At 30.7% G+C, this 72,089-nt stretch overlaps 1 protein-coding gene across 1 annotated transcript; it reads left to right on the forward strand.

Annotated features, from left to right (window-relative positions):
• The first annotated feature begins 1,665 nt into the window (after window positions 1-1,665).
• Window positions 1,666-57,426, forward strand: LOC126839808 (uncharacterized). The gene is made up of 23 exons (XM_050575222.1): window positions 1,666-1,682; window positions 2,521-2,590; window positions 2,669-2,698; window positions 2,794-2,841; window positions 21,691-21,744; window positions 22,193-22,222; window positions 22,311-22,346; window positions 22,485-22,538; window positions 22,957-22,983; window positions 23,206-23,295; window positions 23,611-23,640; window positions 24,854-24,901; window positions 25,345-25,434; window positions 44,840-45,148; window positions 51,843-51,872; window positions 51,955-51,990; window positions 52,125-52,175; window positions 52,592-52,621; window positions 54,435-54,524; window positions 55,193-55,222; window positions 55,467-55,514; window positions 56,010-56,099; window positions 57,107-57,426. The coding sequence occupies exons 2-23, from the start codon at window positions 2,527-2,529 to the stop codon at window positions 57,424-57,426; spliced, it is 1,635 nt and encodes a 544-aa protein (XP_050431179.1). The 5' UTR covers window positions 1,666-1,682; window positions 2,521-2,526.
• The last annotated feature ends 14,663 nt before the right edge of the window (window positions 57,427-72,089 follow it).

Genomic DNA, 72,089 nt, shown 5'->3' on the forward strand with positions numbered 1-72,089 from the left:
TTACTATTAAAAAAGATAATAGTTATATGCCTTGATTCATTGATTACTGACTAAAATGAAAATATCAAAAATATAGAATATGTTATAAAACTATTCAATTATTATTAAGACATTATTTATAAATATTTATAGTTATTAGACAATCGCAGGTATTGTTAAGGGTTTAACTTACTAAGGCTAATTTATTATTTATTTGTAGAATCTATAATTATTTACTGCATTATACTCTGCATATAAATAAAGATAATGATGTCCTATTATGGTGAATTAACACCATACTACATTACCACATTTAATCAGACTAGAGATAGTTTCAGCAGTTAAACCGCTCTAATAAATAAGCATGCCGATAAGCTTTTTATGACTTCAGACGACTACTATCATACTGTAAAACATAATTTACTTGTATTAATAGTTTTATTCAAATAGGATGTAATAATATTGCCACACAATTTGTGTACAACATAGTGAGTGTACGAACTTTGTCGCTACAATAATTGATAAATAGATTATGTTATTCATTTTAAATATTGCATGTTTATATTATGTGAAAACGAGAGTTTTGAATTATGAATTAAAAAATAATTCTAATATAAATATTCATTTAATATTAATAAGAAACGGAAGTAAATTTTATTTACCAATAATTATCGTTGTCGCCATATGAGCTAGTTGGTTTTTTGTCATTATACATGCATCGTAAAAATTTGTACTATTTAAGAAAATATAATATATTTTAACACGGTTGATTTTTTTATCATTTGAATTATTGCCGTTCGGTTCTAGAGATAACAGTTAACTCTGAACGTTAGTTATATTTTAGTTACTTTTTTTTTGACAGAATTGGCAGACTGATAGAATGTGAATTTATATTTTGGTGTTTCGGGGTTGGTCACGCTGATAAAATAAAAATTGTGTTATCTTTTAGAAGAACTGCCCCAAACACCCATAGAGCTGTAATTTCTGTTAACGACAAATATTATATATTATCAACATAGCAGTGGTTTGTTTGGTATTTGTACCACGGTCATTGTTAGGTTTTTTGTTAAATGGCCATTCGCTAGCTGGTTGTATTGGTTTTTCAACCTACCTCTCGATATGTTAAAATAGCTTATCTTAAGAAGTATTAGAGATATGAGAGTTAGAAATACTGGTTGAATAGGTTCGTGTAAAGATACACTGGCATTGCTAGAACTGCCGTGCGCTCCAATATTCCGAAAAAATGAGTGTCTTACCCAAAATGAATCACTCTGTATATATATAAATATATATTCATTTACATATGTTTTCAATAAATAACGATGAACAATCTATATATCACATATTTGTAGTATTGGTTTTTTATCCGAAAAACCTATAAAATTCAAAAACCACATTTATGAAAAATATATGTTTTGAAAATAAAGTGATTCACACAAATTTACATTGGATTTTTTCGGTCGACAAAACAGATATCGTTCGACCAGTTGTAAAAAAACCATTAAAACGGTCGTTTTAATAACCATTGCAATTTTTTAAGTAAATGATACTACCAAAACTGCAAAAAATTTAAAACTTCACACTTTTAATATATTTTTCTAATTTTAAACGTTTTCCCGCATCTAGAGATTCTATAACATTTAATCCACTAGTCCCAATTCATTATACGTCAAGGCCATACGTGAATAATCCAACCAACCATCGTAAGTACGCATTATATATAGATAGATGAATTTTAAACGCATTTGTCTTAGAATAACATACATCATTATATTTTGTAATCTATATTTTAAACATATAAGTCCATGTTTCTTTGTACAACATTTTTTGTAAATAGATTTTAAAACCAAATGTCATTTTAAAAAAAACAAATCATGCGAGGGAGTGCAGGTTTTTCAAATTCGGATTTGAGGGTATTTGTGTATCAGGGCATGCCTGATCAACATTGTAATACAATTTTGTTTCAGTTCGACACTTTTTCGCTAAGTTATAGAAAGTTAACGTTTGTGGGAGTGAAGAAGTCTACTTTTTCGACTTTTAACCTAACAAAGTCACTCAAAATTTCGGATATCTTAGATTAATCGGGCCATACTAAAACATGTAGTCGTATTTGCTGATACAAAAAAAAACAGACATCATAGGAACACTAGCTCGGCATCGATACAAAAAAACAGCTTTGCAAATAAACTAGCAACGATAGGCTGCAAAATATGTTTTTAGTATATTGTATTGCCGAAATATAATGTACTCAATTTTAAAATGTGCAATGATTATTGAAAATTTAATTTTTGATTTTGTATCTTTAAAATACATCTCAAGCTACTTTATATCTTGTATTTTAAGTTTATTAAAAATACAAAAACAATGGTAAATTCTGAAAATTAAAGGTATTACCAGAACACTATACCTTCTTGCTGGTTAGAAATTTTTGAAATACGATGTTTTTTCGAACAAATTAAGATTAAAATTAAAAACATATAATATATTTTCCAGAAGCGCCTGAACATTAAAAAAATTCATATATGTTTATTAATGTTTTAGATAAAAATGAAAATTTCCTGTATTTTATTATCATTAATGTGCGTAAATGTTTTGGCTAATATAAGTATAAGTAAGTATTTTATTTTCATATTTACCCACACAAGGACGATAAAATTTAAAAAAAATAATATTTTACTTTTCTTTACAGCAGAATATATAAATATGGTTGAACTTCTGAGTAAGTAATATTTTATAATCATACAGACCAACACAGTACATTTTAAAATTTTACTATATTTGTATAAAACTATTTTTTAAAAACGTTTATCACAGACTTGCAAATTCAAAAAGCTTCTGGCTATAACGACGATTATATAGGAAGTAAGATAATAATAATTAATATACTAATATGTAATTGTTTTGGTATGTTGGCCTACTTATCAAATTATTTGTACATCAAAAATAATATAATATAGTAACAGTGTGCCAAACACTGTAAACGTTTTTAAGTTTTAAAAATAAAGTAACAAATGTTTGTACTCGTATTTACTAGGAGTCCGGAAATGCATCTTTACGGTTTTAAAATAAGAGTCGGCTTTTATAATACAGCACTTCCGAAAATTGTCTTACACGAATGATATCTATATAAGTTGAGAATATTATCTGTGCCTTTAAGTTAAGACTGTAAAAAAAAATGCCAACACCTAACTTTCTAATAAATGGGCGAAGTGGTATCCTGTAATAGTGGTTGTTTTATATTATTGATTGGGTCTGTGCTCCATCGCTCATAAGCACGGGCCGTCACTGAAAGTTACTGTAATTTACAATGAGCATACTTTACCCCAGGAATAGACTAATTAGGGAACTGAGGGAGTTGCCTAATGTATGGTGTAATTTTTTCTTATGCTTTTCATTTACATTTTGATTTTATTCGGAACTTTTCTTTAGTTTAAACTTTTATTGGTTTGTTCTAGATGGATTGGAGCATGTAATTAAAGACTTTTTACAATCAAACGGCTATGACTCGAGTAACAATAATTATGAATTAATAAAAAACAATTTGGTTATGGATTAATTGTACACAAAAAACATCAAAAATATCTTTAACCCTTTTACTGCCATTGTGTTTTTCAAACTGCAACACGTCCCAACCATTACTATAATGGTAACCTGTTTCTTAGTTCTTTAATTGATTAGTACGTTAACGCACGTCCACGACAGTGAAAGGGTTAAAGAAAATGTTCAGATAAAAAAAATTTAATTCTACTTTCCCATACGATTTAATACAGCTATTGTATTTTCATTAGGTTTCAAACTTATGTAATAGAGCTAAGCATTTTGTTCTGATCTACTTATACACATATTATTTTTTTTAACTTTTCTTTAGTTTAGTTAATGATAGACTAAAAAACTTAATTTAATACCATTTCTGTATTGCTAATTTCAGAGTTTATGAATGAAATGTTCACTGTGCCGGGTAATAAATTTAATCGAATTTTATGGCAATATTTCCTCACAGTCGTCTGATAATCATTAAGTATACAATGTTTACGATTTAATTTCAGAACATGCACTTACTTACAACTTTAATTATCTACAAGGTAATCAATTATCACTTTTATAAATTTTAAATTTCAAATTAATAATGCATTGCACAGAATTATATGTACAACATTGGTTTCCATTACAAGTTTATATTATTTTCAAATGTAGGTGCCTGCACCATGGGCCATCTACAAAGTAATTTCATCTTTATATATTTCAAATTTCATATTTATAACGATTCGCACAGATTTATATGTACAACATTAGTTTCTATTACAACAAACTATGTACATATATTTAAATGATTATTTTATTTTCGAATTTAGGTATCATAATGACACAATCACATACTCTGCAACGGAAATTCTTTCAGACATTAGGTAAATACAAAATGTTTAATTTTTTAGTAAACATTTTTTAAAGGCCACTAAGCACCATAAAATGTGAGTGGGGTAAAAAAAATATTAGCTTATTACATTTTTTGGGATTTCAAACAAATCTTTATACAATTTCAAAGTATACAGAATATAACTAGATTCATCAAGGAATAACAGCTCACAATATCTTATTGTTCTTTATATAAAATACAAAGAACAAAATAAACAAACATAAAAGATTAGATTATTATTAAATTCAGTGTGCAGAAAGTACTTACTTAAACGTTGCTAGAGAATAATTTAATGTTAATAATCTATTTTGCATTGAATAATTAGTAAAATAAATACCAATTATTCGTTTCAAAACGAATGTTATTGACAAATATAAAGACCTGGTTTGATAAACTGTAAAATTATGTTATATTTTTGTTACAGGTATTCCTATGGTCGATACAAACCAAAGTAAATACAAATTTAATCGTTCATTAAAAAAAAGTTATGATTTGAATAAACGATAAAATTTTCTTTATTTTTTTATTTACATTCAATTTTTAATAAACTAAAATTTAGTTAAGGAATCATAATATATAACATCAAGGCGTACAATTTTAAAATAAAAACATAAATACCAATATATTAACAATTTTTGTATTATTAATATGGTAATATATAAATTTATGCAGGTAATGACATTTTAAGAGTGACCACATATGAAAAAACAAGAACTTATCTTACTGGAAAAGCTTTACATAACTTACGTAACCAAATATTTGGTGAGTATTTAAGTATAGAGTTTGAGTGGTTTTGATTTTCTAATAACATGTATTTCTTACAGGGTGTTTCATAATTGATAACACAATCAATAATTTTTTAACTAAATGATAAATTATGGGTTTTCTTTTTGGAGAATCATTAATTTTTGTTATTTTTCAATTTTACAAGATATTTAAATTAATATCTAGAGCCTGGCGGTATTTTTCGGCTTTATGTTAATACCAAAATATTTGGCATTGATTAGTTAGAACTGTCATGGGTAAATAAAATAAACCAGGATGATTAACTATAAACCATTTTTATATTATTGTTACAGATATTCCTTCACTTGATGATAAATACCAAAGTAATTACAAAGTAATCTCTTTCTGTTGTATATCCGATTACCTTTTGAAATAATAATTACGTTTTTCGTTAGTATTGAATATAACTTTTAGCTTATTTAAACGTTACATTTAGTTTTATTTATATTCATTTGTCCACACAGTAACTATAATAAAGTGAAACTTTAGTTTGGGAGACTTAATAACATATTACTAATATTGTATTCACATTACAATTTTGGACAGCGTGAATCAATTTTTAACAATACAATTAAGCTCACGAAGCGGTTACTGATCTTTTTACATAAATCATTTTGTTTAGTATTGCCTTATCTGTGGACTGTTGCCTTTTAAATACTAAACTTAATGTTTTTCTTGACTGGACTTACCTTCTTGGTCTGTCATTTTATGTTAAAAAATGTCATATTGTGATATTTTCCAACAAACTGCATTTTTCCTGCACGATTACTTTCTTTTTTTTATTCTAAAGTTTGAAGATCACTTAATGACGGTAGCTAACATGGCCTTAAAGCCATCGTTTTTTTGTCATACTAGACTTTGCGTTAATTAATTGGTCAAAATAATGGTATTTTTCGAGTGACTGTTGCGGATATCAATTACAACCAGTGTTGATTAACTATATAATGGTTTTATATTTTTGTTACAGCTGTTACTGTACATGATGATAAATACAAAATAATTTACAAAGCTACTCGTTAGTATTAAATAGAGCTTACGGCTTGATAGAAAGATAAAATTTGCTTTATATATTCTTTTACTCCTACAATAATTACAATTAAGTAAACTTTTAGTAGGGGAGACTTTTTTTAAGGGTTCTAGGATGTGGAGTAGTCTTTTAGCACTATTACCAAACAATGGTTCAGATAACAACTGAGCAAATACAGAATACATTTTTAGCCTATGTAGTTATTTTACTAAAAATACAGCACCCTCTTCACGACTAACTCTTCGATGATTTTCGGACTAACGCTGATATCCATTTTCATTTTTGCACCCCTTCTAGACTCCACCAACGCTACTGATATTCTTTTTACCATATCTTTTTACGTTTATGACGTTAAGTTAAAAAATAAAAACATAAATACGAAGAAATAAATAAATATTATATTTTCAACCCAGTTATTTATACATATGTATATTTATGCAGCTAGAGCAATTCTTAAATTGACCAAACTTGGAAAGGCGAGGAGACTTCTTACTGGAAAAGTTATACGAAATGTACTTACCCAAGCATTAGGTGAATATAAATAGACATTTTTAATAATATCTATTTCTACAGCGTGATTAATTATGGATAACACAGCCAATTTTTTTTTAAATTACTAGAAAATGTGTGGATTTCTTTTTGGAGATATTTTAATTTTTGTTATTTTTCAATATTACACAATTTTAGAGCGGAAGGGGGTTTTTATATTTATGTTATTACTATAATATTTGTTATTGCTCAATTTATTTTTAAATAACTAAAAATTTGTAATTTTTATGTGTTAAAACACTTTAATTATTGTCATTATGCAAAATTTTTCGCAACATTTACACTTATTCATATTTTTTTTCTAGAGTTCTAGCAACAAAAACAATTTGTTGAAAATGTTGACTGGCTTAAAACTAGTTTTGGATAATTACTTTAAAAGTATTATTAATGAAGTTTCGAATTTAGGATGAGAATTGGAATGTAGATGATAATAATACTATAAGTCATCCTTCCTCTTAACCTGTAAATAACTTTAAAAATAACTATCCACAAATGGTTATAGACTAGTAAAAAGTATCTTAAAGGAAAATAATAGAATATTTACTCATAATTATTTAAACTTTTTAGATTACTGTAGTCACTTTTCTGTTTATTCGACTTTTCTATGAATTCTTATCAATCATGTTTATTGAAAACCGGGTTAGAATTAATGAATTTTCAGTATTCTAAAAACATGTTATAAAATTGCACAAGCTTTGAGTAACACGAAAAAAACCACATGTTTTAAATTGAAAACTCAATTATAATGACTTTCTGTGGCACGAAAAAAAAAGTCAGAATTTTTTCTAAAAAACCGAGATTTTTTTTCATAAGGAGCTGCTTATTTATAATGTGTTGCGTTTGGAGAAAAAAAAGGATATAGAAAAAACTAATACTTATGTATTATAACATTTTAATATCATTATGCGTATCAAAAATGCAGGGTGTGTTTTAAAAAGTTCGTCGAGGAGGAGGTGGTAGGTTCTTCAAATATTCCTTTATAATCAGCGTTTTGACCAATATACATATTATATATTATAATTGTATTGGTTGACTAACTGACGGCCCTTCCCGGACAGTGAATCCGTCTAGAAACCATCATGCCTGATGGTGATGCATTCAATAAGATGTTTTATTTACGTTTAGTAAATTTGTCTTGCACAATGAAGTGAAATAGTTACTAGTAAGCTGAATTTGGCAATTTTTAACTACTATTTTTTTCATTTTTAGCTGGACTGATTTTGTATGACAAGATGTATTCAGTTCATGAAATTTGTACTTTGATAGCAGTGTGGATTAGTTCAAAAACGGGTTCATTGACGATAAATAGAGTACATCATGTACAGGATATTGATATTTGTGTAGTGTATGATAAGGACTGGAATGTTGTAAAATACAGATCATTTGAGGGCATATATTGGCAAGTGAATGTCAATAAAATGGATACTAAAATAGAAGAATTAAATGTACAGCTACTCGACGATTCCAGTAATCCACGATTTGAGAACCAGTTAACAACCACAACATTTTAGACTAGTAATAAATGTATATTACTATAATATTATAAATAATTTTTACATACTGTACTAACATCCAAATTGTTATTTAATGTTATGGTTTTTCTAAAATAAACTTTGCTCACAATTATAAACTCATATTTTGTTGTTTAAAAATTATTATTATTATTACTATTGCATACCTATGGTTTTATTTTTACTGGAGGACGTTTTATGATCTAGATTGATAACCAATGAGGAGGAAGATTAAAGGCTCTCGCAAGACTATTTATTGCCCAATGAGAGATAAATTTATAATATGATCAGTTCAATATTCAATTGTATAAGAACTATTGTATTTGTTATAGCATTTTTTCGGGGTTTTATTAATAAACAAAAGATTTGCGTGTATAAGTTACACGTAGAAGCAGACAAGAGCCAAGTGATGGCAAAAGCTAGAATGACAGTAGAGTAGACAAACCAAGAACAAACTTATTTTACGTATAATATTAATAATAAATATATTTATATTTTCCAAGAAAACGAGTGTCTTACACCTGTAATAGATATTATAGTATAGTATATTAACACTCCAAAGAGCGGAGACTACTGTGCTAAACATTGTTGACCTAATTCAAGTGGAATATGTATGTATTTTGATTTGAATTGTTATTTAACATTGTAGTGTACGACTTGTAGCACAGTTGAATTATTTACTGCACATTAGCTGTATACATATATTATAATATATACGATTTTTATAAAAACTTTATACTCCGTTTCGGAATTGAATAAATATGTTGGTCATAACGAAAAATTACCATGCTGCTTATGTTAATAAATTCGCTAAAACCAAACTGTAAAACATATTTACATTGTATTGTATCGGTCAATATAACAGATATCATTCGACAAGTCGTAAGACAACCATTGAAATACTTGGTTTAACTATTGCAATTGTTTAAAGTAAGTAAAACTACCAAATTTTCAAAAAGATTAAAACTGTACTCTTTCAATGTGTTTTTCTGATTTTCAAATTTTTTTTTGCATCTAGACGTTCGATAACATTTATTCTACTTAGCCTAATTCATTATACATCAAGACCATAAGTTTTTATAGTAATTGGATTTATTCGACGATATTTTGCTAAGTAATAGAAAGTTAACATTGAAAGTTAAAAACTCGACAATTTTTTTTTTACGTTTTTTTTCAGTTGTGAGGGGAGGGAGAAGTCGACGTTTTCTTATTTATTATATTGAGTATAACAAAAAAATAATAGCGACGCGTCACAACGGTTGTCCACACAAATTTATAAACTTATGCGATTGTAAACGACCGTTTTAGAGTTATTATTGACTTTATAAAATATAATAATTTGAATTATAACAAATAACAAATTAATATGCACTGTATCGTTACTTGTTTAATATAGATTATAAATAGTGGGAAAAAAACTGATAACTAGATTTAAGACCAAAGAGCGAGTTGGGGGTTGTTCTTCCGAAAAATTATATCGCGTGATAATAAATAAATGTTACATAACCTATAAAAATGTATTACTACAGGTAGTACCAACATAGATTTTACCAAAAACCCGCTAAGAGAAATTTCGTATTTTAATATCAAAAACATTGCCTTTTGTTAGGTTCTTATTTGCAAATTGTAGTTAGATCTTTATCAATTATCTAATTTAAATCGTATACACTATACACGTAAAATGATATAATGTAAAATTCATAATAAATTACATTATATTATAGTATATACCTATCTTATAAGTATATGTTATAATTTAATATTATTTGGTATAAAATAATAATAATTTTATTAAAATTTCCCACAATTTGTTTATATTACTATTTAAATAAAACATTTTTACTTTTTACCTAAATTAGTTGACGATTTCAAAATTTGGCTGTCAAGTATAAATTAGTTATACCACATCTTACATTTGTATTCTGTAGTTAAAGAATACAGGTAGGTGCTTATGAGCTTTGTCTTCAGTCTGGTTTTTTAGAAGATATATTATTAACATAATTTGGTACCTAAAGGATATATTAGAGCAAGGAAAACGGAACATATGACACTTGTAGTTTTAATACCTCACATAAATAACTAGAATAAAACATATATTTAATTTTCAAGTTTCACAAATCAATTTATACATTATAAGTAGATAATATGGCATAATATAAAATAGAAAAATAGAAATAATACATATTATTAAATAAATAGATACAATTGCAAGTTGCAGCATCTCATCATATTTGAAAGTATATGCTCTTATCTCGTTCTCATCCAGATCTGCTATTAAAGCTCTTTTTGCCCACAAAAAGTTTAATAAGCTATTATATGACTGATTTAAATATGTTAATATTTACTTAAGATTGGTCAAGTTGTGAACATTTAAATGATATAGACGTAGCAATGGACATATTTAATGGAAAAATTAATGAGGCTGTTTCCAATTCTACTAAAATTTATTTAATAAACTTATCAAATAAGAAATTAAAAGGTTGGATATCAAGCGGTCTGGTTAACTCTATTTTAACTAAGTGAAAACAAATTAGATATTCCCATTTTTATTTATCATTAAAAAAGGTATAATTGTTTTAGGAATATCTTATACCTACATAGTTTGGTTAGAAATACTAGTTCAAACTTGTAGAAGATAATTCTAACTTTATACTGTTAAATAGTCGTACTTAACTATGAAAATTATAAAAGTTGTAGAAATTTAATTTATAATTATCTTCAGGTAAGTTAGTAATAGTTTTAACAAATGTTAAATGTGTTTTCATTCCTATACATAAACCAGGAAATAAATAATTGGTCAGTCATTATTATCTATTATTTCAGTCGGTAATTATAATTATTAGACTGTAGCCATTATAAAGTATAAACCAATATCGTTTTATCACTGTCTCCGTCGAAAATATTTGAAAAATCATTAAATCCCAAATAATGAAGTAATATAATATTTAATTATTAAAACATATTTACATGGTTTTACAAGTTTTCAGAAAATCAAATTTATTTAGTAGTAACAATTATATAACTTAAAAGATAATTTAAAAATATATATTTTTGTTTTAAACAACACATCACGTTTGAAAAAATTCTAACAACGATACAAGGATATGGCCGGTTACATACTAAACAGTGGCCGAGAATCAAAAAACCGCGTAGGGCTATTCATTTTACTACGGCATTCCTTAAAGCACCTGCACGATACAGGTAATACTATGGAACAACACAAGGTCGACACTGAAACCGCATTCTTTTCGGGGTTTTACAACGTTGCCACGTTGGGATGTTACCCAAAGACCGTTTTAAGGTACATGCGTTACAACACAATAACTAGTTTTTAAAACGCTTATAACGAAATAATATAGGCTGACCGGTTCATTGGAAAAATATACGGTAGAATTCGAATATTTTAGTTGTTTGATATTTTCGGTTCCAAAACAATTATGCTATTTTATATAATTTAAAACAGGTGTTTATTAAAAAATGTCTTTTAACACATTTTTATACCACTTCTTTTCAATCACTTTGACAAACGGGAAAAGTAGATCAATTATTTTAATTAATTAGTTCACAATTTTGTTTTGACCACTATAATAATAAAAGAATACGGTTAAATTTCAGAATTATACCACTACTATTTATCATACGGCTTGTTAATTCAACTACGCTTTATCAAGATGACAAACTATTAACCACTGCGGGGTTACTGTACGAAAGTTTGGGAGAAATGAGAGTTCAACAAACAACTTTCGACTTTACGGCATATCTAGATTTAAGTTATTATAATTCTAATTCAGATCAATTAAAACTACGTATCGCCGAATTAAAAGAATATTGTAAAAATTATGATAATCGAACCTTTGAATGGAATTCTGTAAACAATGTTACTACCAATGATAAAACCTTATCACAACGATGTGCTTTTATAGTAGATAAAATAGATTTTATTCGCGAAGAAGTCGGGCGAAAAATAGATTTAAGTCTAAAATCCGTAGGTCACACTAAGTCACGACGTTCTATACCATGGGGAGCTTTAGCTAAAACGGCAAAAACCATCTTTGGGCTTTGTAGCGATAAATGCTTGGAAAAATCCGAATCACTTATTAAAAATTATCTCGATGGGGGCGAAACTGCTTTGCCACAAAACACTAGAGTATTCAAAATATCACAAAATGTCAAACCTGATCAAACTTTGCCAACGCCACCACAAATAAAACCTCCAGCTGATGTATATACAACGGGTATGATGGAACTATTTCGGTTAGGCAACGTAGCCGAAATTGAATTGTTATTATCTCAATACATTTACGAATCTAATCTCATATTTGAAATACTACAACTAGCACGGTTAGGTCAACTTCATTCTAGCTTAATAAGCATTGATGAACTTCAAACGCAACTAGTTGTTATCGCAAACCAATTAGAACCAAACACTCAACTTCCATTTGATACTAGTATTGACCACATAGCTGAAACAGTTAAATTATCACAAATTATCATTTATTATGCCGATGGGAAAATTGTATTTAAAATAAACTTACCTGTAGTTTTAAAGGAACGGCTGATTTTATACCATATACTTCCATTACCTGTTTGCGAAAATGAAACTTGTATATATATCAAGCCAAAATTTCACTATATCGCTGTAACAAATACTTATGAACGGTATTCAACATTCGAAAAAATTGATCAGTTAAACTGTAAACGAAGCTCAACTTTCTTACTATGTAATGAATTATATCCACTCCATGCTTACAGCAATCTGCAAGTTTGTGAGCTTTTACTTTTAAAACAACAAAGAACTGTTCCTAGAAGTTGTAAAATCCTTTATAACAGAATACCTAGTACTATATTTTATAAATTTACAAATAAAAATAAATGGCTGTATATTTCGCCTGGGGAAACCGTTTTTATAGCTTGTGGAGATCGTCCCGCAGAACGGATACAATTAGAAAATAATGGGATACTAAGTTTAAATTCTTCTTGTAGAGCTTACAGTGACCAGGATGTATTAATACCAGGAAAAGAAATTATTTCTGAAGGATACAATGATTTTATTGCTAACATAACTATGCCTGAACCAACATATTTAAGCTCAAGGTTTAATAACCATTTTCTAAATTCCTTTCACACTCAAGTTCGCTCAATTAGTGATCTTTTGACTAACGGAAAGTCAACAAGGCAACTCGAAGCAGAAGCCGACATTTTTCATGTACCATTTATACAAAGCAGTTATGAATACGTTTTGTTAGGTCTCAGCGTAGCTAATCTAATGATAATTCTGGTTGTATTATATTCATATGACATTTTACAATATAATCGCTTGAGGCGAGCAAGGGCCAATAGGATTGGGCGCGCTGTGCACGCAAGAGAAGAAATACCTATGTAATAAAAAAAATATAATAATAACAAATAGGAAGTAGTTTATATAAGTTATAGCATAGTAATTTAAATATTAAAATAAACACGGTGAAGGACGATCAATGTACGTATAAAGTTATATCTGTAATAATGTAATAAAACCTGTTTTAGTGCCAACATAAAAATCATTGTGGCTGATTTTGAATTCCTGCCAAAGGCACACAGCGAATATATCGCTGTGTCTGGGTGCCTTCTGTCGACGCACAAAAACAACACTCCTGTGAACCTATCAGGATTCCCGATAGTAGTAACTACATCTTGTGCCCCTCGACAAGCCACGCAGCAGGAAATCAAATCTTTAATTCGGCAGTGTAATAGGTTTAAGGCCACAAAACCAGCGTTTTCAGCGACTCGTTATTAAACGAGTTGAACAAGGGACTGTATCAAAAGGGGCCCTCGACACTAACTTTATCCACCATTTCAAAATATATACATAAAGGTTCACGAAAACCCATCGTAGTGTTTTGGAACGGTAGTCATGACTATAAAATATTAAAACAGTTTGGCGTGACGAACGTCTATAAATATCTGAATATGACCGCCTGGGATAACAACAATGACGGGCGGTTCAATTTAAAACTGATAAACATGGATACCGGGAAGATCTACTACGATGAGTTCTTAGGAGAGGTAAAGAAGGGGGGTAGGGATCTGAACCTGCGGGAAGCCCATGAGTTAACGTGCACAGAGGCACATTCCCCCCATATGACTTATTATAATCCGGTTTTTGATACGATTTCTTCTCGCTGTGTTTTAAATTATATTATTAATAGATTAAGACCAATAAAATTTTACCGCCTAATCAAAGACATGCCTAAGCTAAGAAAAAAGAAAACCAATAAAAGAAAAAAAACAAAAAAAGCCTGTAGTATAAGAACTAACATTAGGAATAAGTAAACATATAAGAACCACTAACATTTAATTCAAAAAAAATATATGTTTTAATGTTCTAGGTAAATGGAAAACTTTCCTACTTACATTAGAATTAGTACATTAAACATTACAATGAGTACGAGCAATCCCCGTATAATCTTCTTGAAACGAGTAGTAAACTTTGCTTTAAACAATTGTACCAACCCTCTTGCGCCCAAACACACATTAAATACCATAATCACTGAAGTAAACTCAAATCTAATTATAAAATTTGATGACTATTATTTGAAAAGCATTGAAAAAGATATTACAAAATTAATGAGGGAACTTTATGGGTCCTTACGACCATACAACATCTCAATGGCACTCGTAATCTCCGCCATAGAGGGGGACAACTTATTAGATTCGATTTTTGAATATAAGAATACATCAGATAAAGTAAATTATTTCACTAAAGTACTAAGAATAGCATTTGAAAACTGCACTATACATAAAATGAGGCGCTCACTTTGCGATATACTGGTAGAAGCAAATACAATTGGTTTTCCCGATAGTTTTCTTAAACGTACCGAAAAACAATTTAAAACTACATTTAGAGATCGTTTTAGTAAACTACGACCATATAATACTAGCATGGCAATAGTGATAGCTATCCAAGACAAAGACTTTTTAGTATCCCAAATTACGGGGGTGCTACCCAATATGGATTATACAGTAGACGAGACCATAGGCTAGGCTATGCCTAAAAAGTTCTAAGGGGGACAGGACTTGTCTCTCTTCACACCGAACTGGTATGGCTCTGTCTTGGTCGAGTCTGACTTTCCTCGAGAAAAAAAAAATATGAATTGCTCGTACCTCGTTTAATGAAGACAAAGGTGTTTGTTCCGCCATAGTTCAAGGAAAGACAGGACTTGTCTTTTCTCACACCGAGCTCAAGGATACACACACCAGCGTCAAGTAGATTATGATTAATAATAATTAATAAGATTGTGACACGGTCAAACATTATAAATGGTAAAGTTCCTTTTATTATAGATTCTAAATTAACTGAAGATATTATCTATGGTAATAAATTGTAATTGTACTTAAAAAAAATATATTATAATTTTACTTTGAAAAAAAATATTGTAATTGTACTTTGAGAAAAAAAATATATTGTATTGTACCTTGATGAAAAGATATATTGTAATTGTAATTGAAAAATTATGTAAAAAAAAATAATAATAATAAATATATATTGTAGTTGATATTAAATACTAATCCATACTAATCACTAATTTTGAATGTTTTAAAAAAAAAACTATATGTAATACTAACCACTAACCTATTATATTCACTATGTATTCAAATGTATAACTATATAATGTATAACCTTATAATGTATAACTTTTATAACTATATAACTTTTATAAACCATTGTAAATTCTAATGATATGTAATGATACACAAACATGTAATTAAGTGTTGTCAAAGATATTTTGTTCATGAAATGCACAAAATATCTCTCTTTGGGAGAGAGGTGTAATGGATTACTGTAATTAACCAAGTTTACGACATAACCGATTTCTCCTTGAATATTAATAATATTTAATGCACGACCTAAATGGGTTTTTTCTCTACTTTGTAACCAAAGGGTAAAACAACGTCATAAATTGTAAAATCCAATTATAAATTGTAAAAACCGATTTATTCATACACTATAAGAAATCATATACTTTGTACAACTAGAGATTGTAAAAACACGCAAATAAACCATTAAATAAATCAACTATCCGACAATGTTCCGCAATTAACAGTGGACAGCTTAGCCATTCACCCACAACCCGGACTCGAGGATTGGCGATTGCACAATTGGAGAGAGGTCAACAATGCGGGGATGCCAAGGACTCCTTCCATTGCACCCGGATGGCCATTTTGCGTAAATACCAGCCGCCTCGCCATGGCAAAGTCAGAAGTGTTCTGGCTGCGTATTATCTAAGATACCTGCAACAAGACACTCGTTATTACTGTTTGTGTATTGAATTTATGCTTGTTGAAAATACAAAGCTTACTTTATTTTTGTTATTGAAAGTATTCTTTTCATTTAAAAACTTCCAAAATCCATCTTCCACCTTTGTGTTCTAAGTCTTCAAAGGCCACAGACTTGACAGACTTAACAATAGTTATATACCTTGATTCATTGATAACTGACTTAAATGAAAATATCAAAAATATAGAATATGTCATACAACTATTCAATTATTATTAAGACATTATTTATGAATATTTATAGTTATTAGACAATAGCAGGTATTGTTAAGGGTTTAACTTACTAAGGCTAATTTATTATTTATTTGTAGAATCTATAATTATTTACTGCATTATACTCTGCATATAAATAATGATAATGATGTCCTATTATGGTGAAATAACACCATACTACATTACCACATTTAATCAGACTAGAGATAGTTTCAGCAATTAAACCGCAATACTGTAAAACATAATTTACTTGTATTAATAGTTTTATTCAAATAGGATGTAATAATAATGCCACACAATTTGTGTACAACATAGTGAGTGTACGAACTTTGTCGCTACAATAATTGATAAATAGATTATGTTATTAATTTTAAATATTGCCAGTTTATATTATGTGAAAATGAGAGTTTTCTCTGGCCATTCGCTATCTGGTTATGTTGGTTTTTCAACCTACCTCTGAGTATGTTAAAATAGGTAGGTACTCTGTAAACAAGAACTGTTTGTCTATAATTATTTCAAAATCTTTTATATGACCAATGCGAACATAAAGTATATAAATTTTATGTGCTACCGGTTTTGGAAACCCGATAAAATATGATAATTATTAAGAGGAATTGTAGTATCTTTATAAAGCCATAGCTAATGAACAGATTAAACGAAAATATTGAAGAATCTATGAAGATATTGTAGAATATGTACGAATATGTACATAGTAAACATGTATATATATATACACAAAACTACACTTTGTTGTAAAGCTAAAATTTATACAAGTAGTCACTTGCATAAAGAATAATAATTTATTAATTATAAATAAACCACGATAGTAGTTAAATTAGTTATATAGTGTAATTTAATCAATAAATTAGTGAAGCTAGAATTTATACAAGTAGCTATATAAATCTAGTTAAGTATTAAAAACGTATAAACGAAACCTAAACGTTTAGGTGTACAATTACACTTTATAATAAACCACGTGACAAACATAGCAAGAACAAATAACACTGCTACACTGCCATACATGTGAACACGAATTAACAAAGAAACAAACAACGACCAAATGATGACTGACTAGAGACATGAGAATCAACAGCGCCCTGTACCGGCTGTAGGGCGGCGAAGGTCATTAATCCCCGCCTAGCGCATACATTTTGAGGAAATTGCAATTTTCAGATTTTCCCTTTATTTACACTATATGACCCACCTTTGTGCCAAATTTCACGTTTCTACCTATACTGGAAGTGTCTTATAATTTTGATGATGAGTGAGTGAGTCAATCAGTCAGGAACAGAAATTCAAGATTTGAAAGGGCTTATAATTAGGGGCTCATATTTTTACAGTGTCCTAAGCTACATGAGTTTAATCTATGTTCCAAATTTCAAAAGCTTATCTTAAGAAGTATTAGAGATATGAGAGTTAGAAATACTGGTTGAATAGGTTCGTGTAAAGATACACTGGCATTGCTAGAACTGCCGTGCGCTCCAATATTCCGAAAAAATGAGTGTCTTACCCAAAATGAATCACTCTGTATATATATAAATATATATTCATTTACATATGTTTTCAATAAATAGTGATGAACAATCTATATATCACATATTTGTAGTATTGGTTTTTTATCCGAAAAACCTATAAAGTTCAAAAACCACATTTATGAAAAATATATGTTTTGAAAATAAAGTGATTCACACATATTTACATTGGATTTTTTCGGTCGACAAAACAGATATTGTTCGACAATTTGTAAAAAAAACATTAAAACGGCCGGTTTAACTATCATTGCAATTGTTATAGTAAGTAATACTACCAAAATTTTAAAACTTCCCACTGTTAATATATTTTTCTAATTTTCAACGTTTTCCCGCATTTAGAGCTTCTACAACATTTAATCCACTAGTCCCAATTCATTATACATCAAGGCCATAAGTAAGTAATACTATCAAACTTCGTAAGTACGCATTATATAGAGATGGATGAATTTTAAACGCATTAATCTTAGAATAATATACAATATTGTAGTGTAGCATATTTCATAATAGTTTGGAATGCTCTGTGAAGCGTTATATTGGTATTAAATGCAATTGCAAGTGTCATCGTGGTTATGACGAAACCTTTGGTGTCGGATGTCTTAGGCCCATCGGTTGACACCAGCAAATCACCTCGTTAGTCAGTCGGAATGTCAGAATTTTTTTTTACATAATATAATAGTTTAGTTTTGTGTCGACGTGTAATTGTCACCGCCGTAATTCGATCGTTCAGCGCTACCGCGGCCCCCGCTGTCGGAACGCCCTTCCATAGTTTTGCGCCGCCGAATATCAAACCGGTACGTTTCGTTTTGCGCCGCTGAATATCAAACAGGTACGTTTAGGAAGTGCCGCCGTAACCTAGTTTGGCGCCGCCTTGTTTATTAGTAATGTTCCAAATATCAGAGCATCTTTAATTTACACACCAAATCATCTTTAATTTAAACGGCAGAGCATTTTAACGGCAGTTCAATCAATAAGCAGCGTCTTGATTTCAATTGACAGAGAGTTTCCCATTTCGACAAAAAATGTTTTTCTTTTAGCGGAAAAGAAAGCTTAATTTTTAGTACTAACTTGAATAAGATATTTATCAATTATTATTATACACGTTAAAATATTTAAGTTTTCATCAACACGATTCTTAATCGTTGTATACCGTTGTATAGTGGTATTATATAGTAGTTGGTATATACAAGATGGCCCACGAAGATTTGACAACTGAAATGACTTTTGTTCAAGTGAATATTTTTAAGTTTTTTTTTTAAAAAATAATTTATACTCATTTACGCTATAAGCACCACAGTTTTTATTGCACTTGGCTGTTATATTTTTTTAAATAATTTTTTTTTTTTTGGTTACGTTTTTGTTTTATTTTCAAGATATCCATTTTATTTAAAATAGTTTTTAAAAAAGAATTAGTAAACAAAAATTATATTTTTATCCATACATTAAAAAGATATAATCATTTGAAATTGGTGAAAATTTAAAAATTTCCCTCCGCGTTTTTTGTTGGCCATTTAAACGTATATTAAATCACAATTGTTCATCTTTTCATTTTATAAAAGCTTTTTTTTCTGATTAGACGGATATCATTGCAATTTTTTAAGTAAATGAAACTACTTAAAAATTTTAAAACTTCACACTTAATATATATTAGCTTAATATAGCTTCTATAACATTTAATCCACTAGTCCCAATTCATTATACATCAAGGTCATACGTGAATAATACTACTAAACATCGTAAGTACGCATTATATTGAGATGAATTTTAAACGCATTTGTCTTAGAATAACATACAACATTATATTTTCTAATCGATATCTTAAACATATAAGTCCATGTTTCTTTGTACAATATTTTTTGTAAATAGATTTTAAAACCAAATGTCATTTTAAAAAAAACAAATCATGCGAGGGAGTGCAGGTTATTTAAATTCGGATTTTGAGGATATTTGTGTACCAGAGCATGCCTGATCAACATTGTAATACAATTTTTTTTCAGTTCGACACTTTTTCGTTAAGTTATAGAAAGTTAACGTTAGTGGGGGTGAAGAAGTCTACTTTTTCGACTTTTAACCTAACAAAGTCACTCAAAATTTCGGATATCTAAGGTTAGGCTGCAAAATATGTTTTTAGTATATTGTATTGCCGAAATATAATGTACTCAAATTTAAAATGTGCAATGATTATTAAAATTTAATTTTTGATTTTGTATCTTTAAAATACATCTCAAGCTACTTTAAATCTTGTATTTTAAGTTTATTAAAAATACAAAAACAATGGTAAATTCTGAAAATAAAAGGTATTACCAGAACACTATACCTTCTTGCTGGTTAGACATTTTTGAAATACGATTTTTTTCGAACAAATTAAGATTAAAATTAAAAACATATAATATATTTTCCAGAAGCGCCTGAACATTAAAAAAATGCATATATGTTTATTAATGTTTTAGATAAAAATGAAAATTTCCTGTATTTTATTATCATTAATGTGCGTAAATGTTTTGGCTAATATAAGTATAAGTAAGTATTTTATTTTCATATTTACCTACACAAGGACGATAAAATTAAAAAAAAATAATATTTTACTTTTCTTTACAGCAGATTATATAAATATGGTTGAACTTCTGAGTAAGTGATATTTTATAATCATACAGATCAACATAGTACATTTTTAAATTTTACTATATTTGTATAAAACCTATTTCTAAAAACATTTATCACAGACTTGCAAATTCAGAAAGCTTCTGGCATTAACGACGGTTATATAGGAAGTAAGATAATAATTATCAATATACTAATATGTAATTGTTTGGGTATGTTGGCCTACTTATCAAATTATTTGTACATCAATAATAATATAATATAGTAACAGTGTGCCAAACACTGTAAACGTTTTTAAGTTTTAGAAATAAAGTAACAAATGTTTGTACTCGTATTTACTAGGAGTCCGGAAACGCATCTTTACGGTTTTAAAATAAGAGTTGGCTTTTATAATACAGCACTTCCGAAAAGTTATGTCTTACAATAATGATAACTATATTAGTTGAGAACATTATCTGTGTCTTTAAGTTAAGACTGTAAAAAAAATGTCCCCACCTAACTTCCTAATAAATGGGCGGGTGGTATCTTCTTAAAGTGGTAGTTTTATATTTTAGATTGGGTCTGTGCTCCATCACTCTTAGGCACGGGCCGTCCTGAAAGTCACTGTAATCTACAATGAGCATACTTTACCCCAGGAATGGACAAATTAGGGAGCTGGGGGGAGTTGCCTAATGTATGGTGTAATTTTATTTTTAAGCTTTTTATACACATTTTGAATTTATTCGAAACTTTTCTTTAGTTTTAACTTTTATTTGATTGTTTTAGATGGATTGGAGCGTGTAATTGAAGGCGTTTTGCGTACAAATTGTAGTCCATCGAGTAACAATAATTACATTTTAATAAAAACAAATCTTGCTAATATAATAATTGTATACGAATAACATTAAAAAAGAATTTTTAACCCTTTTACTGCCGTTGTGTTTTTCAAAAACGCAACGCAGTTTTTCAAACAGCAATGCGTCCCAACCATCACTATAATAATGGTATCCTGTTTCTTAGTTCTTTAATTGATTAGTACGTAAAAGTACGTCCACGACAGTGAAAGGGTTAGAGAAAATGTTTAAATTACATACATTGTTTTTTATCTTATTCTAATTCCCAATACGATTTAATACAGCTATTGTATTTTCATTAGGTTTCAAATAGAGATAAGCTTTTTGTTCTGAATTACCTATACACATATTCTTTTTTTTAAACTTTTCTTTAGTTTAGTTTATAATAGAATAGAAAATTAAATTCAATGCCATTTTTGTATTGCTAATTTCAGGGTATGTGATTGAAATGTTCACTGTACCTGGTAATATGTTTAATAGTATTTTATGGAAATATTTCCACACAGTCGTATAATAATTATTAAGTATACAAGGTTTTCGCATTAATTTCAGAACTTGCACTTACTTACAACTTTGACTATCTACAAGGTAATCAATTATCACTTTTATAAATTATAAATTTCAAATTAATAATGCATTGCACAGAATTATATGTACAACATTGGTTTCTATTACAAAAAAAATATATACATACAATTAAAATTTTTATTTTATTTTCAAATTTAGATTCCATACTGACACAAACAGATAATCTGCAACAGGAATTATTTCAGAATTTAGGTAAATATAAAATGTTAAATTTTTTAGTAAACAATTTTTAAAGGCCAATAAGTACGATGAAATGTGAGTGTGGATAAAAATATTAGGTTATTACATTTTTGGAGATTTCAAACAAAAGTTAAAACTATTTCTAATTATACGGAATATAACTAGATTCATCAAGGTACAACAGCTCAAAATATCTTGTAAAATACAAAGAACAAAATAAATAAACATTAAAGATTGAATTATTATTAAATTCAGTGTGCAGAAAGTATTTATTTAAATGTTGCTAGAGAATAATTTAATGTTAATAATTTATTTAGCATTAAATAATTCGTAAGATAATTACCAATTTTTCGTTTCAAAACGAATGTTATGGATAAATATAACGACTTGGTTTGATAAATTGTATAATCATGTTATATTTTTGTTACAGGTATTCCTATAGTCTATCCAAACAAAAGTAAATACAAAATTAATTGTTCATTAAAAAAAAAGTTATGATTTGAACAAACGATAAAATTTTCTTTATTTTTTTATGTACATTAAATTTTTAATAAACTAAAATTTAGTTGAGGAATCATAACATATAACATCAGGAAGTACAACTTTAAAATAAAAACATAAATAGGAATATATTAATAAATTTTGTATTATTAATACGATGATATATAAATGTATGCAGGTAATGAAATTTTAAGAATAACCACACTTGGAAAAACAAGAACTTATCTTACTGGAAAAGCTTTACATAATTTACATAAGCAAATAATTGGTGAGTATTTAAGTATAGAGTTTGAGTGGTATTGCTTTTCTATTAACATTCTATTTCTTACAGGGTGTTTCATAATTGATAACACAATCAATATTTTTTAACTAAATGATAAATTTTGGCTTTTCTCTTTGGAGACTCATTAATTTTTGTTATTGTTCAATATTACACGATATTTAAACTATTTTCTAGAGCGGGGGGGGGGGGGGGCTTTATGTTAGTACTAAAATATTTGGCATAGATTAGCTGGAACTGTCATGGGTAAATAAAATAATCCAGGTTGATTAACTATTAAAAATTTATATATTATTGTTACAGATATTCCTGCACTTGATGATAAAAACCAAAGTAATTACAAAGTAATCTCTCTCTGTTATACAGGGTGTTCCAGTATGGAAGGTAAGTAATAGGTGATTGGACATCTGGGGACCCCCAAATAAGCCCCCCGTTTTATTTTTTCAATAAGTCAAAAATTGAAGATTTCCACAGGTAAGTAAACAAATAACGACTTAAAAATAAAAAAATATATACCCTGTTATTCAGTGCAAAAAGCTCACCTTAAAAGAGGGGTCACATCATTTTCAGTCTTTTTCAGCCCCTAACTCTTCTCTTATCACTCATCTTATCATTTTTTCTTACCTCTAGTCCCTAATCATTTATCTCTTATCACTAATATTTGATTATTTACTTCTTGTCTCTTGTTTCTAATTATTTATCTCTAATCTCTTATCATTTAGCACCTATCTCTTATCAGTTATCTCTAATCTCTCATAATTTATCTCTTTTCTTATATTTTATCACTTATCATTTATTTCTGGTCTCTAATCATATTTCTCTTATCATTTTTTGAGTTAGGGGCCAAAAGGGACTGAAAATGATGTGATCCCTCTTTTAAGGTGAGCTTTTTGCACTAAATAACAGGGAAAAATTTTTTTTATCTTTAAGTCATTATTTTTTTACTTAACTGTCGAAATCTTCAATTTTTAACTTATCGATAATATTAAAACGGGGGGCTTATTTGGGGGTTCCCCAGATGTTCAATCACCTATTACATACCTTTCATATTGGAACACCCTGTATATCTGATTGTCATTTCAAATAATAATTACAACGGTTTTCGATAGTATTGAATATTACTTTTAGCTTATTTGAAAGATATATTTAGTTTTATTTATATTCATTTGTCCACACAGTAATTATAATAAAGTGAAACTTTAGTTTGGGAGACTTAATAACATATTACTAATATTATAATTACATTAAAATTTTGGACAGCGTGAATCAATTTTTAACAATACAATTGTTAAGCTCACGAAGCGGTTTCTGATCTTTTTACATAAATCATTTTTTTTTAGTATTACCTTATCTGTGAACTGTTGCCTTTAACATACTAAACTTAATGTTTTTTTTGACTGGACTTACCTTCTTGGTCTGTCATTTTATGTTAAAAAATGTCATATTGTGACTTTTTCCAACAAACCGTAATTATCCTCCAGGATTATGGATAACAATTACAACCAGTTTTGATCAACTATATAATTGTTTTATATTTTTGTTACAGCTGTTACTAAACATAATGATATAGACAAAAGAAGTTACAAAGCTACGCGTTAGTATTAAATAGAGCTTACGGCTTGTTTGAAATATAAAATGTGCTTTATTTATTCATTTGTTTTATGTAGAGTATTCTTTTAGTACTCTTACCAAACAATGGTTCAGATAACAATTGAGAAAATACAAAATTACATTTTTAGCCTATGTCGTCTTTTTACTAAAAATACAGCACCCTCTTCACGACTAAATCGCTGTCCACACTTTCTTTAACCTAACCTTGGATGATCTTCGGACTAACAATAAACTCTATTTTAATTTTTCACCCCTTCTAGACTCCACCAACGCTGCTGCTATTCTTTTTATCATATCTCTTTACGTTTCTTCCCACTCTTTTTGTACTAATTAAGATGTTTAGTTAAAAAATTAAAAAAAATGCGAATATGTTAATAAATATTATATTATCGACCCAGTAATTCATATTTATGTATATTTATGCAGGTAGAGCCACTATTAAATTGACCGAACTCGGAAAGGCGAGAAGACTTCTAACAAAAAAAGCTATAAAAAATGTACTTACCCAAGCATTAGGTGAATATAAATCGAATTTTTTAATAATATCGATTTCTTCAGCGTGATTTAATATGGATAACACAACCAATTTTTCTTAATTACTAGAAAATTTGTGGTTTTCTTTTTGGAGATATTTTAATCTTTGTTATTTTTCAATATAACACATTTTTTAAACACAATTTTAGAGCGAAAGGGGGTTATTGGATTTATGTTATAACTATATTATTTGTTATTCCTCAATTTATTTTTAAATAACTACAAATTTGTTATTTTTATGTGTTTCACACTTTAGTTATTGTTATTTTGCAATATTTCTCACAACATATACATTTTTTCAATACTTTTTCTGGAGCTTTAGCAACAAGAATAATTTGTTGAAAATGTTGACTGGCTTAGAAATAGTTTTGGAAAATTACTTTAAAAGTACTTTTAATGAAGTTTCAAATTTAGGATAAGAATTGGAATGCCGTATATAAATGCAAGCAGATGATAATAATAATATGCTTTATCCTTTATTTTGTCCTGTTAATTACTTTAAAAATAACTATCCACAAATGGTTATCGACCAGTCAAAAGCATCTTGAAGAAAAATTATTTAATATTTACTCATAATTATATAAACTATTTTGATTACTGTAGTAGTGATTACTTTTCCCGTTTTTATACTTTTCTATGAATTCACGCCTCTTATCAATCATGTTTATAGAAAACCAGGTTGAAATGAATACATTTTTAGCTTTCTAAAAACATATTATAAAATTGCCTAAACTTTGAGCAACACGAAAAAAATCACACATTTTAGATTAAAAACTCAATTAAAATGACTTTCTGTGACACACACGAAAAAAAAATCTGAATTTTTTCTAAAAAGCCGAGATTTTTTTTCATAAAAAACTGCCTATTGATAACGTTTTGCGTTTGGCAAAAAAAAAATTATAAAAAAGAAGAATAAAGAAAAACTAATACATATATATTATAACATTTTAATAAAAAAAAAAATCCAAACATTATTTTTTATGCGTTACAGACATGCAGGTTAAGTTTCAAAAAGTTCGGTGAGGAGGAGGTGGTAGGTTCTTCAAATATTCGTTTATAATCAGCGTTTTGACCAATATACATATTCTATATTATAATTGTATTATTTGACTATCTGACGGCCCTTCCCGGACAGCGAATCCGTCTAGAAACCATCGTGATTGATGGTGATGCATTGCATAAGTTATTTTATTTACGTTTAGTAAATTTGTCTTGCACAATAAAATGAAATAGTTACTAGTAAGCTGAATTTGGCAAGTTTTAACTACTATTTTCTTTATTTTTAGCTGAACTGATTTCGTATGACAAGGAGCATTGTGTTTATACACTTTGTTTGATGATAGCATTGTGGATTAGTTCAAAAACGGCTTCAATACCGTTTGTTACTTTGGATCATGAAGAGGATATTGATGTTTGTGTAGTACAAGATGAGGACTGGAATGCTGTAAAATACAAATCATTTAAGGGCATATATTGGCAAGTAAATGTCAATGAAACGGATACTAAAATAGAAGAACTAAATGTACAGGTACTCGACGATTCCAGTATTCCACGATTTGAGAAAGTGTTAGACTAGTAATAAATGTTTATTTCTAAAATATTATAAATAATTTTTACATACTGTACTAACATCCAAATTGTTATTTAATGTTATGGTTTTTCTAAAATAAACTTGGCTCACAATTTTAAACTCATATTTTGTTGTTTAAAAATTATTATTATTATTATTGCATACTATGGTTTTATTTTTACTGGAGGACGTTTTATGATCTAGATTGATAACCAATGAAGAGGAGGATGGAAGGTTCTCGCAAGACTATTTATTGCCCAATGAGAGATAAAATTATAATATGATCAGTTCAATATTCAATTGTAAAAAAACTATTGTATTTGTTATAGGATTTTTTTTTCGGGGTTTTATTAATAAACAAAAGATTTGCGTGTCTGCAAATCGTTGTTGTCTGCTTCTATGTTAGACGTAGAAGCAGACAAGAGCGAAGTGATGGCAAAAGCTAGAATGACAGTAGAGCAGTCATCCAGGGAGTAGAGAATGGATATTAAACCTGTAAGAGTAAAACAGTAAGAACTTTCTCTGAACTCTTTCGACCATGGCGCTGGCATTAGCGGTAGCTGGGTCCTAGAGAACACTGGCATACTCAAAGGTCGGACGGACAAGAGAGCAATGAGGGAGTTTAAAAGGGTGAAAAATATTAAAGCTTTGAGTGGAATCACTAAAAAACTCAAGAAGCTTTACTCTTTAGTGCTCTTTTTAACATACAATTTTAATAGTATTTTGCAAGTGTTCAATGTTAGATATTGGATTTTTGTACACTTCGTTTTTAAGCAAGCCCCATAAATAAAAATCCATAATAGTTAAGTCGGGCGATCTTGCTGGCCATTGGATGTTTTGACTCTTTGTGCCCATCCATCTACTCCCAAATGTATCAGCTAAGTAATTTTGTACAACCTTTGCATTATGGGCTGGAGCTCCTTCTTGTTGCCAAAACATACTTAACCTTTTCTGGAGTGGTAAATCCTCCAATAGTATCGGTAAATCATTTTTTAAAAATTCAAGATACTTCTTTGCGTTAATATTCTCCTGATAAAAATATGGACCAATAATATTAATAGTAAGATAATCCTAACTCTTCTAAAATTAAAATATTAAATAATTAATGCGAAACTTTTATTTTATATTTTATTTAGTACCTGCATCAGCTCTCAGCGATATTTTGGGCCGTGCGCTAAGAAAGGCCAAAACTGCTATACTATTTTCATAATTAGTTTGACTTTTACGATACTGTGTGTTATGCAAAGTAAAATTACCCACAAATGCCATGTTTTTGTGGATTCGCGCAAACATAGAGTGATGTGGACAAGACCGATTGATAAAACGCTGTTGATACAACCTTCAATTTAAAATCTTTCATAAGTATTTTTGATCCTATTTTATTAGAAATTAATTCAAAAGAATTTACGTTTGTACCTTTGTGCAACTCTAGTGTTTTTACTACATTCGATGTAGCATGTCTGCATATCTACTTTCTCACTATTACTATAAGACATAGTATAATGTAACACTATTATTTTAACGTAAAAACAAATAAAATTGTCAATTGATATAATTGTACTAAAAACTGAATTACCGTGTAAATTTTTGTGAACATGTACAAAATTGTAAACTATCCACTAACCATCTATTTTGTCTAAATTACCTAGTCACTTACGAGCACTTACGATAAAAGTTTGTTGTTCGAAACATTCTAAAAATACAATTTTCCTTAATAAGAACCAGTTTGTTATCGCAAATTCTATGCATCTTATCTAATGACATATAAGAGTTAGTATTATTGTTGTTCAATATTTTTTTGGCGAATATTATAACAGAGTACACACATGCATATGTGTAATAATTAAATATCTAATAATTGTGCGATAGCATTACCGCTATCTGGGATTCTTGAGCTCGTTAAATCCATTATTTTCTTAATAAACTAATTGAGGCCGATATTTTATCCCAGTCTGTCCCAGATTTTATTACGTTAAGCTAATTTTATTTATTTAACCAAAACGATCAAGTAGTACCGGGTGATTTGATAACTACGGGACACACAATATCTTAAAACATATTACTTTCTTCCTCCAAACTTTCTTTTATTGCCGCTTCCAATGAAGTCGGTCTTTCAGCTTTTATAATTGTTTTTACCGGCTGTCGTAGCCCCTCGAGTGGCTAACGTCTGGCTTTTGATATGGTCGCGAAAAATTTTGGCTTCGGCGACCGATTTTCCCATTGCGCTCGCGTTGCACAGTTCATGAAATGCGTTGCCGCGCAATTTTGTTTCTATTGCTTTTTATAGAATGGGTTTTGCTTCGTCTGCTACACTAATTAGTGCGATTTCGCAGGCATTAATAAAAGGGTATTTATCGGACCGTATTGTGCCGTCAAAAATTGGTATAAGACGTAACGCCTCGCCGAGTGTGAGTGTAGATGCCAAATTATTTGTGTTTACTACGGACACGGTGCGAGCGGTGTTATTGTCGGCGCCCGTAGTATTTGCCGTGTGAATACTATCCGGTACGTTCGTTGCCGCGGATAAGGTGGCGGTGGTGACAGTTACATTAGCGGGGGATCCAACGGTGGCAGCGTCGGCGGTTGTACCGGTGTCCTCCTTGGGCGCTCGCGCTGCGCTACGTGTGACGCGTTCTTTTTCTGATTTCGCCTCGGCCACACGAGTACTTATGCCTTCGCCGGTGTTTTGCGTCGGCCCAAGTAAATTGCATAATTCGCGCACTGAACTATCACCTAACTGAAATAACGAGTCGGGATATCCGGCGGCGATTGACCTAGTAACAGGCCTGTGGGAATTTTGTATTTGATTCCCCCCGTCCCTACTGTTGTCGCTGTTGAACGCAATATTGTTCAGAATATTGATATATTCCGAGAAAATGAGTGTCTTACCCAAATAGAATCACCCTGTATATATATTATATTACATATATGAACAATATACATATATCACATATTAGTAGTACGGTTTTTTTATCCGAGAAACCTATAAAACCAAAAAAACACGTTTATAAGAAATATGTATTGAAAATAAAGTGATTGACACATATTTACATTGGATTTTTTCATTCGACAAAAACAGATATTGTTCGACAAGTTGTAAAAAACCTCTAAAACGGCCGGTTTAACTATCATTGCAATTGTTATAGTAAGTAATACTACCAAAATTTTAAAACTTCCCACTTTTAATATATTTTTCTAATTTTCAACGTTTTCCCGCATTTAGAGCTTCTACAACATTTAATCCACTAGTCCCAATTCATTATACATCAAGGCCATAAGTAAGTAATACTATTACTAAAGTACGCATTATATAGAGATGGATGAATTTTAAACGCACTTATCTTAGAATAATGTACAATATTGTAGTATAGCATATTTCATAATAGTTTGGAATGCTCTATGTAGCGTTATATTGGTATTAAATGCGATTGTAAGTGTCATCGTGGTTATGACTAAACCTTTGGTGTCGGGTGTTTTAGGCCCATCGGTTGACACAAGCAAATCGCCTAGTTAGTCAGTCGGAATTCAGTAGTACAAGAACCTCTAATAAAAATCTACAGTATATTTTAGTTCATAAAACATATTGGTTATTCTTTCTTTTTCAAAAACACCTTTTTTTTGTCCGGCCTATCCATTTACATCATCTAGTGGCAGCGGTAACCCATTAGTTACATTATAACAGTGGGCGAACTTACGGATTCTGGCCTTAAAAAAGGGGTGTCTGTTTGCCATTCAGATAACCAATTTCTTTTTACATAATATAATAGTGCGAAAAGTGGGCATCCGCCGTTTAGTTTTGTGACGACGTGTAATTGTCACCGCCGCTGTTCGATCGTCCCCTCCGTAGTTTGATCGTTCAGCGCTACCGCGGCCCCCGCTGACGGAACGCCCTTCCATAGTTTTGCGCCGCCGAATATCAAACCGGTACGTTTCGTTTTGCGCCGATGAATATCAAACCGGTACGTTTAGGAAGTGCCGCCGTAACCTAGTTTGGCTCCGCCGTAGTAACCTACTTCTGAGCCACCGCCGTCTTGTTTATTAGTAATATTCCAAATATCAGAGCATCTTTACTTTACACATCAAATCATCTTTAATTTAAACGGCAGTTCCATCAACAAGCAGCGTCTTGATTTCAATTGACAGAGAGTTTCCCATTTCGACAAAAAATGTTTTTCTTTTAGCGGAATAGAAAGCTTAATTTTTAGTACTAACTTGAATAAGATATTTATCAATTATTATTATACACATTAAAATATTTAAGTTTTCATCAACACGTCTCTTAATCGTTGTATACCGTTGTATAGTGGTATTATATAGTAGTTGATATATATATACAAGGTGGCCCACGAAGATTTGACAAATGAAATGACTTTTGTTCAAGTGAATATTTTTAAAAAATAATTTATACTCATTTACGCAATAAGCACCACGGTTTTTATTGCACTTGGCTGTTTTATTTTTTGAATAATTTTTGGGTTACGTTTTTGTTTTATTTTCAAGATAGCCATTTTATTTAAAATAGTTTTTAAAAAAGAATTAGTAAACAAAAATAATATTTTTATCCATACATTAAAAAGATATAATCATTTGAAATTTGTGAAAATTTAAAAATTTCCCTCCGCGTTTTTTGTTTTTTTAGGGAGTTTATAGACTTTGAACACAGAATAGATAACATTTTTTAATAATAGTCGGTTTCAGACATTGGGTCTGAAGATTTGTCATTTACGCTTATTAAATATTGTTCGTAGCGAGACATTAAAAAATAAATAGCAAAAAAAAATAGACTTAGACAATAAGTCAACACTCAACTACATGAATACTTGATACTAATGATACTTGATACTATGAACTAAATGAATATTTGGTCATTATCATACATTTTTATCCACCTAATAACGCTATCATCATTATGTAATTGATCCAAAAAGTGTTCTATACCAATTTAGTATCATGTTTTTCATAATAGCAAATACACAAATTTATTCTAAATGCCTACCTCAGTGGTAAAAAAAAAAGAAAAATAAATAAAAAATACATAACTATCAAGTACTTGTTTTTAGTTGTTTTATATAACATGCTAACAAATTAATACTTCATAGAACAAAAAATATTAAATCTTTTTAAATTATACAATATTTAATGTTTTAAAAAATTAAAATCTGGTCGCTTTTAACTCTTTAATTAGTCAACACCGATGTCAATGACATGCATACAGCATATGACAAAATGTCCATTATGCATAATAATAATGCAAAATCCGGGTAATATCAAAGCAATCAAGAAAACTAATTCAAAACCGATATAAACTAATTTAAACAGAAAAATAGCAACTGAATATTATAAATAAAGACATTTTTTTTTAATTGATCAAGGGAATACGATAAGTTTTTTCTATCTTTTCTTTGTTTAATCAACTTAAGGATAGATTTTACTATTTTTATATTATACATCACTAGTTACAGAGCTTGTTACACGTTAAGCACATTAAAAGGTACATACTGACTTATTATTTTAACCAAAAGTTACTGTAAAGTAACTTGTTCAATACCCAAATATTAATAACAATATAAAAATTAACCAAAATTTCAGCTCAATAAATAAGTAATTAATCATACTATTACTTTCTTTTTGAGATTGGTGATGTTAAACATTCAAGTATGCTAAAGTAAGAACTTGATTTTTTAAAACAAATTATTGTATCAATTGTACATCTAGAATTGTAACACACGACCAATTATACCAACTCTTTGTAATATCCACTATATAACCATAAAATCCGCTATGTTGAATCGTTTGTCCAAAACTAACACTTGGTTACTTTTGGCCAAAAATGAAAGCGTAACCATAAAATGTAACAACGGTGAACCCCGTATTATAAGATTAGATGGTACAGGACAGGTAATACTTACCAAACATGTAATTTGTATGCAAATCAAATCATTCGCATACCTTCTCACACCATTATATTCTCACCTTAACAATTGTAATTCTCTCTATTATCTTACTCACTCTATGTTTTACTTTATACTGTTTTGCCAAGTACAAAAAGCGTAAACCTGTTGTGTACCAACCCCAACGTAGTTGCAGAGCCGTCAATTTAGTTAGAAATTAAGATACCTAAAAAATATTTAATTATGTACCCCTTAGGTTTAATTATAGTAAGTAATATAATTAGATATAAGGAAATAAGCACGGAATGGCGGTATTGTAACCCGTACCCCTGTAAGTTAAGAAAATTATAATTATTTATTGGACAGAGACTATCCAATCTTATGTGGGGAGGGATGTAGTGTAGCATATTCATAATAGTTTGGAATGCTCTATGTAGCATTATATTGTTATTAATATTAATATGCGATTGCAAGTCTCATCGTGGTTATGTCGAAACCTTTGGTGTCGGGTGTCCTGGGTCCGTCGGTTGACACGAGCATATCGCCTAGTTGGTCAGTCAGAATTCAGTAGTACATTATAGCAGAAGCTCTTGCAATTACAGAAACTCTTAAAAGTTAAGTTTTATTTTTAAAGTGTAATCCGTATTCAAGAGTATAAGTTTAATAATAAAAATCTACATTTTATTTTAGTTCAAAAAACATATTGGTTATTCTTTCCTTTTCAAAAACACCTTCTTTTTGTCTGGCTTATCCATTTACATCAATTTTATATTTTGTAATCGATATTTTAAACATATAAGTCCATGTTTCTTTGTACAATATTTTTTGTAAATAGATTTTAAAACCAAATATCATGCGAGGGAGTGCAGGATTATTCAAATTCGGGTATGTGGATATTTGTGTATCAGGGCATGCCTGATCAACATCGTAATACAATTTTGTTTTAGTTCGACACTTTTTCGCTAAGTTATAGAAACTTAACGTTTGTGGGTGTGAAAAAGTCTACTTTTTCGACTTTTAACCTAACAAAGTCACTCAAAATTTCGGATATCTAAGGTTAATCGGGTGGTCCTACAACATGTAGTCGTATTTGCTGATACAAAAAAAAACAGACACCATTGAGACACTAGCTCGGCATCGATACAAAAAAAAGGTTTGCAAAAAATTTGGCAACGATAGGCTGCAAAAAATGTTTTTAGTTTATTTTATTGCCAAAATATAATGTACTCAAATTAAAAATGTTCAATTATTATGAAAATTTTATTTTTTGATTTTTTAACTTTAAAATACATCACAAGCCTTTTTTTTATCTTGTATTTTAAGTTTATTGAAAAATACAAAAACCAATGGTAAATTCTGAAAATAAAAGGTATTACCAGAACAATATACCTTCTTGCTGGTTAGACATTTTTGAAATACGATTTTTTTCGAACAAATTAAGATTAAAATTTAAAACATATAATATATTTTCCAGAAGCGCATGAACATTAAAAAAATGCTTATATGTTTATTAATGTTTTAGACAAAAATGAAAATTTCCTGTATTTTATTATCATTTATGTGCGTAAATGTTTTGGCTAATATTAGTATAAGTAAGTATTTTATTTTCGTATTTACCCACACAAGTAAGATAAAATTAAAAAAAAAAAATATTTTACTTTTTTTTACAGCAGAATATATAAATATGGTTGAACTTCTGAGTAAGTAATATTTTATAATCATACAGACTAACACTGTACACTTTGAAATTTTACTATATTTGTATAAAACTATTTTTCAAAAACATTTACTACAGACTTGCAAATTCAAAAAGCTTCTGGCATTAACGACGATTATAAAGGAAGTAAGATAATAATAATTAATATACTAATATGTAATTGTTTTGGTATTTTGGCCTACTTATCAAATTATTTGTACATCAATAATAATATAATATAGTAACAGTGTACCAAACACTGTAAACGTTTTTAAGTTTTAAAAATAAAGTAACAAATGTTTGTACTCGTATTTACTAGGAGTCCGCAAATGCATCTTTACGGTTTTAAAATAGTTAGCTTTTATAATACAGCACTTCCGAAAAGTATTGTCTTACAAGAATGATATCTATATTAGTTGAGAACATTATCTGTGTCTTTAAGTTAAGACTGTAAAACAATGCCCCCACCTAACTTCCTAATAAATGGGCGGGTGGTAGTTTAAACTTTTATTTGTTTGTTTTAGATGGATTGGAGCGTGTAATTGAAGGCGTTTGGCGTACAAATTGTAATCCATCGAGTAATAATAATTACATTTTAATAAAAACAAATCTTGCTAATATAATAATTGTATACAAATAACATTAAAAAGGAATTTTTAACCCTTTTACTGCCGTTGTGTTTTTAAAAACACAACGGCTTGTTTATGACAGAATAGAAAATTAAATTTAATACCATTTTTGTATTGCTAATTTCAGCGTGTTTGATTGAAATGTTCACTGTACCGAGTAATATTTTTAATCGAATTTTATGGAAATATTTCCATACAGTCGTATAACAATCATTAAGTATACAATGTTTTTGCTTTTATTTCAGAACTTGCACTTACTTACAACTTTGATTATCTACAAGGTAATCAATTATTTATTTTATAAATTATAAATTTCAAATTAATAATGCATTGCACAGATTTATATGTACAACATTGGTTTCCATTACAAGTTTATATTATTTTCAAATGTAGATGCCATAATGACACAAACACATACTCTGCAACAGAAATTATTTCAGATTTTAGGTAAATATAAAATGTTCAATTTTTTTGAAAACAATTTTTAAAGACCTATAAGCATCATGAAATGTGAGTGCGGCAAAAAAAATATAAGGTTATTACATTTTTTGGGAATTTAAACAATTTTCAAGTATACGGAATATAACTAAATTCATCAAGGAATAAGCTCTCACAATATCTTGTAAAATACAAAGAACAAAATAAACAAACATAAAATATTAGATTATTATTAAATTCAGTGTGCAGAAAGTATTTATTGAAACGTTGCTTGAGAATAATTTCATGTTAATAATCTATTTTGCATTGAATAATTGTTAAAATAATTACCAATTTTTCCTTTCAAAACGAATGTTATGGATAAATATAACGACCTGGTTTGATAAACTGTATAATTATGTTATTTTTTTATTACAGGTATTCCTATGATCTATCCAAACAAAAGTAAATACAAATTTAATCTTTCATTAAAAAAAAGTTATGATTTGAATAATCGATTAAATTTTCTTTATTTTTTTTTTATTTACATTAAATTTCAGGGCGTACAATTTTTTTTTTTTTTTTTTTTAACATTTATTATTAAAATATACACGATCTGTAATTATTATTTTTTTTTTTTTACAATAAGCGTATGTGATGGAGGAGAGGAGACATGGCATGAGGCAGGAGAGAAGAAGCCACCCATTGGAGGCACTTAAGGGCAGGAGTTTTTTTTAATGTGCTATTGTGAGAAAATGAGATTGAGTTAGTTTAGTATGTAATTAATTTAGTAGGTCACGACACCAGGTACGTTTAAGTCGCCTTCTGGGGTCACCAGGAATTGCGTTGGTGGATAGTTCGGAAATCAAGGGATTACGATGGCTGCGGAATTTGGATTGTGTGCGTTTGTAGAAAGTTTTTGCAACGTTTTGGACTGTAGAAATAGCTAGATCTTTATGTAGAGTGTCGTTAGAAACATAGTAAGGAGCTTTGGTTATTTGGCGTAGACATTTTGATTGGAAGACTTGTATTTTATTTAGGTTGGACGGTTTAGCTGCACCCCGCAGTTGGGTACCGTATGTCCAGATCGGTTTGAGTAGGAGTTTATATAGTAAGAGCTTGTTTTTTAGGTTGAGATGTTGTGACGTGAGGAGATAGCGTAATTGGCGAGAGCGGTTATTTAAGGTAAGTCTTTTGTTATGGGTATGGGTTACCCAAGTAAGCCTGCGGTCTAGATGTAGACCAAGGTATCGGATATTTTGGGCGGTTGGGAGAGGTACATTGTTGAGGTAGATGGGAGGGCAGACTTTTTGCTTTAGTGTGAATGTACAATGAATAGATTTTGTTTCGTTGATTTTAATCCCCCAGTCTTTGTACCATAATGAAAGGAGATTGAGATGATTTTGTACGAGGTTTGAGGCTATTTCAGGGTCAGAATGGATGGCTAGAAGCGCCTTGTCATCGGCAAAGTCACCAGTCGTAGTGTTAGGGGTGGTAGGTTGATCTGAGGTGAATAAATTGAAAAGTAGAGGCGCAGATACCGATCCTTGAGGTACTCCCGCGTGGATTGGTGATACTTCGGATAAGGAGAAGCCAGATCGAACGGCGAAATGTCTGTTTTCTAGATAAGATTTAAATAAAAGAAAATAGTATGGTGGAAGAATAGATTTGAGTTTGAAGAGTAGGCCATTATGCCATACTCTGTCAAATGCCTGAGACACGTCAAGGAAGGCAGCTGTGCAAATAAGCTTTTTTTCAAGAGTATAGGATATTTTATCCACTAGGCGATGGACTTGGTGTATTGTGGAGTGGTTATGACGAAATCCAAATTGGGTATTAGGTATGCTCTCTTCTACGATAGGAAGGATACGTTTTAGGATAATTCTTTCAAACATTTTTGAAAATAGCGGAAGAAGACTAATGGGCCTATATGATTCGGGAGAGTCGGGAGGTTTGCCAGGCTTGGGGATCATAATGATGATTGAGAATTTCCATAAAGCAGGGAAGTATGCCAGTCTAAGTATAGAGTTATAGATGTGAGTTAAGAGAAGTAAAGTTTTTTTGGGAAGTTGTTTTGCTACCTCAGCTGTGATTAGGTCATATCCTGGGCTTTTGCGATGAGGAGAGTTCCTTATCGCACATTCAACATCGCTAGGTCGAACATGTTTAGGTGGGAGAGTCATGGGTAGAGGGTAGGAGAGAAAGTGGTTTACTTTTTCGATTTGAGAAGTAGAGAGAATATTGTTGTGTGGTTGGAAGGTAGAATAGTGATGGTGTCGAAATATATTGGCTTTTTCTAAGTCGGTGACAGCCCAAGTTCCATCGGGTTTTTTTAGTGGAGGAACGGATTGTTGAGTTCGAAGGATTTTCCTTGTTGTTTGCCAGAGTGAGTTGTCAGTAGACGAGAGGGAGACGAGAGGTTTGGTGAAATTTTCTGATCTAATAGAGGCTAGGAGTCTTTTGAGTTTATTAGTTAAATAGTTAAGTTTGCGTTTGTCGGAGGGATATTTAGTTCTCTGCCATGTTGCACGAGCTCTTCGTTTGTCTGAGATTAAGATTCTTATATGCAGGGGAAGATTACTGGTGGGGTTAGTGGTTGACATTGGGGAGGAGCAAGACCAAGCAGCTTCTTGTATTGACTTGGTTAGGAGGTGTACGGCATCGTCTATAGCGTTTGGAGATTTTAATCTAGTTTTGAGGTTACATTGACTATCGAGGGAGGATCTGAATTTTTCCCAGTCCATTTGGCCTAGGATGAGGCTTGGTTGTTTTGGTTTAACAAGAGGGGCAGTTTCAATTGTTAAGAGGATAGCTGAATGATCAGAACAAAGGTCGTTGAGATTAGTGGTTAGGCTGTGGAGACTGTTGGGGATTTTAGATATAAATATGTCCAAAATGTCTGGCTTTTTTCTGGGTGAAGTGGGCCAGTATGATGGCGATGGAGGAGAGTGTACTTTGTAGTTACGATTTTGTGTTGTGATTTCAAGTATGTTTCCACGAGGGTTGTTAACACGACAACCCCATTGTATATTTTTAGCATTTAGATCTCCTCCTATTATAAATGTATGACCAAGAGTAAGGAAGAATTCGTTGAATTGGTTTAATGTTATTGTGTGGCGTGGTGGACTGTATACTGCAAATATATTAAGGGGGGTGTTGTTAAGTGTTATTTGTATGCCGCTGGCTTGAATATGATCCTTTTGGAATTGTGGAAGTGGATGGAATAGTAGGGAGGATTTCACTATGATGGCAACGCCAGCGTGTGCTGTGCCATCAGGATGGTTGGTTTTGAAGACTTGAAACCCGGGTAGGTAGAAGTGTGTTGAATTGGTGAAATGAGTTTCTGATATGAGAGCGATATCAATCCTGTTATTTTGTAATATGGCTAGAAATTCGTCTTTGTGTTTTGTTAAGCCATTTGCATTCCAATTAAAGATGAGGAGAGAGTGTGATGTGGCGTTATTACTTGGCATTGTTAGTATTGATGAGACTTGAGAGGACGGTGGTGAGGAGAGAGATAAGAGGGTTTATTATAGATTTGAACTCGTCAAGGAATTTTAGAAGTGAGATTTCATTGATGTTTGTGGGGTTATTCGAGTTAGCGGACTGGTGACCCTCAGTTACATTTGCATACGTACGTGACCTGGGTGTGTTTTCGGTGGCTGGTTGTTGATGTTGTTATTCAGGATTGGCGTTGAGATTGGGTGGATGTGGTTGATGAGCTTTCTTATTTGAGGTGTGGTTGTTATGTTTCTGGGAGATTTTTTGATATATTGTGCATCCCTTGTAATTGGCTGGGTGTGCCCCTTGACAGAGGCCGCATTTTGCTGGTAGATCTGAAGATTTTGTGCACGAGGAAGAAGGGTGATTTTCTCCACATTTTACACATATGGGTGGGTAAGCGCAGTATGAGCGTGTGTGGCCATAGCTTTGACAGTTTTGGTATTGGGGTATTTGTCGTTTTTTATGGGGCTCTTATATTTTTATTTTTGTATGCAAAATAGAAGTAATAGAGAAGATATCGGTATCGCTTCCTCCGTTTGGGTCTATGTCAACAAAGAACATGGGCAACGTCATTTTAGTTTGGTGGTGTTTAACGTTGGTGACATTTCTCACCGTGAAACCTATTTCTTCTAGAGCTGTTGTTATATCAGTTTCTGGAGTAGATGGATGTAGGTTTCTTATGACTACCCTTAAAGGTTTATCGGATTGGAGCTGGTATGTGTGGTACTGTGCATCGATTTTTTTTCAATAAGTGAATGATTTTTCTGTAGTTATCTGGGGTATCAGTTTGGACTTTTAGATGAGTTGAGGTTGATTGGCACGAGAAGGTATTTGGACCGATGATTTGTTAAAATTGATTTAGCAAGCCTATGTAGTCAAGGACCCCTTTAATGAAGATGGGTGGAGGCAAAATTGTTTTTGGTGTGTTGTTGGTGGTATTCGGTTGCTCCTCGTTTTGGTTATCAGATGTGATGTTAGGGTTTTCAATGGTAGGCTCGTCTATGGAGAGAACGCTGTATCTATTTGGCATGATAAACGTTTTAGCTTTCTTAACGCTAGCTGTAAACGATGGTGATTGCGGTGGTGTGGACGAAGTAGATATGTTGCGTTTATTTTTATTTTTGTCTTCATTATTTTTGCTGATTATTTGGTTATTGACAATTTTAATTGGGGACACAGTTCCGGAGGCCATGTCGTCAGTGTTATCGGAGTCCAAAGGTCACCGCGCGTGACGGTGCCGTGGTCTGTTTAGTGTTTGGACTATTATTGTAATGCGTGTCGGAGTAGTGGAATATAATTTAATATAAAAAATAATATTAAACGATATTACTTGATTTGGAGAAATATTTTTCCCGAAGGTTGTTCACCTTGCGGGTTTGTAGGAATAGTGTCAAATATTTCGTCGAATGAGGTGAAATGCAGAATTTTCTGTTCGGTAGAAGTTTCAGAGCTGGACATAATCCGGGAGCGACGTATAAATGCGTGCGCACTATCGGACTGTCTGCGCGCGAGTGCACGCGTACAATTTTAAAATAAAAACATAAATATCAATATTAACAATTTTTGTATTATTAATACGGTAATATATAAATTTATGCAGGTGATGATATTTTAAGAGTGACCACATATGAAAAAACAAGAACTTATCTTACTGGAAAAGCTTTAGATAACTTACTTAACCAAATATTTGGTGAGTATTTAAGTATAGATGTTGAGTGGTATTGCTTTTCTAAGAACACGTATTTCTTACAGGGTATTTCATAATTGATAACACAATCAATATTTTTTTAACTAAATGATAAATTATGGGTTTTCTTTTTGGAGACTCGTTAATTTTTGTTATTTTTCAATTTTACAAGATATTTAAATTATTTTCTAAAGCAGGGCGGGGTTTTTCGGCTTTATGTTAATACTAAAATATTTGGTATTGATTAGCTGGAACTGTCATGGGTAAATATAATAAACCAGGATGATTAACTATAAACCATTTTTATATTATTGTTACAGATATTCCTTCACTTGATGATAAAAACCAAAGTAATTACAAAGTAATCTCTTTCTGTTATATATCCGATTGTCATTTGAAATCAGGGGTTCGGAACTAATTCCGGAACGTGTTTGTTCATAACTTCCTGTTGTAATCGTTCCGGAACAAATACCCGGAACTCGTTTCTCAAGATTTTCGTTCTGGAGCAAATACCCTGAACTCGTTCCTTTGATATTTGTTCCGGAACAAATAAAATGTAATTGTACCTTGTCATTATTAATAATTTATTAATGGAGCAAAATGTATTTGTTCTACGTATTATGTTGTTTCATTGGAGTTTATTGAAGGTGCACATTTATGTAAGTTAAATGATAATTAATTTACCAACATATTATAGTTAATGCATTTGATATAACAATTAATGTTATTTTCAGTGTAGATAAATGTATATAGCATATACATGGTGTAACTTAACAGAGTTATTATAACACATTTATACATACTAAGAAAAATATATGCAAGTAATCCATCAAAACCATCAGTCCTTTAATCATAAATTAAACTTGCAAAGTTAAATAACACTTAATTTATATTAATTTAATACTTTTTTAGATATATACGGGCTATAATATATGGGTAATTTCCAGTATAATTTTTTTACACGACATATATAGGGTGATTCTTTTATCATGGACCACTCAATATCTCATAGGGTTTAATAAGAAATTAACTTTTTTTTTCATATTGTTGTTATACGATGTGATCTCAATTTTTTACAATTTTTTTGTTTTTACTAAGCTCGAACGAACAACTTAATACGTAGAACAAATACATTTTGCTCCATTAATAAATTACTAATAATGACAAGGTACAATTACATTTTATTTGTTCCGGAACAAATATCAAAGGAACGAGTTCCGGGTATCAGTTTCGGAACGAATATCTTGAGGAACGAGTTCCAAATATTTGCTCCGGAACGAATATCACAAGGAACGAGTGCCAAATATTTGCTCCAGAATGAATATCTCAAGGAACGAGTTCCGAGTATTTGCTCCGGAACGAATATCTTGAGGAACGAGTTCCGGGTATTTCTTCCGGGACATAAAAGAGAAATGAGTCAAATAGGAACGAATACCGAACCCCTGTTTGAAATAATAATTACAATGTTTTACGTTAGTATTGAATATTACTTTTAGCTTATTTAAAAGATATATTTAGTTTTATATATATTCATTTGTCCACACAGTAATTATAATAAAATATAACTTTAGTTTGGTAGACTTAATAACATATTACTAATATTACATTTACATTACAATTTTGGACAGCGTGAATCATTTTTTAACAATACAATTGAGCTCACAAAGTGGTTTCTGATCTTTTTACATAGATCATTTTTTTTAGTATTACCTTATCTGTGAACTGTTGCCTTTAACATACTAAACTTAATGTTTTTCTTGACTGGACTTACCTTCTTGGTCTGTCATTGTATGTTAAGAAATGTCATATTGTGATATTTTTCAACAAACTGCAATTTTCCTGTACGATTACTTTCTTTGTTTTATTCTATAGTTTGAAGATCACGTAATGGCGGTAGCTAACATGGCCTTAAAGCCATCTTTTTTATGTAATACCAGATTTTGTGTTAATTAATTGGTTAAAATAATGGTATTTTTCGAGTGACTGTTATAGATAAAAATTACAACCAGTGTTGATTAACTATATAATTGTTTTATATTTTTGTTACAGCTGTTACTGTACATGATGATAAATACAAAATAATTTACAAAGCTACTCGTTAGTATTAAATAGAGTTTACGGCTTGTTAGAAAGATAAAATTTGCTTTATATATTCTTTTACTCCCACAATAATTACAATTAAGTAAACTTTTAGTAGGGGAGACTTTTTTTAAGGGTTCTAGGATGTGGAGTGGTCTTTTAGCACTCTTACCAAACAATGGTTCAGATAACATTTGAGCAAATACAGAATACATTTTTAGCGTGTGTCGTCTTTTTACTAAAAATACAGCACGCTCTTCACGACTACATCGCTGCCCACACTTTTTGTAACCTAACCTTGGATGATCTTCGGACTAACAATGAACTCCATTTTATTTTTGCATCCCTTCTAGACTCCACCAATGCTGCTGATATGCTTCTTACCAAATATTTTGACGTTTCTTCTCACTTTTATTGTAATCAAAAAGACGTTAAGTTAAAAAATTAAAAAATATGCGTATATAATATTAAATACTATATTTTCAACCCAGTTATTCATGTTTATGTATATTTATGCAGGTACAGCAATTAATAAATTAACCGAACTTGGAAAGGCGAGAAGACTTCTAACTAAAAATGCTATAAGAAATGTACTTACCCAAGCATTAGGTGAATATAAATAGACATTTTTAATAATATCTATTTCTACAGCGTGATAAATTATGGATAACACAGCCAATTTTTTTTAAATTACTAGAAAATTTGTGGTTTTCTTTTTTGAGATATTTTAATTTCTGATATTTTTCAATATTACATATTTTTTAAACCCAATTTTAGAGCGAAAGGGGGTTTTTGGATTTATGTTATTACTATAATATTTGTTATTGCTCAATTTATTTTTAAATAACTACAAATTTGTAATTTTTATGTGTTTCACACTTTAGTTATTGTTATTTTGCAATATTTCTCACAACATATTCATTTTTTCATAATTTTTTCTAGAGTTCTAGCAACAAGAACAATTTGTTGGACATATTGACTGGCTTAGAAATAGTTTTGGATAATTACTTTAAAAGTATTATTAATGAAGTTTCGAATTTAGGATGAGAATTTAAACGCCGTAGATAAATGCATGCAGATGATAATTACTATGCTTCATCCTTCCTCTTTTTCTGTTAATAACTTTAAAAATAACTATCCACAAATGGTTATCGTCCAGTCCAAAGTATCTTAAAGGAAAATTATAGAACATTTACTCATAACTATTTAAACTATTTTGATTACTGTGACACTTATCTCGTTTTTTCGACTTTTCTATGAATTCACGTTTTTTATCAATCATGCTTATAGAAAACCAGGTTGAAATAAAACATTTTCAGCTTTCTAAAAACTTACTATAAAATTGCACAAACCTTGAGCAACACGAAAAAAACCACTCATTTTAGATTATAAACTCAATTAAAATGACTTTTTGTGACACACACGAAAAAAAAATCAGAATTTTTTTCTAAAAAGCCGATATTTTTTTCATAAAAAACTGCCTATTTATAACGTTTTGCGTTTGGCAAAAAAAAAATAATAAAAAAGAAGAATAAAGAAAAAACTAATACTTGTATATTACAACATCTTAATAATAAAATAAATCCAAACATTTTTAGAACTATCTTTATGCGTAACAGACATGCAGGGCAATTTTAAAAAAGTTCGGGGAGGAGGAGGTGGTAGGTTCTTCAAATATTCGTTTATATTCAGCGTTTTAACCAGTATACATATTATATATTATAATTGTATTAGTTGACTATCTGACGGCCCTTCCCGGACAGCGAATCCGTCTAGAAACCATCATGCTCGATAGTGATGCATTGTATAAGTTGTTTTATTTTCGTTTAGTAAAATTGTCTTGCACAATAAAGTGAAATAGTTACTAGTAAGCTGAGTTTGGCAAGTTTTAACTACTATTTTCTTTATTTTTAGCTGAACTGATTTCGTATGACAAGAAGCATTGTGTTTATACATTTTGTACGTTGATAGCATTGTGGATTAGTTCAAAAACAGCTTCAATACCGATTGTGTCTGTAGATCATGAAGGGGATGATATTGAGATTTGTGTAGTATATGATAAGGACAGGAATGCTGTAAAATACAGACCATTTATGGGCATATATTGGCAAGTAAATGTCAATAAAACGGATACTAAAATAGAAGAATTAAATGTACAGCTACTCGACGATTCTAGTATCCCACGATTTAAGAAATCGTTAACAACCACAACATTTAAGACTAGTAATAAATGTATAATTCTATAGTATTATAAATAATTTTTACATATTGTACTAACATCCAAATTGATATTTAATGTCATGGTTTTTCTAAAATAAACTTTGGTCACAATTATAAACTCATATTTTGTTGTTTAAAAATTATTATTATTATTGCATACCTATGGTTTTATTTTTACTGGAGGACGTTTTTTGATCTAGATTGATAATTAATGAAGAGGAGGATGGAAGGTTCTCGCAAGACTATTTATTGCCCGATGAGAGATAAAATTATAATATGATCAGTTCAATATTCAATTTTATAAGAACTATTGTATTTTTAATAGAATTTTTTTCGGGGTTTTTTTAATAAACAAAAGACTTGCGTGAATAAGTTAAACGTAGAAGCAGATAAGAGCCAAGTGATGGCAAAAGCTAGAATGACAGTAGAGCAGTCATCCAGAGAGTAAAGAAGAGATATCAAACCTGTAAGAGTAAAAGTGCAATCATTTTCTCTAAACTCTTTCGATCATGGCGCTGACATTAGCGGTAGCTGGGTCCTAGAGAACACTGGCATACTCAAAGATCGGACGGACAAGAGAGCAATGAGGGAGTTTAAAGGGTAAAAAAATATTAAAGTTTTGAGTGGGATCACTAAAAAACTCAAGAAGCTTTACTCTTTAGTGCCTTGCATCATTTTCCTTGGATATGAGCCACTGGGGAAAGATCTCTAAAAAAGGATGAAACCTAAATCACGGACAATCTCATATTAAAAAGTTTAAACGTTTTGATTATTAATTTTCATTTACTATGACTTTGCAAACATAACAAATTACAAAATTTAAAAAAATATGTTCCATTTTGGACAAACGAAGAACAAACTTATTTTACGCATAATAATGATAATAAATATATTTATATTTTCCAAGAAAATGAGTGTCTTACATCTGTAATAAATATTATAGTATAGTATATAAACACTCCAAAAATCGGAGACTACTGTGCTAAATGTTGTTGACCTAATTCAAGTGGAATATGTATGTATTTTGATTTGAATTTTTATTTAACATTGTAGTGTAGGACTTGCAGCACAGTTGTATTATTTACTGAACATTAGTTGTATACATATATTATAAAGTATACGATTTTTATAAAAACTTTAAACTCCGTTTCGGTATTATAAAAACATGTTAGTCATAACGAAAAATTACCATATTGCTTATGTTAATAAATTCGCCAAAACCAAACTGTAAAACATATTTACATTGTGATGTATTGGTCGATATAACAGATGTCATTCGACAAGTCGTAAGACAACCATTGAAACACTTGGTTTAACTATTGCAATTGTTTAAAGTAAGTAAAACTACCAAATTTTCAAAAATAGCAAAACTGTACTCTTTCAATGTGTTTTTCTGATTTTCAACTTTTTTTCGCATCTAGACGTTCGATAACATTCAATCCAAGTATCCGTATTCATTATACATCAAGACTATAAGTAAGTAATACTTTTAAACTTCAAAAGTTGTAAGCACTTTTTCACACAAAGATGGATGATACTTAAACACACTTATCTAAGAAAAATATTATGTTTTATAATCGGTATTGTAAATATTTAAGTCCACGATTCTTTATACAATGTTTTTTTAATAATAGATTATAAGACTAAGAACAATTTTTTAAAAATTAAATCCTGCGGGGGAATGCAGGATTATTTAAATTTGGATTTGAACATTCGATTACAATCATTTATTAATTCGAAAATTTTTTGCAAAGTAGTAAAAAGTTAACGTTGAAAGTTGAAAACTCGGCAGTTGTTTTTTGGGGTTTTTTCTCGGTTGTTGGTGTGAAGAAGTCGACTTTTTCTACTTTTAACCCATCAAAGTCACTGAAAATTTCGGATATCTAAAGTTAATCGGGCCATGGTAGAAAATATAACTTGATTGCTGATACAAATAAAAAAAACACACACCTAAGGAACACATTTTCAGCTCCGCATCGAAGCTTAAAAACATCTTTGCAAATAAACTAGCAACGTTGAGCTGCAAAATATGTTTTTATTTTACTGTATTGCCGAAATATAGAAAAACATTGTGTACTTAAATGTAAAACGTGTATCCATGATGCAAAATTTTAATTTTTGTTTTTTTTTTTTTTAAATACACCTCAAGTTCAAGTTTTTTTTAAACTTGTTTTTTTAGTTTATTAAAAATAAAAATAACATTTTTTAAAATCAATGGCGTTATCAGAACGCCTAGTTAGTTTGACAATTTTGGTATAAGAATTACTTTGAAAAAAGCCAGTACAGTGGGGTTGGGGCATAGTGGGGATAGAGCATAGTGAGGTCGGTGCATAGTGTGACGGGCAGGTTACAGGTCTACAAGAATTATTATAAATAAAAGTGAATAAAATCACTTTTTAATTAACGCTTATACTTTGTAAATACAGTACCTCAATTTAATATTTTCTAACTTTTATCACTTAAAGATTCGCAGATTAAAAAATTCCAGTAATCCTGTGACCTCACCGTCCCCACTATGCCCCGACCCCACTGTACTGGCTTTTTAGTTTGCAAAAACAAATAACACATAATCAATGGTTTCAATAGTTTGTACTCCTAATTTGTGTCCTAATTTACCCCTTTCGTTAGTGAGATTTTTTTTTTTCGAAAAAAAATTCAACAATTTTTTTACGTTTTTGTATAGGACTAAAAAATATATTTACGAAGTTTCAGAAGTAAATTTATAATTCTGGCTTAGTTATACACAACAAAATTTAAAATCCTTCTACAAGTATGTCGGGAAGTAACGAAGTCAATATAAATATATCATAGAAATAGTTACTTTCATTTCACCTAAAATTACATAAATTACAAAAAAGTCGTTTATTGGTTATAAAAAAATATATAACTATATAAAAAAAAATTCGAAAATAATGACGTAAATTTGTGAAAATAAGGAAAATCTATGATGTTAAACAAACCATAATATCGGACTGATATTGATTATTAATATAGCTGTATCGATTTTTTTATCTTCAATCTATACAGGAACTTGTGTTTAAAAACAATTTTGATAATGATAGTGCGTTGTTAATATTTTATCTATCGTTCTGAATAGATGTACATAAAACAGTCGTAATGATTTGATACATTTTTTTAAAGATTTAAGGTGTATAATAATATGTAAAAAAAACAAAATCTGCGAAAAACACAGTTTTCCGGCAATAAATGAAAAACTGTAGTGGCGAATTTTTTATTCGTTTAATATGTGATGGATACATATGAGTTCTAACTACTGTCAAATTTTCAACTGAAAGGCCTTAATATTACGGCTAAAAACCCCAAAAGTCTTACACCCCATCGACAAATTTCGTGTGCGGGGATACCTAAATAAATATTCCTTATAAATTTCATCACGATCCGACTCTTTTTCTCAAAATTATAACCAGTAAATTTCTAACTTAAAAACTCGTATCGTTTTTTTTGTGTTTTTTCAATTTTTAACTGTGAACAAGTAAACTTTTTCAACTTTTACCCCATCAAGGCAGGGCCGTCCCGAAGGACAAATCATGGTAGGGGGCTAGATTCATTAATTTGCCAGCTCAAAAAATTTTTCATGCTACGCTCAAATTTTTGTTGATAGAATTATAAGATTACACATCTCAGATTTATTAATTTTATCCACATATAAAGCTAGAACAAATTATTTTATTATTCAATGCCATTAATGAGTCAGCCACAACTGCTGGTTTGGTCAAACTTTTTAAGGTAAAAATGTTTGATAAAAATCATAAGCAAAATCAAGCATTAATGAATCTAACCTATCATCACTTATTGTTGACCTAAGATGATTTTTAATAAGTTTTAGTTTGCTGAATGACCGTTCATTGGTCGCAACACTTACCGGCGCAGTCAATGCTAATCTACAAAGACTATTTGATGATGGTAGAATATGTTTTACTTCTTCACATTTTTCAATAATACTGAGGAAAATAGCTGAACTTAAATTTTTGCATATTGTTTCTAATATTTCTAACTCGGCTTGAATGGCTTCAAAGTCTTTGCACTTTGAAAAATCACTTATGCGGGAAATATTAACAAGGCGTTTTGTATATTTTCAAGGTTTATATTTTCTTTCTTGAATGGGAATGAAAAGATTTTATAAAGTGGCATTATTGTATCAATAAATATTTTTATATTGTCCTTTGACAATTTTATGAGTGTAGAGAGTATACATTTATATTATTTTTTATGAAATGTATGAAAGGTTATATCAGCTTGATTGCCTGAATTTTGATCTAACCTAGTTGGCTTTTTTCTTAAACGGCGATGAAGTTTAAAATCATATTCTGAATCTACACCAAGATTTAATGCAAAGGCAGTCACACTATCAATCAAATCAACAAGTTTGACATTTACTCGTTTTCCGGGGTGTAATTTTGTAGTAACAACAACAATGCATTGTTCTTTTGTGGTGTTTAATTCGTTATTCTCTGTACATTAATTTTTGAAATATGTAACATTAGATAGTATTATAATATCATTCAATATATTATTTAATATTGCCGACTTGGCTAATGTACCAACTCGGCGGTGACTCAGTGTCAATGTGCCGACGAAAAAACTCATGGAGGGGTGTAACAACGACCCCCCCCCCCTAAAGACGGCCATGTCCCAAGGTACCAAATAGATGAAATTTGTAATTTATACAGTTGCTACTCGAAGGAATTGGTCCAGTATTAAAAATGTTACAGTGTATACAGAAAAAAAAGCCTACATCATGGTAGAACCAATAGTATCTCTGCTTTTCATCGAAGCTAAAATAGCTCTAATAAAAATAATTTATAAAACGTTATATTATATTCTGTTAAATACAGTTTTAAGTTTAATTGTATTTTAAATAATGTCACTTAAATATTTTACACAATATAGTTTAAATAGCTGACAAAGGCCTATTTCCGATTATTTTTATAAATAAATCAAACTGTCATTTTTCTACTTGTATTTTGTTCACGACGAGTTCTAAACACATCATCCTAAAACACTCCCGATTAAGGCCCGAACTAGCTACATAACACATCTTAAAAGTATGCCACTAGAGTATAACTCATCCTATAATAAATAAGTCAGGCCTACTTGATACACGAATCATTAACTAAATAAATAAAAAACTATTTGTCGGACTGTATAAGCTATCTTTTGTGTATTTCTCTAATCAAAAAACATAAAATAATATATCAAATAGAAACATCATTTTAAAATCAAAACCTTCTCATCTCCCGTAGCGCTAGAGCCTTTTATTAATTGGATTTATGTTTATTGATTTTTGCAGATAAAAATGAAAATGTATTGTATTTTAATATCATTTATCTGCGTAAATGTTTTAGCAGATCTAAGTATAAGTATGTATTTTATTTTCATACTAACCAATACAAGCTAGTTAAAAAACTAAAAAAAAAAAATATTTAACTTTTCTTTACAGCAGAATATATAATTACGGTTGAACTTACAAGTAAGTAATAATTTATAATCATACAGATTAACTTTATGAGTTTTTTAATTTTACTGTTTTTATATATACCTATTTTTTAAATATCATGTACTACAGACTTGCAAATTCAGAAAGCTTCTGGCTATAACTACGATTATAAAGGAAGTAAGATAATAATAATTAATATACTAATATGTAATTGTTGTGGTATGTTTGCTTACTTATCAAATTACTTGTACATGAAAAATAATAGTGTAAATTAACTTTTTAGAGGAGCCACGAGTTATATATAGTACCAGTGCGCCAAACCCTGTATATTTTTCAGTTATGATAATATAGTAAATAATTTGTATGTTTAAGAGGACGACACACTTGAATTTTTACGGTATAAAAACATGAGTGGGCATTTATCATACAGCACCTCCAAAAATTGTCTTATGAAAAAGTTACCTTTATCAGCTGAAAGTTATGAACATTATCTATGTATTTAAGTTAAGACTTTGTAAACAATTGTCAACATCCAACTTCTTAATTAATGGGTGGTGTGGCATCGTCTTGAAGTGGTAGGTTTATATTTTTGATTCGGTCTGTGCTCCATCGCACATAGGCACTGTGCGATGTGAATGGACTAATAACCCCAAAAGTGGAGTTTATTTATGTATGGTGTAAATGTTTTTAATGATTGTTATTTACATTTGTATGTTATTTGGAACTTTTCTTTAGTTCAAACTTGTATTTGTTTGTTCTAGATCAATTGGAGCGTGTAATCATAGAGATTTTACATTCAAACAACTATTATTTGAGTAATAATAATTATATGTTAATAAAAACATCTTAGTTGAAGAAGAAATTTATAAAAAAGATATCTTAAACCCCTTCACAGTTATTGTGTTTTCCAAGCTGCAACATATCCCAGCCATCACCATAATAGTAACCTGTTTCGTACTTCTTCAATTAGTTAGTACGTAAAAATACATTCACAACAATGACAGGGTGAAGTTAAATATTCAATGATAAATATTTTGTTTTATCTTATTTTATTCCCCCGTATGATTTTATTTAGCTATTGTATTTTTATTAGGTTTAAACTTACTTAATATAGTAGAGCTAAGCATTTTGTTCTGAATTACTTATACACATATTATTTTTTCTTAACTTTTCTACTCTAGTTTATGATAAAATAGAAAATTAATTTCAATACCATTAATTGTTGTATGTTAATTTCAGGATATATGAATGACATGTTTACTATACCAGGTAGTAATTTTAATCGGTTTTTTTTGGAAATATTTTTACACAGTCGTTTAATAATCATAAAGTATACAAACTTTAATTTCAGAACATTCAATAATATCCAGCTATGAATATCTACAAGGTAATCAATTCTCACCTATGTATATTTCAAATTTCATATTTATAGTGCTCCACACAGTTATATGTGTGTAACATTGGTTTCTATTACAAGAAAATACATATGTACATACAAATTTATTTTATTTTCAATTTTAGACTCTATATTGACACAAGAAAATTTGCAACGGATAATATTTCAGGAATTAAGTAAATATACAATTTTCTAGTGAACAGTTTTCAAAGACTAAAAAGAACCTTAAAACGAGAATGAGAACAAACTTTGTGGAATACAAAAAACAAAGTGAAAATGCATAGATGATTAGATCGTTATAAAATTCATTGTGAATATAGCAGTCCTTCTAACTTTGCTAAAGAATAATTTCATGTTAATACTGTATTTTGCATCGATTAATTGGTTAAATAATCTGATTTTAGTTTTATGTTACTAAAGATTACTTAAATGTGGTAGTTAACGGGGCTTTAAAAGTCATTGGTTTAATGTTAATACTAGATTTTGCATTAATTAATTGGTCAAACTAATCTCAATTCTAGAGTGACTGTTATTGATAATCATAACAACCGGGTTTAAATAATTGTATAATTATTTTATATTTATTTTACAGGAATTCCTAAACCTGCTAAGGCAACCGAAAGTAATTACAAAGTAATTCGTTAATTATTAATAGAAGTTATGGCATGATTGAATGATAAAATTGTCACAATATCAAATTATAAACGTAACAATAATTTGTTGCTATGACATTCTAAGTTAAAAAATACTTGTGACTTGACATACAGAATGCTATCATAGCTCTATTGACCGTTGTACTCTACGCCAACTTGGCACGGCATGAATGGTGATGATTGCGAGTGGAAAACATTGCGATTTTTTTTTACAAACGAAATAAAAAGCAACACTGAGGTTAATTGGAAATTGTAGGGCAATTGTTTATTCGATAGCCTTCTCGTATCCCTGCAGGATTGTTTAGTGATGTTTCTGACGATGCAGGGGCAGGTTATGATAACGAGCAGTCTCTTGGTTGTTTGGCTACCCTTCCTAACACTAATCCTGAAGGGGGTACCTGTTCATTCTTTTCGACGATTTCTTATGGCCAATAGGATGGAGGGTAATTTTGTATCCCACGTGATATAACAATTATAATTTGGTAGACAATAGCCATTGTCTACCAACAGCGCCCTCGAACCATTCTTTAAGCCCTGATTTTTACGTTCGACGGGGTTGGCCCGTGAGTGGTATACTGTCGTAGTCTATCCATCGAGTACCTATTTATTTAACACTTCAAGCATTTTATTGGAGACGAATTGGGGACCGTTGTCTGTGAGGCACGCGCGGGGGTAGCCGAAACGGGAGAAGAAATCCCCGAGTTCGAGTGTTTGAGAGTTTTAGTAGTGGCTGATCTTATGGGATAGGCTTCTGTCCACCGACTATAGCAATCAGTGGCGACCAAGATAAAGGGATTAGCCCTGGTCGTCCTATGGAAACATCCCATTCGACACTTTCCACGGCTCTCTTGGTTTTCGGGTTGTAAGTTGAGGAGTTTGGTGCACGTACAAATGTTGTAGGATTTCACATAAAGCCTAATCGAATTTTTCATCACTTTCCAGAAGAAACGCTGTTTGACTGCCCTGTACGTTTCCTTCCATCAAGGTTGGCTGGCCAAAGCGTGTTACGCGTGGGGGTGTCATATGTCAGTGTCTCGAGGAGTGGTTGCAGTTTGGGATCTAGCTGTTGCCACGCCTTTAACTCTGATACGTTAACCGGTGGGCTGTTCCCTTTAGGTTTCAGTGGTCATGGCGAAGACCCTATCATCCGAGGACCACCCCTGTAGGAGTTTTCTATTGTTGGTCTGTCCAGTAGATTATCGACTAGAGATTTCTCATCTACGGGAGGTTGTCGTGATAGCATGTCTGGGCCTTCGTTTTGTGAACCGGGAGCGTGTGTGAAGTGAAGTGAGGTGACCACCGAGTCAGTTTGGAGTTATCGTCCTTACACAAGATATAACCAAGTGAGGACGGAATTGTCAGCTGGAAGTCCAAATGGGTGGTATTCTAGATAGGGTCTAAATTTATCTATCGATAACTTCTTTTAAGGGTTCTAGAATATGGAGTAGTCGCTTAGCACCCTTACCAAACAAAGGTCCAGATAACAATTGAGCAAATACAGGATACATTTTGAGCCTATGCCGTCTTTTTAAAAATACAGCTACCTCTGCATGGCCACGTCGTTGTCCACACTTCCCATGATATTCCTATTTTGGCTGATTTGTTATTTTCACCCTTTCTAGGCTCCATCAATGCTCCTGATATTTTTATTACCATTTCTTTTCACGCTCCTTTTCACTCTTTTTGTACTCATAAGGGCGTTAAATTTCAAAATAAAAACAGAAATACGATTATATTAATAAATATTGTATTATTAACCCGGTTATTTATAAATGTATGCAGGTAACGCAATTTTAAGAACGACCACAGATGGAAAGGCGAGAAGTTTTCTTACTGGAAAAGCTTTAAAAAAATTACATAGCCGAATAGTTAGTGAGTATAAGTATAGAGTTTGAATGATATAGCTTTTTTAAGGCGATATGGTAGTGAAATTGTTAACTATCATATTTTTCATCCCACGTTTTTCAAACTTGTTTTCTCCCGATTCCTCTTTAAAAAAAATTGTTTTCAACCTAAAAATAAAATGTTATATGTATATTGTGAACGGCGGGAATTAATTTATGGGAAAAAAGGTAATCTCATAAAATAACTCTATTCCTAATCGATTGAATTTCGCGTTCTTAATCTCATTCTAATGCTGGTGATATCTCTGGGAACTCGAAAAATTGTAGAGAGCATTTTACTGTAAATAAAGATTTGTAATTTTGGTGGCTTAACAAACTTTATTTTTTAACCACATCCCAAAGGACAAAAAATAATTAAAAAAAATAAAGTAGAAAATTTCAATTTTTGGGTCGATTTTACTACTATATTGCCCGAATATCATTTCATTTTTACAGGGTGATTCATTTTTAAAAAAAGGGTCTCCAAAAATGTTTTGTTTTTTTTCAATATTACTATTTTTCTATTGTAGGGGGTGGGGATTTTTCGGCTTTATGTTAATACTATAATAATTGGCGTTGATTGATTGGAACTGTTATGGATAAATATAACAAACCTGGTTTGATTAACTATATATATTTTTTATAATATTGTTGCAGATATTCCTGTATTTGATGATAAGAACCAAAGTAATTACAATGTTTTTCGTTAGTATTAATTTTAATTTATGGCTTGTTTGAATTATACAATTTAGCATTGTATATTGACTTGTTCATACAGTAATTACAATAAAGTAAACTGTTAGTTGGGGAGACTTAATAACTATTATACTTACGGTAATATTATAAAGTTTATAGTTTAGAGTGAGTGTTATGGGTAGATATAACAACCTGGTTTGATTAACTATATAATCGTTTTATATTTTTGTTACAGGTGTTTCTGTACATAGTGATAAATTCAAAAGAATTTACAAACCTACCCGTTAGTATTAAATAGAACTCACGGCTAGTTTGAAATATAAAATTTGCTTTATGTATTCTTTTGTCAACACAATAATTTCAGTAAAATACATTTTAATTGGGGAAACTAGAAAACATAATATAACAACTATTTTATTTATGGTAATTTTTAAATGACGTATATCAATTTTCAGCATTTTACCACAATATCATATTATAAACATAACTTCTATTAAGGATTCTAGAATACGGAGTAGTCATTTGGCACCCAGATAACAATTGAGCAAATACAGAATACATTTTTAGCCTATGCCGTCTTTTTACTAAAAATACAGCACCCTCTTCATGTCTACATCATCGCTTATCGATATTCTTCTTACCATAACTTTTCACGTTCCTTTTCACTCTTTTTGTACTCATTAACGCGTCATATTTAAAAATAAAAAAACAAACGCGAATATATTAACAAATAATTTATTTTCAACCAAGTTATACATATTTAAATATGTTTATGCAGGTAGAGCAATTAATAAGTTGACCAAACTTGGAAAGGCGAGAAGACTTTTTACTGGAAAAGCTATAAGAAATGCACTTATCCAACATTTAGGTGAATATAAATAGATATTTTTAATGGTATTGCTTTTTTAACAATATCTATTTTCTACAGCATGATTTAATATGGATAACACAACCAATTTTTTTTAACTACTTGATTATTTTTGGTTTTACTTTTTGAGGCACTTTCATTTTTTTTTTAATATTACACAACATTTAAATATGTTCTACAGCGGGAGGGCTTTTTGTTATTACTATAATATTTTTCATTCGTCAATTATTTTTAACTTATTACAAATTTGTAATTTTTTTTTGTTGAAACACTTTAATTATTGTAATTTTACAATATTTATTACAACATTTAAATTTTTTTCTAGAGCTCTAACAAAAAAAAACAATTTGTTGAAAATATTGATTGATTTAGAATTGATTGTAATAATACTATGCTTCATTCTTCCTCCCGTCCTGTTAATAACTTTAAAAATAAAATTCCACAAATGGTTTTCGATCAGTCAAAATTATCTCTAACGGAAAGTTATCTTATTTTACATAAAGTTATTTCAACCATTTTGATTACTGTGGCCACATTTTCCCGTTTCTTCAACTTTTTTATGAATTTCCCCCTTATTTTTTATTTTTCGAAGCCTTTTTATAGAACTCGGTTTGAAATGTACACATTTTTTGTACAATTTTTTATAGTTTTTTGAAAAAAAATATTTAAAAAAATGCAATTAGCTAACATGAGAAAAAAACCTAATTTATACTTTACATTATACAAACATAGACCTATTTTAATAAAAAAAATCCAGAAAAATTTCAATACATTCTTTTTAGGGTAAAAGATATGCAGGGTAAGTTTCAAAAAGTTCTGTGGGGGGAGGGGGTAGTTCCTCCAAATATTCGTTCGTATTCAGCGCTTTGACCAATATACATATTATTATATATAATTGTATTAGTTGTTTTATTAACGTTTAGTAAATGTGTGTTGCACAATGAAGAGAAATAGCGGCTAGTAAGCTAAATATGGCAATTTTTAACAACTGTTTTCTTATTTTTTAGATGGATGGATCTTAAATGAAAAGATGTATTCGGTTAATAGAATTTGTACTTTAATAGCAATGTGGCTAAGTTTAAAAACGTCTTCAAAAACAGATTATGATGTACAGCATATAGATCGTATCGATCTATATAGACGTATTGATATTTGTGTAGTATACGATGGCGCCTTTAATGCTGTAGCATACAGATTATTTAAGGACAAGTATTGGCAAGTAAATGTCAATAAAATGGATAAAAAAATTATACAATTAAAAGTACAGCTATTCGACGATTCCAGTATTCCACGATTTGAGAAACAGTTAAAAACCACAACATTTTAGACTAGTAATCAAATGTATGTTTCTTTACAATTATAAATAAACAAATAAATAATTTTTGCATATTGCACTGACATCTGAATTGTTAATTAATATAATATTTTTTCTAAAATAAACTTTTTTGCCCACGATTATATACTCATATTTTGTTGCTTAAGAATTATGATTATTTTTGTTGCGTGCCTATGGTTTTATTTTTACTGGTAGTCATTTTTTATAGTCTAGATCGGTAACCTATGTGGAGGAGGATGGTAGGCTCTCGCCAGACTATTTATTGTTCAGAGAGAGATAGCATACAATATTAACAGTATGTTGCTTGTAAAATAATTACAAATTTAAATTCTTAGCCATGCTGTGACAAGAGGTTACTTTACTTAGGATCCCAGTCAACAAAATTAGCAATCTGTGTAATATCTCGATTTCTTTTAAAATGAAAACATTCTTTGTAACATAATAAATATAATATTATGTTTGTGATTAGGGAGTATGACTGTACAGATAAATAGACGAAATAAAATTCCATTTGGTAATACTGTAAATGTTAAGTTATAATATAATTTATAATGTCACATGGTCGCAATACTAAAACAAATAGAAAATATGTACCAGAGAAGTATAATATCTTCAATTGTGGTCACACCTCAGCTTGCCTTTTATATTAGGTACTTCATAATATTTTATTCACTGGGACTGCCCCAAATTATGGTTGAAATTCAACACACGTTCATAAAACGTTATTCTATTTGTTCCTATATTTTCTCTCGAGTGCAATAATATGGCCTTAGCATTTTGATTTATCCCATCATATATATATATATATTACATTAAATTGCGCTGATGTATAATTATTTCGGCCAATTGAATCGGACAACCGAGTTAATCTTTAGGGGTTTTCCGAAAAGGCAAAACCAAAACAAATATTATAAGCACAATCGTCTTGCTTTTGCTGCACAATTTTTTTTGCACCTTCCACATTTTAGGATGCCTTCTTCTGACATTTGCTCTATGCAAAGTTTACTGTTACATCACGGATGACAAAACAAATGGTCAGAAAGTCGATATCAAGCTCATTAGAAAGAACTTGTCCAGAAGCTGATACAAAATACGAAAAGAGTCTAATAGAATAAAAAGATAAAAATGTTTACTCTATAAATTATCATTTGATGTAATATTATGGTTTATCATTTTTAACGATAGCGTTATGATTTGTGTATCACCTAATACATAACGTATACAAAATTCGTTTCTAATAGTTGGAACAGTTTTGATTCTTATGTTATTTATATTATATCTCCGGTATTTTAATACTTGCACATATTTTCCTGTAGGATTAATTTCTCTGGACATTTTTACTTAGTTCAGTTTACATGTGCGATTCAAGACATTTGGCACAATTTTTTGTTTTCAATGCAGTAGCAAAGGGTTTTATAAATGTATATATAATCTATACACTTACAATAATATGTCAATTTGTCGGGACAACCCGAGACCCCGTGGGTGTACAAACTCATGAATAATTTATCCTTTTTTACAAACGTGGATATTGTATTAACGGTTTCTTGGTTAGGTCTACGGTCTTTTAATGATACTGGGGCTTTTATTGTGCCCTTCGTTCAGGTTTTTGTGCTCGTACCTAAGTTTTGGGCTGCCGGAATGAAACATAATATACGTTTTAACGGGATCCGAGCGGCCTCTGGTTTTGTTAGCTGCGGCTTAACGTCCGAATGTAATATTATTATAACGATTTCCATAAAAAAAAAAAACCTTTTACCGTCTACCGAAGCAGCGCAGAGAGTAAAAATACAATAAATTATAGAAAAAAATATAACGTGTCGACGCAATATTCTACCTGTTATGAGTGTAAAGCAGAAATTACTTATTGAAATCCAACCTAACTAACTTACGCGTTGTCGGGGAAAAGTTGATATAATTTGTCATTCGAAAGGGATATCTAAAATACACTTCTTCTCCCCTGGTCTTTTTTATCAATTCTTCAAAGAGAACATGCGTTTTCTCACTTTTAGTCCAATTGTAACATTTAAATGCTGAAAATTAGACTGAAGATAGTTCTGACATGTATAAAAAAAACCTTTAGTCACCCTTTTTCTTTAATCGAGAAAAAAACTCCATAAATTTGAATATTGAAAGCTATTTTGAGTTTATTAAATTGAAATGTAGTATAAGTACTGTATTACTATTCAACATTTAAACGCTTCAGTATAAATCTGTGGATAATGAACCTCACTTGTAGCTTAAAGGGCCTTTAAAACTATAAGTTGTAATTAATTATAGAGGTAATTAACATGATGATCCATATTTAATAGTTTTGTCGAGGTTCATATAATAAATACTAAAAAATTGAATATTAAAATTATTAAAAACTGCCTTGGTAGAGAGTTTGAGGTTAGTTGGAACGGGTGTTGATTCAAGAGTCATGAGTGATTAGAAAAATGAAATGTATTTTGTTTGGTTGTAATATTCACAATATTAATATTTACCTGTTTAATAAAAAAACTCTTTTGATTCCTTTATAAAATCAAAAGTGTACAAAGGAATCAATTACATAAATTAACTTTTATTGTCGTTTCTTTGTTAATCAGGTAAGAGTTGTGTACCTATACATATAATGCATAAGATGCAATTTAAATAATGAAAAAAAACTTTGTTTTTCAGAGCAACGCAATACTGCCATGTATTATTTATTATTTGGTCAATTTCTAAATAAAATACATCTTATAAAACGACAATACTGTTATTGAGAGGAGAAGATGCAGAAATTACAATTTCAATTTAACATCAATCGCCACCGAAGGAAATGGAACTTCTGCAACACCAGAAGAATTTCAGCCAATAAGTTTTCATAAGGAGGTGATTTAATTTGTCTACGATTTAGTGAAAAACAGCTTGTCGAAAAATACATCAGTCCAGGAAAGTCTGGATAGGCTTGACTGAGGAGCTCAGGAGAAAATCTACATAGATGATTATGGTAATATGGAGCAGTCGAAGAGCAGAGTTTAAAAGAAATTACAGATAAATCTTTGCGAGTTTGAGTGTTTTAATTTGATTACTTTGAAAATTTTTGGAAAAAAGAGAGCAAAATCTGAAGAAAATATCAAGTAGAACAACAACAGCGATAACGACGACGATAACGATTTGGACAATAACGACGATGATGGAAATAAAAGGGGTTCGGCGACCGTTGTTGTTTTTAATTTTGGTTTTTTTTTTTCACGGATATAATCATTACACAACGACACATACGGACCGTGTGTGTGTGCTTTGTACGCTTTGTGTCGGAATCGCGGTGGCGTTTGACCGAACCGACAAGCGGGCGGAAACGGGACAGAGGCAAAATAACCGTTGGGACGACACACACGCACACGCCCGACGAAATTGTTTATTGTTATTATTATTACTTTTTTTTTTTTTTTTAGTTTAGGTCCGTCCGACGGAAACGCGGCTGTGACGACGACCGGAAACTATTTTTTTTTTTCCTTCCTTTTTTTTTTTCGCCGCGTGACAATACACGTTGTTGTTGCCCGTTGTCGATTTAGTCCACCGTCGTCGGATGTTATTATCTTTTTTTTTAAAAGTACATATATATATATATATATATATATATATATCCCTCGGTCCCCCTTCCACCTCGACCATTTTCCCGGCTCGCCTGTCGATGGTCGTGACGATGATGACACGGTGGAACGCTTTACTGTACGTATATTATTGTGACGGTTATACATTATTATTATCATCATCATCATCGTCAACGTTATTGTATTATTATCTATATACGGTGGCAGCGGCGATAGAGTCTCTCCTCGTGCACACACACACGAAAATACTAATAATAATAGTTATTATTATTATATAATCACCGTAAACAACGCGAACCCGGCATTCGCGGTTTTCCCGTCAAGGACAATGCGGTGTCGAAAGCCGCCGGTCTGTGTAGCGTGCGTGTAGTCCGTGTACACAGAATACACACGATAATAATATATATATATATGTAGGTACACACACACAAACACCGGCGCATTGTTATTATTAGAATATAATATATGCATAACGCCCGTGTGTATGTACAGGGTGACCACGAAAACACTTTCCTTTTTCAAAAAGGCAAAAAAATATTAATTTGTATTTAACTTGCGTAACATATTTGTGGGTGTATGTCATTTATTTTACGGTAATTTTCGAAAAAGAAATTATTTAACTTCATATTATATATACACTATTTACACGACTTGAGGTTTCTCGCAGTTGGATGTCTTGACTAGTTCATATTATGTAATTTTTGATGTTTGTGGAATTTTCGATTTTTTCGAGGAATTTCATCCACACTCGTGACCGGGAAAACCCGTTACAATAGCATATACACCCACCAATATGTTACATAAGTTAAAAAAAAAATGGTTTTTGAAAAATTAATATTATTTAGGCTTTTTTGAATATGGAAAGCGTTCGTGCCTAATAACATCACAATTATTCAGAACAGAATATAACGAAATCAAAATGGAAGGGTTGGGATAACGTGGCAGCCATGTTATCGCCCTAACTTGGTGACGGTGTATTTTTAAAATACTTCTTCAATCTTAAAATAATTATTCTAGTGAGCATATAAAAGACACATATACAGATTTTATTTTTTATGTTCTTTGGAGATAATATCGTTATGGTTATTGTTAACAATTATTTACAGATTTTCGCGTCATTCGAAAAACTACGTTATCAGCAGTTATCTTATCATTTATTTATTTTTACTGATTTTCAACACATTTCATTATAAATTGTGTTTTATACAATATTTTAAAATAGTTGTTAAAAAATAAAAATATTTAAAAAAAAAATGATTAAAGTCATGATGTGGCTATTGTATTTTGCAATCATGACATTACTGTTTGAATCTCCATCCAACTTAAGTTCAATTGTCTCATTTTATCAGCTGGATCCAATCGATTTAATGAAATGTTTTTTATCATTATAGGGTAATTGTATAATATGTACACAAACATTTTTTACAAGAGTTTACTCATTAATTAAGTAATTCAATTAATTATTCTAGTTTGTAGTTTAAAATCAGCAATGAAAGTAGCATACTGGGTTTTGATTTCAACAATCACTCTTTAAAAATACCTTTTAAGGTAATACATTTTTTTTTTTACTGAATATTATAAGAATTGTCAGCGGTCGGTTTTTTGGACCTTTCAGACGTCAAAGCCTCACAAAATTGAGCCTACTCAGGATGATCCGATTTCAATTCTGTAAAAGTGTATTGAACTTTTTTCTAGGTTATTGTAAGAATCGATTTTTTATATTTCAATAGAAATTGTGTTTTTTTTTTGAATACCAAACATTTATTCAAAAATAGACTTCAACAATAACTGGGGAAAAAAGATGATGAGTTTAAATATATTTTTACACAACTTAAATCAGATAATTCTAAGTAGGCGTAACTTTTTCAGCCTTTTAGGTCTAAATTGGTTTCTTGTAAGAACAAAATGTCTTTTACTCGTAGAGTAAAATTGTGTACGTGAAAAACTATACCTTGAAGCTTATACAAATTAATATTTAAAAAAAGGAATTGCTATTAAAACATCAAACAAATATCTAAAATTCTTATATGTCGACTATAATATTTTCCACTAAATACCTTTTCTAATAGTACATGGGTATTTAAAATTTAAGCATAATACAATCCTGATGTACCTTTAGTGTGAGTCAACTCTTATTAGATACAATTTGCATCGGCTTGACAAAACAAAAGGAAATACAATTAATTTATACTCATTTATGTTAATGGACCCTGTAGAAAACACTGATTTTTAGTGGCGTTTAAGCGATAGTGAACGTTGTTTGATGTTAATAATTTTAAGTAATTTCCAGACATATTTAGGCGAATCGTTCGAAATTTGTTGACTCTGCATTCATTTTAACGTTTAGAGGAATTATATTATTATCGTCCAAAACCCTATTCGTGAAGAACGGTATTACGTGCATTTAATATTCTCGGAATATAATAATGAAAAGCTGACGTTTTCAATTTACCCTTGAGCAAAGCCCACAGTTAAGCACCAAGTTGGGTTCCGAACAGCTAACGTCATTGTTTTCAACGTCACCGGTGCTTAAAAATTAAATTCATTTTCGTCTTTCCGTTAAATTAATTTCGTCGAAATCTTAAAACTTGTCATTTAAAAAAGTGTCTTCAAAAAAATACATACATTATTTTAAACACTGATAAGTAGTTCGTTTGGCCAAATTTAAATTATGAAAATATTTTATTATAATTAATAATATGTGTTCCGATACGCCCTAAAAATGTATACATTTCTCTGCACGTCTATTTTCCCTTGAAGTATATAGGTTGTACTTTTGAACTTTTTCTATTTGCTGTTCACTAATAAATAACTGTTCTCCCACTGTCTTAGGAATATGAACATTTATTTTGTTTTATTTATATTAAGAGGCAAACCAAAACTCTCACTAGCCTCCACTAATTCTCTGAAGAATTATCCTATTATTTCCAATTATAACTGTATCATTGGTGTATCTTATACTATTTATATATCCTACATTTATTTCGATACCGCCAATGACTTTAATAAATTCTGAGTGTATATTATTACACAATAGTGGTGTGGTAAGACACACCCTTGTCTAACTCCTAGTTTAATTGGAATATCATCCGACATTTTCGCCTCCAACTGTGCAGGTAAAGTTTGGTTCCAATTTAAATTACTCATTATTCTTAGATCTTGATCATCAATTTCAATTATTTTTTAATACTTCTAAAAGTTTATTATGTTCTACTTTATCGAAAGTATTTATGGACTGAAATTCTTCTTTGGTTTCATGCGTGTCACCGGTATCCCTTAGAAAACAACTAAGGAAGGGTGTTGTCGAAGGATTTCACAGTCATGTTGGGTTTGTCCGAGTAGGCCTGCCTTTTAAAATAATTTCCGTCCATTCGGTGTGGCTGCTAGTGTCGACCGTAGTACAACGCAAAGCTTTCGAGCTGCATGTCATATTATATATATATATATATATGTATATATACCGAATTCGGAGAAAGGGATCGATTTTCTGACGACAACCTAGTCATGAGAGATGGGAATAGAGCGATAGAGCGAGAGAGAAAGCCTGAAGAGGGAAATGGTCATTTGGGATCGTGTGGACACGACGCCGTGACGGTATCCCGTGCTGTTAGTCGGGACAAGAAATCCTATATATATGTATATATATATATATATACACCCTGTATAGTTTTTGTTTTCCTCTGCAGTCGGTGGGCTTTTCTTCAACTTCCACACATCGACAGTGTATGCCAGAACGCGAAACCCCTGTTTATAATAACCTTCTATAATTTCAAGCTGACTTCATATAACTGTGGTAGGTTGGCAAAAGCTAAGCATAATGTTTTCTCATCGAAAGCATCCAGCCGTACAATATTTTGCTACTTCGTTTAAAAAAAATCAACATATTAGCTATTGCCGCCCATTATCCCGTTGACAACTTGCGAATGTGGTTGATGTAGGTTCATGAAATATCCCCAAACCGAGGTACTTAGTCTGAAACTTTATTACATGTGCAGTAATTCAATGTAATACCATAACGTCGAGGCGGGGGAGCTGGTAATTAATTATTTTATGCGATGAAAACGTTAACTTATTTATGGTTTTCATCGATTTAAGTGCCAAGAAAGATTTTTCGAAGAAGGCGTTAATAAGAAAGGGAGTTCCGAAACTCTGTAATAGTTTGATAGAGGAATACGTATGAAGGTTCAAATACACGAATGTCAAAGTATGTGTGGTATAACAAACGACTTTAGGGTCAGATTAGAAGTGCCCAGGGTTCTGACTTGAGCCCTTACCCGTTTTCTGTTGTTATCGATGATACAGGTTGAGTTACCACAGAGCATGATAATACGGATGCCATCGTTTTGGTAGGATAATGTATCTACAAATGGCAATGATTTTCTAGAAAATAATATTATAACCGTGTTGTATCTATGCGGTCGTGTGGTTCTCTGTTCGGAAAGGATAACGTCAAATTTCACCACTTCTCGAGATGTACCGCCTCGTCACGTGAACAATGTACGTCCCTCGCACATCATTAAAATTCTATCCCTTTCTTATCGTATTCCATAATATAGGCAAGACGAGAACGGCCCATGTGTTTTGCTCTCTTACGACAACAATAGAAGTCACTGGGGGTGTCCGATCAGCCCGTCAGCACAATAACACCGTAAAAAACCGTTGTAATTATATTCTCATTTGTGAAAAATGACATATAACACGAGTCCTAATTCCTACCGCCCTTTATTAGACATAAGGATTAGTGTGTATAGTGCTGGTTTTCAACAATAAAGTCTTTTCGAATCGTCAATGACTATATTGTTGTAATGTAAGTAAACATTGAATCCATTGAAACGTCGTCGACGAGTCAACAGAAAAAAATTATGCTTCGATTTTTAGTAATTCTATTTACATAATATTATGCTGCCGGTTGTAATCGGGCTCTGCATGGTGCCCTATTCTCCCCCCCCCCCCCATTAAATCGTTAATTGATTTGAACGATGAACATGATATTATTATTACGGTCCGGATCCGGAGACTTTATGTAATTTACGGCAAAAAATGTTGTCTGCCCCATTCGGAACACTGAACGGCGCTCTCCTTGTCTGCGCACGAACATCGTCTGTTTATGTGGTCCTTCGGGCCGGATTTGTAAAAAAAATAATAATAATAAAATTACACCGTCTCGTTCGTGTATTGTAGTGATAATTCGCGATAGAAAATTGGTGAAAAAAAATAATAGTAATAATAATAATTGCATAGATAGAACGTAAGGCGTGTACATAAAAAATAATAACAGGGAAAACGTTTTGGCCGTCGAGACGAAATTCGTTTCGGCGGTAATTTTTTTTTTCATCTGATGATATCGGATCGCGGAAGGCGCGATGGGAGGATAATATGTAGGTATACAAAAAAAAATATAAATACATCTATAATGATGGAAATAATAGTACAAAAAAACTGTGTCGATTAAACAACGTTATAATTGACCGACGCGAAGGCGGCCGACTTTTTACACGGTGCACAGTGGCTGGAAACCAATAAATAGTTAGCTATGAGTTGTATGGGGATACGTTTGTAAAAGAATTGTAAAACACTAATTATACATTACATACCAAAATTATAATGTCACTCGTTTTGTTAACTATAAAAATTGTTAACACTTAATAAAAAAAATATATTATTTTAATTTAATAAATAGTTGTTCAATGAATTTCAACGCCGTTAAAAAAATTTTTTTTTGTTTAATATTTGTTCAAACAATATATTTTAAAACAAAAAAAAATAATCGATGCGGTTTGGCCAAGTTTAAAAATGCGTAAGCAGATGTTTATTTATTTCAACATTATAACTATAATGACATTACACATACTTTGACATAATAAAAAAAAATTATATAAATAAGCTGTTACAAATACCAACTGAGCTAAGCGGAGTTTTTATTATACTAAATGAGGTTATATTATGTTCTTCTTAATATCATACTTAATTTATTGTGTGCAAACAGAAACTTATCTAATGTAATATTTAAAGTTATAAATTAAGTTAAATTACAGATAACTTTTCGTGTACATTGAAATTATTTGATCTGTGCGAACATTCTCATCTAGGTCGTTAACATCATAATATTATTCAAATGAACGGGTGAGCAAATAAAGGTGTTATAACTGACAATTTCAAAACTGATCAGGAACCAACATTTCAGTCACTATATTATGTTTAAATGCTTGGAACTGTTTTAACACATTCAACTGTTATACTATTTTGCTAAATTGTATAATAGAATATTTTGTGTAACACTTTCGTTCGTTGAAACTAAAAGCTATTTTATAAAAATGTCAGTCAATACCATTAGTTTATCCATCGATCCCTTCAAATAATTTGTTGAATATAATTTTAGGAATGCATCCCGTTGAACTTGTAGTGCTCGCTAGTGGGGTTGTTGTAGGTCTTGCGAATAATCCTGTCCGACTATCTCTTATTATTGTGTTCTGCGTTAAGAGTATTGCACGCAGTCTGTTTTTAAGGAGTTTTGAATAGGCAACATTTAAGAAAAAAAAAATGTTTAATTAATTTAGACCGTGTCAAAGTACTTTGATTAAGCTTCGAAGTATTATTTTTAATTTTAATGATTTTTTTGTATTTATTAAATTCTGGACTACATAGGAAGGTCCAATTTGAATTCTGTAAAGAGATTCGAGTTTTTTTTTGGCTACTTTACTGTATTGTCATGTGGAAAGCAGATTTTCAGTGTCTTGTAATTAAATTAATCAAATTTGCAATTTTTCCAATATCAAAACCCAATTTCGGTACATGTAAGGAGCAAAAAAAAAATCAAAAATCTTTTTCCTACAAAACAGAACATATTTTACTTTTAAAGGATCAAAATCGATTGCTCCAAGAGGAGCCAAACGTGCGCGTGGGGCCGAGTAAGTAAGTAAGCATGCACGTACAGGGGCCGGGAGGGATGGCAGCTGATCCGGCCGCCGCCGGACGTGTGATACGAGCGTGTAATTTACGCGCTAGTGGTATTTTTTATATTTTTTTTTTACACGTTATTTTTTATCCCGTGACGACGGCCCGACCGTATTTTTTTTATAACGGTGAGTTTTTTTATTTTTTTACACACACATTCGACCCGTACGTCCGCCGTAGTGGCCCGGCGACGGAGAGCCTTTGTATAATATATTATATGTGCGCGGGTATAAATGCGGGTCCCGGCTCGACCGTATTTTATTATATATATATATGTACAGCGTGTGTGTGTGTGAACGAGATGGGGCGGTACAGGGTTAGACGGTGCGGCGTGTGTCCCGGTGCCCGTGCGGGCAAGAGGGGAAAAAACCTTGGAGATAAAAACCAATTCCGGCGGTGACGGCGCCCGGAGGGTCGCGATCGTCGGGCGCGGGGCCTGACGGCGACGGCGGTGGTGCTCGCACCGCGTGACATTTAATTGCGCGTCGCGCCTAGCCCCCGGGCTGTACATTATATATATTAAATACAGTGTGTCCCGAAGGTCCCGTGACGCCAAAATCCACCGGGTACATCAAGAGCGACCACGGGTCACACGGGTCACGCGGGTCAATTATTGTACGCGTAGTCAATCGGTTAACGGACACCTGCAATGGTATTACTGATACCTCTCAGGTATCAGTAATGTCTGGGATTACGTTTTTCACCAACTAATTACTGTTGACATAATAATAATTGCTATTGGATAAAATATTTCGACGATGCGTACAATTTAATACGCAGTTAGAAGCGGAATGATTGGAGGAATCGGCAAACCTCGGTTTTATTGGAGTATTGGTGATGGTAATATTGACCACTTAACCTTTGATATTATTATGTATCAACTGTAAAATGATCGTGCCACGTACAATCATTTAGGTGTTACTATACTGGCCAAAATCACTTTTAACTGTCTTGAGCAATTCAAACAATACACCCGATTTTGATATGTTTTTAAAAAATATAACCCCTAATGTTGTTCTATTAGTATTTTAATATTTTGGCTAGATAGCCGACAACGGGATTAAAACGGGTACATCTTCTAAAAACCGGATAAAAACGTTAGACTTGATTTTGCTAAAAAAAAAGGGAAAAAGTCCGTTTTTTACCCTTAACTTGGCGAAATGTTTTTTAAGATACACAAAATTGAAATAATTATTCTAGTGCTAATAGAAAAGTAAACGGACTGTTCTTAGTTGTTATGTTCATTGGAGATATCATTATGGTTATTGTTTACAATTGTCGAGCCATATCATATATTTGTTTTATAGTTTCGAAACCTATGTTTTATCAGCTGTCATATCATTTTTTTTTTTTTTTTTTACTGATTACGGTAAATAATTTTTAAATGCAGGTGCGTTTTTAACTTAAGTTATTTTTAAAAATTGTGCTAAAACAATTTTACGTAAATCATAAAATACTAATAATTAAGTTGTATTAACCTTAATTTTTCGATGAGGTAGTGTATCTTTGAAAATAAACGCTTAATTAAAAAAATGTCATTAAAAAAAAATAAATTATACAGGTCTTAATTGAATTGTTTGTTTATAAAAGGTGATAAGTAACAATTTTGTTGAAATTAATCTTTTTAATAAATACAGTTTATGGCTATAGACGGATTGTTTACTTTTGAAAGGAGTCAAATTCTATGATAGTTTATTTAAGTATGGCGGTTTTAATATTTAGTTAAATTTAATTGAATTGTGAAGTCAGGAGAAAAAAGTCCCTATTAATGATTTATATATTTTAAAAGTCATAATAAAATATGTTGGTAAAGTTGTTTTAGTTAACGTCACTCTATTGTACACAGTCCCGTTTATGGTATCCCGTTTAGTATTTTTATTTATGAAAGGAGTACAATAACCCATTTGTTTATGAAAAGGGTCAAATTCGTTCAGTTAAAACTATTACAGACGATTTCACAACATTTGTTAAGGATTTGACTTATTGTTAATTATGTTTAACACTTAGTTAGTGAAAATTGGTTTTAATCGAGATTTGTTAGCCTTAACACGTTGTTAAAACGATTGCTAAGTTAATCAGCCGAAATCAGCTTGTTAAAAAGTGAATTGGTATGTCAAAATGTCATAGGTCGTATTATAGATTACTAGTTGAGTTTTGATTATAAAATTATAATATTATCGTTTATCAGTTATCACATTTCGTGATAACCAATGAGAAGGTTGGAATCAAGGTGCCTAACCGCTTTGGTAACCCAAGTAATATTTCGTTAACTTAACAAATAGAATTTAATAACAATAATGTTATGGTAAAGCTTATTTAATTTAACCAGATGTTAAGTTTAAATGAATTGTTAACTAAAATTATGTTAAGAGTGTATTTAATAATAGTTGGTGAGGCATTTTTCAAGTTTATATGTATGTGAAAAGCAGTTGTTTTTGGATTAAACCCCTTTTATAAGTAATCGATTAAGTTAGTAAAAACAAAAAACATGATTTGAAAGCGTCGTGTGAATTTTAACTTCAATGCTTTCACGGTCTTTCTTAAACTGGGTGGTTTAGTCCTAAAGAAGGGAGGTGTAACATTGTGGTCACACAATTCATGCAAGACGACCTGTATCCAAGATAACCTTTGCTGGTCATGTTTAACTATTACCGATGATTAAATGTGTTTCAGTCATGACTAATTTATTCGTACTTAAAAGTTGAAATTTGTATTCACGATTAATTTTATTTCACCAACTATTATTTAACACACGCTTAACATAATTTTAGTTAACAATTCATTTAAACTTAACACGTGGATAAATTAAGTAAATTTAATCATAACATTATTGTTATTAAATTCTATTTGTTAAGTTAACGAAATGTTACAACTTTATAATCAAAATTCAACTAGTAATGTACAATACGATCTGTGGCATTTTAACATGCCAATTAATTTTTTAACAAGCTAATTAACTTAACGGCCGTTTTAACAACGTGTTAAGGCTAACAAATCTCGATGAAACCCGATTTTCACTAACTTATTGTAAAATATAATTAACAATAAGTTAAATCCTTGACAAATGTTAGTGAAATCGGCTGGATAGTTCCAAATTTAGAAGTATCATTATTTTGTATATTATTATTGTTATTTTAGCTATTATTAAAACTGATAACACACTATATTTTAGTGTAAATCAGTCGCATAGCCGACTCGGCGTTCTATTCTATTCTATGTAAGAAAACCAAATTACATAATATATATGGACTTTATATCTTGGGAGGCTTGTGAAAATCTGTCCGGCCGTAGTCGTCGTCAGGACACATGTCGATAAAACGTCGTTGTCCGTGCGTGGGCAACGCCCACGGTCGTAAAACGCATTGTGCGCGATTTTTTTCGCCTCTTTCCTTCGCCTTTTTTTTTTTTTTTTTACTTTGCCGAGTTTTCCGTCTTAGCCGAGAGACCGAGATAGAGAGAGAGAGAGAGAGAGAGACAATATAATGCGAGGGCCCCGCGAGGATTTTAGTCGCCTCAGCTGGAAAAAAAACGTCATCCGGACCATCCCATACATATATATATATATAAGGGATTTTGGCCGTCTCCTTGGTCGTTGTCGCCGTCGTCCTTTCCTTTATTTTTTTTTTTTTTGCCCGTGTGTGCTCCGCATCGTGTCAACCCGCCGACTTAACGATTTCGGTCCGAAAATCGATTTACCCTTTGCGCGGTTTATATATATATATATATATATATAATACATTTGTTTTGTTTCGGAAACCTATATGGTCAAATGCGCGGTGCACGGTAGGCCGTAACGATCGTATACAGGCGCTTCGGTCTGTATAAAAAAAATAACGGTTGACCTCGGCGGTTTCCAAAGGTGTTGGTCTAAGAATATTCAAAGGTCATCCGCATAAGCGTGTCGTAACAATATGAGCGTTATCGTCCGAGAAAAGCCAGTACAGCGGGGTCGGAGCATAGCGGGGACGGTCAGGTCACACAGGTCTACAGGACTTGTCATAACTGAAAGCGATAAAATCACTTTTAAACCAACGTTTCTAAGCGAATCTGTGGATAGATCTGACCTCACTTTGGTACTTTCTTGATGTGCTGGCTGTAGTTTTGAGAAAATTGAATATG

This window comes from Adelges cooleyi, unplaced genomic scaffold, assembly GCF_023614345.1.
Source record: "Adelges cooleyi isolate 19-005CV unplaced genomic scaffold, UGA_ACOO_1.1 ACOO_flye_CR_arks_rails_tigmint_CR_PRNA_308, whole genome shotgun sequence".
NCBI classification, from domain to species: Eukaryota; Metazoa; Arthropoda; class Insecta; order Hemiptera; family Adelgidae; genus Adelges; species Adelges cooleyi.

What these genes read in the sequence shown, in the direction of transcription:
- LOC126839808 (XM_050575222.1), top strand. Translation starts at nt 2,527, where the DNA reads ATGAAAATTTCCTGTATTTTATTATCATTAATGTGCGTAAATGTTTTG. An exon ending in TATAGTCTATCCAAACAAAA is followed by an intron (nt 22,984 to 23,205) that starts GTAAATACAAAA and finishes AAATGTATGCAG; the next exon opens with GTAATGAAATTTTAAGAATA. An exon ending in TGTACTTACCCAAGCATTAG is followed by an intron (nt 25,435 to 44,839) that starts GTGAATATAAAT and finishes CTTTATTTTTAG; the next exon opens with CTGAACTGATTTCGTATGAC.